The sequence below is a fragment of the Haliotis rubra genome, unplaced genomic scaffold (assembly GCF_003918875.1).
Source record: "Haliotis rubra isolate DU_JTF1 unplaced genomic scaffold, ASM391887v1 Scf200, whole genome shotgun sequence".
Classification (NCBI taxonomy): domain Eukaryota; kingdom Metazoa; phylum Mollusca; class Gastropoda; order Lepetellida; family Haliotidae; genus Haliotis; species Haliotis rubra.
This window is the reverse complement of record NW_025766004.1, coordinates 731,281-803,369: the sequence shown is the minus strand read 5'-3', so window position 1 is coordinate 803,369 and position 72,089 is coordinate 731,281. Positions and strand designations below refer to the sequence as shown.

Sequence of the window (72,089 nt, the reverse complement as noted above, 5' to 3'; positions counted from 1 at the left end):
GCCCCATTTATGATTGAAATGTTCTATTTTATTAAATTTCTTTGCATCTATGGTTTTCCACAAAGAATATTTCTTTCAGAGTTTTAATAAATAAAGTTATGTTTGGATGCATATTTTGTATACTGCACATGTAAATGTGTCTTTTTGCTGCAATGATGATGTGATTTAGTAATACATTTTGATGCAGAGTACAAAACTAAACCATATGTTTTGATAATAGCTTTTGATAATGGATGAGGGTTTAAATAGTAGTTAGCCGGAAGTAGTTATAACAGTAGTTAGGCGGAAGATATATCTACAGAATTTGCTGAGATTTTTCATAACAGATACCTATTTACATGTACATAGTGATTTAAATTTTAACATATTTAGAGAATATGTTTAACCTTTTAAGAAATTCTCCACCTCTGAGCTCCAGATTTGAATTGAATGAGCTGTACTTTTTATCCAGGAAGATGAAATAGGAGACTGTGAAAGCCATACATGACTTGAACCAATGTTATTAAAAATATTCTCTGTACATGAAATCCTGCTACAGCTGTGAATACCTTCATTATAAAGAGTATATACAATAGAACAAAAGATTGAACAAAACTTTGATTTAGTTTAATTATTTGTAAATAATTTAGACCAAGAAGTTATCATAAGAGTTTTAACATCAACAGAAAGTAGGACTTTACCTAATTCACCATAAAGCATATACAATGGGGTACTTTTCTTTACAGGTCATAATTTTCTCATAAAACATATATGTAATTTTCTATTTGTTTTGAATTAACATATCCCAAAATTTCTCAACCATACAACAAAATTGGTTTCACCATTGAATCAAAGAGATATATAGTTGACATTGTATTGATAACTTTAACATCCGACTTCTACGTAAAGCAAAATAATGGCTTTAGTAGCTTGTTGACAGAGATTTGATATAGATAATTTGCAAACAACATTTTCTATCAAAAATAACTCCAAGATATTTATACAAAACAACAGTTTCCCTTAGGTTTAAATAACTGGTTGAAATATCCAATTGGGACATTCCCATTTATATATGGGTGTTGCCCTGAATTAATCTCTAGTCCGGTGTCTGACAATTGGGATGTCTAACTTATGGGATGTCTAACTATTGGGAGTGAAACAACTAGATCGGATCATAATTCATCCTTGCTCATCCACTGTCAAGGGTCAGCTTGACCTGACCATTGCGTAACTGGTGAATCATTTCCCGTAATCGTAACGTTCTTTGTTGCTCTTGTGAAATCGATTGGCGGACAAAAACTTGGGTTGTCTGGATTATACAATTGCAAATCCATGCTGTGGACGGAATTTGTCGACTCAGATATACGGGACGACCCTAACCTCTGTAGCCATGGAATAATGGAGAACAATGACGCTTCAAAAGTATAATTATCATTTCATTCGTTTCAGATGTTCAGTTAATTAGTCTAAACATCCACCTATAGATTGAAGAACTAAAGGTAAAGGTGAAAGGTTCTAAGACCACATGCAGGATTTCAATTGAGAGCGTAATTATATTTCTACAATTTCGATGACATGTTGCGAGTCCTGAATTAAATTTCCGGTTTAGAGTCCACGGTCAATTCAGTCCATCGGTATTCAATAACGATCATCCAGTTAGACGTACTTGGAAGATGATGGCATAAGAGGTTTCAATTTATTCCCGTTAATTCCAAATGATAATAAATCACAATCCAATCGATGAACCATTTGCAAGTGTTGTCACATTCCTTCTCGACAATAACTTTATTTTCATCCTTTGGGATTGTCTACTGAATCTTTGAAAGCACGCGTATAAAGTAAGCAGGCATCTTAAACAGACCTCTGTCTCAGTTGTAAAAAGCAATCATTCACACATTCCCCAACACTATGGCAGGACCAAGACGTTAGGAGGCATCTAGATAGTCAAACTGACACTTCGTGTTGCTTTTAGTAGAGACATGGTTTGTTGCTTTTAAATGGAATTGAAACCTCTTCTAAATTTCAAGGAATAAACAATGCTTCAAGACGTTGAACCTAAAGTGGATTGGGAATGAGTCTCTCCTGAAAGGTGTTTTTATTAAGAAATAAAACGTTCCCTAAAATCTGTAATGTGACACCAAGCACGTCTGTTGTATATAACAGCATGTAGTGTAGCCCTCGACAGGCCTAGTATGTCTCCGTGTATGAAGTCATTTCTCCACAGATGAGAGCCAGACAGAAGTATGCTTCTTGCTGTATTTCAGTTCATATACACCAGAATTGTGGTTTTATGTGTAAAGAGATCTTCTCTTGTATCACGCTTACGGGAGCATGAAAAACATACGGAGATAGTTTGTCTGCTTTCCTTTTAATGTTAGCTTAATGTTTCTTCGTGACAATTTACGTAACGTCGCTGTAACCATTATACCACAGAACATCGCGGTATTTAAAGAAATGTATGATGCACGTTGTATGTTTATTATTTAAGGAAGATATTACTTTCAGCTTTTTGAAGTATGCTCGTAGAAATTAGCAATAAGGACGCTTATTTTATATAATTCTCAGGGACATACAACAACGACTGGTACATGGTTTAACTCAGCCTCGCCACCTGAAGCCACAACCATTATCAATTGTAGTGTAGATGCGTCTCCATAATGTGATTGTGGCCATAATTCCTCTTAACCTATTGTTATTTTGACAGTCTTAATCTATGTCTGGAACGGGACAGACAGGGTCATCTGACATATGTGACGGTCTGCGATCTTTACACACACACGAACCCACGCACGCACACGCATACTCACATGCACGCACACGCATACACACACACACACACACACACACACATACATACATACATTCATACATACATACATACACACATACATACACACACATACATACATACATACATACATACATACATACATACATACATACATACATACATACATACATACATACATACATACATACATACATACATACATACATACATACATACATACATACATACATACATACATACATACATTTGTATATTTAGCAATATTTCAGCAATATCACGGCTTTGGACACACGAAATAGGCTCTCACATTGTACCCATGTAGGGAACCGAATTCGGGTCTTTAGAGTGACGAGCGGACGCTTTAACCACGCGGTTAACCCACCGCAAGAGTGTTTGAAAGGTGTTTGACCAACACAACACTCAAGGCATCAGACAAAATATAAATATAAACATAAATATAATTTATAATATAATATAAATAAAATATATTTATAGCTAGGTGGAAAACATTTGACAAATGATGCAATCAGCTATTTTAACTTTTACCGCAGAGTCCCGTGTTTTGATCGGGATACGGAGAAAACGGACCCCAGCGAAAAGGGACCCCCCAAAAATCGAGAAAACGGCCCCTAAGCCTAGAGAAAACGGCCAATCAATTTATAAAAGCTTATCCACAATGAAGTAAATCTACATTATTTAGGAGAAATAATATCTCCTTTGATCTTGGTGCAACTATGTTGGCCGTTTTCTCTAGGCTTAGGGATCGTTTTCTCTAGCAGCGGTGGCCGTTTTCTCGATTTTTGGGCCGTTTTCTCTATAACCCTTTTGATATGATCAATTGCCTTGCCTTGGCATGTGTTTACAGCGTGTGCCCACTGTGGGGCAGGACATGACCAGTTTCAGCATAGTTCTATGCTCCTCGTCTGAGTTCGGTCTTCCCCAGGCTCACATTTTGCCCACACGGTCAACTATAACAGCTTTAGCATTTTACACTGGTATAACAACAAGGATATAAATGTCGATCCATGTTTGTGGAAGGAACTTCTAGAAATCCATTTTGCCTTCGATTGGGAAGTCAAAACACCCTACCCCCACAGAATACACACATAGTCTATCGTCCATGTCGATCTGCACTAGAGCACCAGGTGTTTCCGGGTAAAGATTCAACGTCATTGTTGTGTCTCACCTGAATCAATGCCTAATAATCTATATCTGTACCATAGACCGCAGGGATGTAGCTAATGCACTTAAGCTCTGTGGGACTAGCAGTACACATTTAACTTCCACACACCTACTCCGACAACAGAACATCTGGTTGGATTAACACACATGCACGTATAACCATGATCATATATGGTCAATGTTACCATTTGACATCCTCACACCTACTTCAACAACAGAACATCTGGTTGGATTAACACACATGCACGTATAACCATGATCATATAAGGTCAATGTTACCATTTAACACCCACATATACCTTCTCCAACAACAGATAATCTTTTGACATGGACAGACAAACGTTGACGTATAAACCACGCTAATATGAGGTCAATTGTTATTTGTTAGAATATGTAAACCCGGAGACCATATAATAGAGGGACGTCCCTCCCCAACAGTTTATCACCAACCATCAGCGCTACGGCCTGGCATGTAACCAATACACATCGACACCCTGCTGCTAACTTCCCTCTACCGGTACACATGCGCAACAGATGCGCAGACATTCGCAAATGAGCACTCTGGTAACCACGTAAACAATATTGCGTAATATCCGGGCAGAGAGTTAATTCCCTTAGCAGGATTTCACCGGCTGTGACTGACAGTCAAACATTACATGGACAGCTCCAGTAAACTGATTACAATAATCTTAATCTTTATCTTATCTCTTATTTGCACATGTCAGCTGACAACATCGCTGAACATGTGTATTATTATTCGCGAAATGCGTGTCGTTATAAGCCCGGAATATCTATTATATGGTCTCTGGTAGCACTGACCACCTGGTGTTGTCGCTGATCTTCAGTGCTTAGTTCATATAATCCCACCACTGTTCTGTTTGCTGGCAGTCACTCGAATGGAGACATATTCGGCAGAAAATCGAGACTCACAGTTCTCTGACGTTGGTGTTATATTTATACAGTGGACTATGTAATGAATAAATTATGTTACCTTCACATGGATTTAAATAAATCACAAGCTTAGATATGTCATCGATTTTTATGAACGTGAGAATTTGAGTTTAGACAGGGTATATCTACTGTTAACTTGGGTAACATCGTAATGTGTACATTTTATAGATGATGAACTAAGAGAAAATGAGAATATCTGTTATTGACTCAATTTTAGCGTATTTTATCATTGTGTTAATAGATTAAGTGAAGTGGTAAAACCGGTTGTATGTGAAGTACTAGCAGGCTTAAAGTCTAATGTTTACTCTGTTTTCCAAATCGTTTATCTAAAGACGGGAGATATAATTGTCAAACAATTTAGATAAATTGCAATACATATTTTCATTGTAAAAGCTTTGATTGTGTTCGAACGTTGAATTCCTTTTCAAATTCTAGCAAATCATACATTTTGAGGCAACGTTTGATGTTCTTTATATGAATGTATTTGCCACTCTGCCTGTGTTTGAAAATCTCACATCATATTGAATACCTTCGTTGATAGCCTTAAGGGATACATCTTGAATCCATTGATTTTTGTCGTATTTATAAACCAGTCTATACAATTACAGACACAAGTAAATATTCCCGAACACGTTTGAGATGACGAATAAACTCCGTCATTATGGTATTAAAAGTTTTGTAATGTAGGGAAGCGTCAAGGAGCCACTTGAAACATATATTTATCTCCTCCGCATGAAACTAAGCGTAGGACGTTTTATCTCATACGTAAGAGGGCGGTGGGGTAGCCTAGTGGTTAAAGCGTTTTCTCGTCACGCCGAAGACCCGGGTTCGAATCCCCACATGGGTACAATGAGTGAAGCCCATTTCTGGTGTCCCCCGCCGTGATATTGCTGGAATATTGCTAAAAGCGGCGTAAAACCAAACTCAGTCAGTCAGTCAGTCATACGTAAGATTGTCTATATTTCCTGTCTGTCAACGGACACTCAAGTAGGTATCAATAAATTACATGAAACTAAACCAACTATCGGTTACACCTACTTGGATTGTCAGTCCAGATTTGAAGAGATCATTATGCGACGATGTCGAAATGGCCACATAAGATACACCCAGGAGTATTTGTTAAAAGGTGAAGATCCTCCGTTTTGTATCCCTTGTGATGAAGGAATCACGGCCAAGCATGTCCTGTTTGACTTTGTTGATTTCACCATCACAAGTGATAACTATTTCAATGTAAAAACAATGAAAGATCTTTTTAATCACGTTGTTCCTCATTTAATCCTTGGATTTTTAAAAGAAATTGAATTGATTGATAGATTTTGTTATTGTGTAGATAGGTGATTTTTGATATTAGTAGAGTTTAAGTTGCCACTTAGATGGTCTGAGGCGGTATCCTTGAAGGGAGTTAAAGTATTGTAAAATTATTGTCCTCCTGACACGATACGTATGTCCCAACAGTTTCAAAGTCAATTTCGACCTACGAAATTTTAATCGTAGAATATTTGTTGTTTTAAATAATGGCTAAGTTTCACCACAATCAGTAGTGGCTGAAGGGATGATGTAAATCCAGCTAGGTTCCATGCATGTAGCAAAGGCACTGAAAGTCCCCACGGTCCCTATAGCTAGTATGGTGATCTACCTTCAGTTGCTGGTGATCTACGGCCTATTTTTATATTATATAACAAGTTTTATGGATAACAACTTCTTTATTAAAGCCCATAAAACTTGTTATATATTTCTAACTTCTAAAATCCACTCAAACAAGCTATTTTTATATTGTAATGCTCTAAACAATATAAACCTCTTAAGTCAAATGCTAGTTTTAAATCTCTAACTGTGATATTCTAGTTCCTTTACTGTCCTTCGCAGACATATTTTAAGATATAACATTATAAATTATTTAAATATGACCATTTTAAGTCACGATATGGCAGAAATATTGCCAAAGTGACTATAAATTTTAATTCCCTTACTCACTCATGTCTATCAATCATGGGGTTGTTTACATCTCCTATATCGCACACGTAGGATTTCCTATATGTATATCGGACAAGTAGGATTTCCTATGTGTCATACGTAGGATTGTTTACATCTCCTATATCGCACACGTAGGATTTCCTATATGTCATACGTAGGATTGTTTACATCTCCTATATCGCACACGTAGGATTTCCTATATGTCATACGTAGGATTGTTTACATCTCCTATATCGCACACGTAGGATTTCCTATATGTCATACGTAGGATTGTTTACATCTCCTATATCGCACACGTAGGATTTCCTATATGTCATGTCATGGATTGTTTACATCTCCTATATCGCACACGTAGGATTTCCTATATGTCATACGTAGGATTGTTTACATCTCCTATATCGCACACGTAGGATTTCCTATGTGTCATACGTAGGATTCTTTACATCTCCTATATCGCACACGTAGGATTTCCTATATGTCATACGTAGGATTGTTTACATTTCCTATATCGCACACGTAGGATTTCCTATATGTCATACGTTAGGATTGTTTACATCTCCTATATCGCACACGTAGGATTTCCTATATGTCCTGCGTAGGATTGTTTACATCTCCTATATCGCACACGTAGGATTTCCTATGTGTCATACGTAGGATTGTTTACATCTCCTATATCGCACACGTAGGATTTCCTATATGTCATACGTAGGATTGTATGTATCCCCTATACGTCATACGTAGGATTTTGAACTCCTAATTTGGATCTTTATCCCCTTTCTTGAGCATTTTCTCCAAAATGTGAGATTTTTCTCATACGACTCATCATCTCTCCTAAATATGACTTAAAAAGGCAAGCAAAATGACAGAAAGTAAACTTTAGGTATACGCCAGTCTGGTACTTCCAACGCCCATAGAATCACAAACTGGTACCTAACAGTCACGTTATAGACGTCCTCGTAGTGGCCGCCAACCAGTAACGACCCCACATCAAGACCTATGGGACCCGTGAAGATCCGGGTTAGAACTGGTCTTCAGTAACCCATGCTTGTCGTAAGAGGCGACTAACGGGATCGGGTGGTCAGGCTCGCTGACTTGGTTGACACATGTCATCGGTTCCCAATTGCGCAGATCGATGCTCATGCTGTTGATCACTGGATTGTCTGGTCCAGACTCGATTATTTACAGACCGCCGCCATATAGCTGGAATATTGCTGAGTGCGGCGTAAAACTAAACTCGCTCACTCACTCACCTATGGATTCGGACCTCCAACACAGGTTCCGACCCATACGGCCCGTACTGTACCAGGGATCAGAGGAGTATCAGCGAGAACAGTTCGACGACGTCTACGTGTTTGCGGTACCCGTAAACATCGACGTCGATTTCGACGTCTCCAGTGGAACAGACACCACTTGGGGAGCGCGTCACTGGGTAAATAGTTCTCTTCACCCCCATGAGTCACGCCCCCTTCGTCACCGGGCGGACGGCAGGACGCGTGTCTACAGGTGCACAGGTGAATAGACTAACACGTTACATAAGGCCACGTGTTCGTGAAGGTGACAGTTTTGGAGGTGGGGTCGTTATAGCTTGGAGTGGGAAAACAGCTGCAGCAAGGACGCCAATGATTGTGATTGAAGGAACTTGAAGCTGAGAGAACCAAGACAAGATTTTTCATGTTTTTATGTCTAAGATATCACGATATTTTCTATGAGGCCAATATTTATGTTTACTTTAATATTCTATATTTTATATACAACGTTATTTCATTCACCTAATGTTTGTGGGGCGGTGAGGTAGTCTTGTGGTTAAAGCGTTCACTCGTCAAGCCGAAGACCAGGGTTTGATTCCCCACATGGTTAAAATGTGTTAAGCCCACTTCTGGTGTCCCCCGCCGTGATATTGCTGGAATATTGCTAAAGCGGCGTAAAAATAAACTCACTCACTCACACTCACATCTAACGTTTGTGTGAAGGTTTATATTCTGCCCCCATTCCTTAAGCGGTTAAATACACTCTGAAACTAACAATCTAAACTTTTGTGTCTCTTATAACGATCGTTTAACATGTATTCTTTGCGCTAGTATGACGTCACAACTCGAAAAGTTCATGATAGTATTTATTAAGATTTATATTACTCTAATGAGTGTTGTTTTCAGTAAGTTATTATTATTATTATATGATATATTTATATAGCGCACATATCCACGCAACTAGTACATCCTCAAGGCGCTTAATATTTGTGGTGATGCCATACTTGTGCATCGAATTCCATCGATTTCTGAATAAACATGGTAAAATGAAAAGTCACAATCGGAGCGATACTGCTTTTGAACTCACGATAATAGAATTTTGATACAGCGGGTGAGTGAGTGACTATGGTTTTACACCACTTTTAGCAATATACCGGCAATATCACGACGGGTTACACCGGAAATGAGCTTCACACAGTGTACCCATGTGGGGAATCGAACCCGAGTCTTCGGCGTGACGAGTGAACGCTTTAACCACTGGGCTAGCCCACTGCCCCGAATTTTGATAGAAGAAAGGCACGCATTTCTGTACAATTACCCTACTGCAGCAACTCAGACCACGGATCACGTATGCTTTGATGACGAACATACATCAGATACGACGCGGATTTTAATTACGAAAGCCATTTCCATGTCTGATTACTTTATACACGTAGAATCCATGCCAAGGTCAAGGACATCCGCGTTTCTATTACAGGCGTGTGTCTTTATGACACGTCATCCCGTGTCCTGGTGTGATATATGCCACTTATATATACTAGAAGGGCTAGGCTGTAGCGTGACTATAAACCACTAATGCTGTGTTCTCCATGTCACGCTATAGTCTACTACAGGAAGGTCTTTCGAGAAGTTTTGTGTTTTCTGCCTACCACATATAGAGGTTTAACGATTTTTTCGTCACCATTTGCAGATCAATATTTCTATCGTTTCCTCAGATCAGTGATCTTTGTATTGCAGAGATCGTAGGATATGTGGGGTTTTCAAGATTTCTTTCCAAATTTTAAACAACAATAATAATTATTTTACAGACAAATCTGGTGAATAAGGTGAGTAGGGTAGAAGCTCGTATCTTCATTCCAGTACAGCAGCCATTAATACGTTACTGGTGTCATTGGAACTTTGTTCTGCTTGTTGTGAACATCAAGCCGAGCTTTGATGTTTAGTTTGGACGGGAGGCTTCTGTTTGATAACCTCGCGGAATCTTTGACATATTATTCAACATTCTAGCCGGACTTCAGTAAATACTGGATTGTGATTGGTTCATCAAAGACATTCAGAGGTATATAATCACGTTATATACCTCTGATTTTCAAACACAGTATGTATTTTTTAAAAATCTGAATAACGCGGTTATGGTAGAATGGAGATAAAAGTACTGCGTTGGAAAATCAGAGGTATGTAACGAAATTATTATAGCTCTATTTTTTAATCTTAAACATCACGCAATGAGTTCGGTCATAATCAAATTTAGAGCTATTATAATTCCGTTACATACCTCTGATTTTCCTACACAGTATGTTTATCTTCTAATTAACATGTTTTCCACGTGGAACATAGGCAATGTGCATTATCCCTTTGCTATCCGAAAATAATGGCCATAACTTTCTCAGTGATTGCATTAAATCTTCGGATTTGGTAACCAAAAACGTATCGACTACTTTTCAACTCAATTAATTCTTCTTTGCTTTCTGGTTTGGGAAACCCAACACGTTAAGACTCCATTGACTCTTCTTTGCTCTTCTGGTTTGGGAAACCCAACACGTTAAGACTCGATTGTTTCTTCTTTGCTTTTCTGGTTTGGGAAACCCAACACGTTAAGACTCCATTGATTCTTCTTTGCTTTCTGGTTTGGGAAACCCAACACGTTAAGACTCCATTGTTTCTTCTTTGCTTGTTTGGTTTGGGAAACCCAACACGTTTCGACTCCATTGTTTCTTCTTTGCCTTTTTGGTTTGGGAAACCCAACACGTTTCGTCTCCATTGATTCGTGTTTGCTTTTGAGATCGAACTGATGTTCCCAGATGTTACAACTTGTCGTTAGCATAAACATTTGGGTTGCGATTACTTCTGATTGTAACCCACAGTTTCATCCAATAGTTTTCTGGGAACCCATCGGGAACGACAATTGACATATGTAGATGACATATATTCACGCCGAAGCATTTTGTCTGTTTTAAATCAAGAAATCTATTGGTTAATGTCAGGATGTTGACCACTAATTGTGTGTGCTATGCTGATAGCGCGTCTACTACAGTAGGCGTCATCGTCCACACTCCCTCCCTCCCCTAACGTTGGGAAGTGACCTATGATGGGATGCAGCTCTATGTACCATGCATACTTTCATCATGTTTCTGTAATACTATTCTGAATTATGTAATTCATTGTAAGACATTGTTGTAATTGAATTGCATGGTTTCTATAACGTCTTGACTGATCCAGTACCGGACAGAAACTTACAGAAGGTCTTCACACCATGTTCCTTCTGTTAGCACTGAGCAATATTATATCGATCTATGCATTTGGGGCACGATGACATGTGTCAACCAAGTCAGTAAGCTTGACCACCCGATCCCGTTAGTCACCTCTTACGACAAGCATTAGTTGTTGAAGACCAATTCAAACCCGTCTTCATGGGTTCACACCATATGAGTAGGGCATGCATGACTTTTGTCATGTATGTACTACATCAAGACCAGCAGCGGGTGAAGATCGCGTTTCACCCTGAATTCTAGGAAGTTTGACTGATTTTGCTGCAAGGTGAGTAGTATTATCACTGACGTTATTGCCATTACAACGGCTATTTCGTCATACTGTCGTTATAATTATATTGTCATTGGAATTTTACTGCCACTCTGACCACCCGATCCCTTTAGTCGCCTCTTACGACAATTCTAACCCGGATCTTTACTCGTTCACACCAAGTCATATCTAGAATTACACCAAGAACACCAGTGTGTAAAAATCTCGTTTTATCCTTGCTGAAGACCAGGGTCCCGTTCCTCAAAGCGATCGTAGCGCTACGACAGTCGTAAGTCTATGTTAAAGTATGGGAGTTACGATCACCTTAGCGCTACGATCGCTTTCAGGAACGGGGCCCAGCTCTAATCTGGATCTTCACGAGTGTAGAGAGGGAAGGATGCGACAGTCGCGCCTTTCAGTAGTCTCAACCGCTGCAACTTACAATTTTAGGGGACCAGCATCATATTCATGCAACGCTTCCAATCCATTCAGTGGGACGATGTTTCAAATAATATGGCAACGCAGGGTGTTTTCATACATATTTATTCACATAACGTGAATATATTGCATTAACTTACAACATGCGTCAAAGACTCAGTACTTTCAATAACAGATAATACTTATGTGAACTAGTGTACACAGTGTACATGTACACCTCCAGTGGAATATATCACTAAATAACTGACAATGTAGGGGACATGTTTCCACTTACAAGCATAAGGCCACAACATCCTGATTATTTGTTTGAGGAAGAATTGTGTTCATGGTAATGGCAACATTTTGTCTTTCTCGACTATACCGCCAGAATATTGCGGACTGCGCCGTTAAACAACATTCGCTCACTTCAACACTGTACTATTCGTGAGCTAGGAGTACTCTATGGGCCTATATACTTTACAAGCCATTTTAAAGGCATGTCACCCAGAAAGTTGGATGCGAATTCGAAATGGTGGTTAAGGGAAAAATATTAAATCATACAAATGCGTTCACGGCTGTTCAATATTCATGTACAACGACCTGATTCCGGATTATGGTTTTCGGATATTTTTGTATAGATCTTTTTGTTGTTTAACGACACAATCTGCAATATAAAGGCCGTCTGTAAATAATCGAGTCTGAACAGGATAATCCAGTGATTGACATAATGAGCAACAAATGACGTGCATCAACCAGGTCACAGAGCGAGACCACACAATCTCGTGAGTCGTCATGTATGGCTAGCATGGGTTCCGGAAGATACATTCTCATCCAGGTCTTCACTGGGTGATCATAACTACATGCATCTGAAGTCAGGTAAGTACATATATCCTGACGCGCGGATATGAAAAACAGTTCACAAAGAGGTCACTGCGCACTAGCTCTTAATGTCTCTGACTTACTAATTGACTTATGTCACGTCAGATTCTCTTCATCATTCTTACTTAGGTTTCGTAGTACACGAGCTTTCTGCATGGATCGGAAATAACTACATTCACCTCCTAGCGTGATCAAAGGTGAGCATGCACTATGGAGCCATTAGATGTTCTCATTTATACCATCGCATGACATCTTTGTGTGAAGACCGATGCTGCTATAACATGATTTGCAAATGGAGATTAAAAATAACAGATTATAAATTTAGGTTCATTTGCCAAACAAGCAGCAATGCGTGAAAGGGATATTTAGGATTGAACGTGAACAATATTCGAGTCACATGAATATTCGAGATATACGTTTACCACTGTGGGAAGCCCACAGTGCCGAAGGTTCAAACCATCCTAAAGCGGATCCTTGCACAACTAAGGAACATAACATAACCATTAGGCCCCCATGACACGTTTTCTTCTGTGGGCACCAATCTATTGTTATTGCCGCCGAGAAATAGTCATTAAAACGTGAAACGGGCTTCTGACAATCTTCCCAGTAAAAGAGCTTTTTCTGAAATCAATCCATTCAGCTAAAACAAATACATGAAATTATACAAATCCAACAAATTTTAACAATATTTACAAAGCGTCACTAAGTATTGTCGACAAGACACTGATTGTCATGGTTACGGGAGAATCTTACAACAGACAATTCAAATGGGTGTAATGCATACATCAGAGCGGCAACTTCCAATGTGAAACGTGAAACTATTCGTGTTTTACAGTGTTGTTCATTGAAAGTGATGTTTGGGAGAATGCATCTAAATTTGCTCTGAAGTGAAATGCGTGAAAAGAGTCCACACTGTTTCAAGACATTTCAAGGACGTCGTTCGGGAAGATGGTGAACTCGGTGGATGTATTTCATTTTAGACGTGTCCACAACGCCTGTGACACCATTCGCACAAGAGTATACTCCAACGCCACAAATAAATGTGATTGAGCAAGAAGGGCGTATCAAGCCAATCAAAACACATCCTTTCATCTTTATTAAAGCTGACCACTGAATAAATATCCTCTGATTCACGAAGATGGATGTAAATATTTCCGGTCATGTTCTTTACCAAGGCCGACGGTTTCCTTTGAGTCCCACACCATACTGCATGAATACATATCCCTGTTCCTTACAAAGGATCGGAGAAACAGCTCCTATACACATTTAACAATCATCCGTTTCCATGGTGATAATGTTACCGATATATCAATGCCGTACAGAGTTAATCCCCGTTGACGCTACATCTGTGACATCACAGCAACAACTGTACTACTACATCTACGATCCTGCAGGCACCGTGACGGTAATCACATTCACTGCATCTCAACTGTATCATAACTGCATCTTCGGAGTTATCACAGATTGAAAGATAATCCTTCCACAACAGCATCTCTACTCTTCACTCTCAGTACAAATCCAACATGTTTCAATCATAGGAAGAGATATGAAATTTGGTAACCTGCTCCCTAACCATACGGTCATATAGGTGGCAGTTGGATATGGCTTCGAGATTTGATTCTGTCCGCCCGGGTGATCTTAAGGCTCTGAAGCCAGCGTTGACACTTGTCGTGGCTGTCGTCGCTGACGGCGTGATGGGAATGATGGTGGTGGTAGCGATGTTGGGCGGAGGAAGGGCGTTCACTGTCCTCGACATCGCTTAATCTGTCCTCCACATTTATCTCCGGAGGACCTTCAAACATGTCTGACTGTGGTTTGGAAAATCTATCGCTAAAGTCGTCTGACCTCAAGACATTTTCATCTCTGAGTGAGATCTGTACTCCCGTGGAAGAAAATGACATGTGGTCCTGCGTCGCGCTGTCTCCGGAAGAAGTCCGGCCTACGAGCTTAAAGTCACGCTTGGAACGCCGGGATAGCTTTGGCGTTGATGTAGGCGACAAACCGGAAACGCGGTTAGAACTTTCTTTCAGAGACAAATGGCTCCTTCTACTTCCGGGTGTGGATGGCGGGGTTGGTGTGGTTGAGCGTCTGTCGATGTCCTCAATGTGAAGACGTTGTCGCATGGTAGGAGACACCGTAGCTGTAGCATCGTCGTCAAGGCTGACGACGTCCATCCCGGGGGACACCTGATCCTGGGCGACTGCTGCGAGCTGGGGACATGACCGGAACCTGTAGGGATAGAAAAAAGGTAGAGTCAGATTGGTGGATGGTGTCACACTGCTACATCGTCGAGAGAGAAGTAAAACATTATTGCTGAGTGTGCAATATGAGTGAGTGAGTGTATTTTTGCGCCGCTTTTAGCAATATTATAGAAATATCACACCATGTATGGAATCAAATCCCGGTCTTCGGCGTGACGAGCGAACACTTTAACCACTAGGCACCCAACCGCCCCATGTACAATATGAATCGCTTGCAAATTCAATTCCAATGACAGGTATATATAGTGCCGAAATGAGTAACGACAGCGAGACAGATTTCAGCCATGTCACTGTTCAATATAGGACGAAAGCATAATGGAAGAAAAGTAGCTGTTGAGTTCATGTCAAAGCCACCGTGAACAAAACATATTCCAAGGGTCATAATCAGAAGGAATGTGAGATTCGAACCAACGATGTGCAGATCCTGGCCTAATTTTCTTTTCTTGCCACTTAGGTGTCACGGTGAGAAAGTGATACATTTCAGCGGTTTGTGGACACAAGCATCAAAGGCCTGATAGCTGCGTGTTGGTGTGATTCTTCTAATGAAACATCCACTATCTGATACTACTTCAGGTTTCTATAGTTCCAAGCCCAACTACGTCACCTTGATAGGGAGCAGGTCGACGGTCGCCGGGAGGCGGTGGAACCTTCCTCCAGCATGTCGTCGTCGTCGTCGGGTTCAAGAAGCTCAAGGCGCATCCCCGACTTTCGTCGACAAATCAGTTGCTTGTTGGATGCCGCTGGGGACTCGAGAGCAAGGTTCTCACCATGTTTGTCGTGCGAGGACATGATCAGCTAGAGGCTCTGAAACAAGCAGGGGTAATCTTGAACTATACTCTCCACCATGTGAATGTTATGGCACATGTGACACTGCTAATACGAGTACACCATCAACAATAAAACATCGTTACATATATATTATACACGTATGAACATACGAGTTCAACAGATATTGACTATAAACCGTACACTGAGCACATGATATATCTACAGTGAAACGAAAACGTTAAAAGGGAAAGTGTCCGTATTAATAAATGTCTGGATTGACGAGTGATCTTTTGTACGAGGTGAGCGTGAATATGGTTTTTCGCAACTTTGAGCAATATTCCAGCAATATCACGGAGGGGGACACGAGAAATGGGCTTTACACATTGCACCCATGTGGGGAATCGAACCCGGGTTGAAAATACTAGGCCACCCCACCGCCTTATCCTTCGTAAGGATATGGTACGAAGTAGCGTCCATTCGATAAATAGACGTGTCCAGCAACACATTCCGGAATGCAGAGGTTCCGGATTATTGTGGTCCGGCTCAACGAGTATTCACTGTATCAACTGACACAGTGTATATACCGGGTTCGACTCCCCACATGGATACAATGTGTGGAGCCCATGTCTGGGGTCCCCCGTCGTGATATTGCTGAAATATTGCTAAAAGCGGCGTAAAACCATACTCACTCACTGTATCGACTTCAGAATGAATAAGACCGCCTCCGTGGTGTAGTGGTTAGAGCGTCCGCCTGGAGAGCGGAAGGTCGCGGGTTCGATCCCCGGCCGCGTCATACCAAAAGACGTTAAAATATGGTACTTGTTGGTCTCTGACTGGCGCTCGGCATTGATGGGTACAACAATTACTGGTCGGCTGGGAGTCAGTATAATGTGTCTGAGTGGGGTATTCATGCTTCACTGCGGCATGGTATCTCAGTGGGCTAGCACTATAAAACCAGCTTCAGTCTGGGCTAGTACAAGCAGCCGCACATACACATACACACGCATGCACGTCGTCATATGAGCGAAATATTCTCAAGCACGACTTTAAACCCAATTTCACCCTCCTCACCTCACCTCACCTCAGAATGAATAACTACTTTAGTTCATGCATATCAACAAGGGGAGGTAAGTCGATTCCCTTTATGACCACAGTATGCAAAGCCCATGAAACTACAGCCTTACAGAACATTACGGTGTAAAGACATACTAACTTACGTTATCTGTCATACAGCTCTGAGATAGATCTGTGTTTACCCAAAGTCTTACACCGCATGATAAGTTAATGTAGTTTCAAGCCGAACACGGGGACAACTCAGCACGTGCCGGTCTAACGGCTGACCAGCACCGCAAGGGTCCAGTTCAATATGTTATTAAAGGCAACAGGACAAGCCGCCGTCTAAAGCTACCACTGATTGTTGGTATAAGTAAATCAATATCACGAATCTCTGTAGGGCCGGACGAGACCGCCGGCAACCCTCGCATATCATACCATTTACATGGATTTAGAGGCTAGGAAACCAATACTGGTCGTATTTAAGAGATCAAAGGCAATTAAAGCAAAGACAATAATAGCCGAAGAGGTAATAAACCTCACTTGTTGATGGATGCGTGACGTCAGAGCATTACGTCAGGGCTGGAGGCTCACGTGAGGCTGCGGGTGCGGTAGAATGTCAATAGCATGTATATGGACAGTTATCACTGTTATGTACAAAGGATGCGGTGACAGGTGCGCGGATGAAGGAGATATACATGTCTACTTACTGTGATGATGCCGGTGAATGATGTCTGTGGATTATGAAATCCTGATGCCGGTTTGCAGTATCATGAATGACACGTGATGCTAGTGACGTGCGGAGACGTTAATCAACGCTACAGTTAAACTGTAAAGGACAAACTAGAGGAGGTAACGAACTCATTATAAGCCTGTTTCAATACGGCGGAATTCCATCGATGTATGATACTTTCAACGCGAACAACTTCTTTCCTTTCGTGACATTTAGTTTTATCCGATAATGGGAACAAACTCGTTATAAGCCAGTTTACATCCTGTACAGTATATTTACACATATCATGAACTAAATTTCCTTCCCTTTCCGCAGTCCCGTGAAGATCCGGGTTAGAATTGGTCTTCAGCAACCCGTGCTTGTCGTAAGAGGCGACTAACGGGATTGGGTGGTCAGGCTCGCTGACCTGATCTACACATGTCATCGTATCCCAGCTGCGTAGATCGATTCCAGCTGGTGATCACTGGATTGTCTGGTTCAGACTCGATTACAGACCGCCGAGATATAGCCGTAATATTCCTGAGAGCGGCGTCAAACAACCAACCAACCAACCAACCAACCAAATCATCATGAGCCAGTTTACATCCTGCACGATACAGCTAATGCCAAAAGTGTGACATACAATATATCATGAACTAAATCTTACTGAAAACACACAGTACAACGATGTTCCACTAACAACGGCGTAATTGGGACGCCAAGAGAATGGCGCGTTTCAAGGCCTCTTTGAAGGTATTTTAAACTAATACGCAGTTACATTGAGGCAAGCAGTTACATTGAGGCAAGAGCAACGACGCACCAACACTGGATTTACTTAAAACAGTTTCCACAGATCATTGATAATGGGACACCTTCAGTAACGCTCCAACAGAGGCAGGGGCAATCACTCACTTACAACCACGCGATTACAATGAATCGATTCATGAAGCATTAACCTTGACTTCTTCCGTGGACGCCCAATGGGTCATTAGCTTTGTTAATACTGATGGCCTCACTAGGCAGGGCTTCTGACTACATACGCATGTGACGTATGTCATAAACAGTACCACATAATTAATACAGCTGTACTGCGCACTAATACAGCATTAGTGTAAGTATTCTCATTCACGTAGAGATTACGGAGTGAAATGCCTCGGAAAAGCACGAACAGCGCCTCATGGGTCCTAAAGTGAAGATCGGGTGCAACAGGTTTTCATGTAAGTGGACTGTTCTTGCCTGGAAGCCATCTTTGAAGAGCATTTTTAAGTCGTGAGCTGGGATTTATGGCACTTATCCACACACTCGTGGTTCTATGGACAAATGGTTGGCTTGTTCCGACTCTTAACACACGAGAAAAATCTTAAGCACGGCCTATTTAACGCCTTGCTGTTCGGCCGTGTCAGAGATTGGTCTAAGCACGTATGTTCTAGTGACTCAATAGAATGAATTGTTTGGTGAAAATGAAGTATGTCATATGCAGGATGACTCTGCTCGCCACAAATGGGCTTCACACATTGTACCGATGTGGAGAATCGAACCCGGGTCTACGGCTTGACGAGCGGACGATTTGACCACTAGGCTACCCCATCGCCCTTACCTGAGTGCGGCTTTCCGACCCTAGATTATAAATCAAAAAGAGAATCCAACACAAGGCTAGGATGATTTGGCCAAAGAAAATTAAGCATTAAGTAAATTCATTCGAATATTATGCTTCATAATGTATGCAAGACCACTTAAATATCTGGGACAAAATTTTATTCGAGAATAACACCTGATCAGACAATAATGCTTCCTGATCGTAGAAAGTGAGTGAGTGAGTTTGGTTTTACGCCGCCTTTGGCAATATTCTATCAATATCACGGCGGGGGACACCAGATACGGGCTTCACACATTCGGCGTGACGAGCAGACGCTTTAACTAGTAGGCTACCCCATCGCCCCGATCGTACAAAGAGAGCACCGGCAACTGGTCGAAAGACACACAAGCTGTGTGTTCTACCGCTCTTTGTGTTTTGTTTCTTGTCTAACGTTCAACAATATTCTAGCTATATGACGGTGGTATATTAACAATCGAGTCTGAATAAGACAATCCAGTGATTAACATCATGAGCATCGATCTACGCAATTGGGATACGATGACATTTGTCAACCACGATAGCGAGCCTTACCACCTGATCCCATTATTCGCCCCTTCCGACACGCATGGGGTGTTGAAGATCAATTCCAATCGAGATCTTCACAGGCATGTAATGCTAAGTGCATTTTATCCTAAAAATAACTCTACAATGAGCTCCATTGACACCGTCTGCTAATGTGAAAAATAACGTTTGTGTGTCTCTGTTTCTATTGTGCGATTGACGAGTAATTCATCACACTAACTCGATAACAATCGGCATTTTCCAAGAATCCGGGACATGGTGAGGCAGTTCCGATTGAAATACCGTTATGTGCCCAATACAGTCTATGTTAGGATGCGACGTGCTGACTTCACGCTTAGATCCATCGGCATCTATATTTGCATCGAAGACTAAAATACCACAAGTATTGACATGGATCCTTTAGAAAACGGCACTGTCGACATGGCAACCAGTGAAATATCACGCAAAACATCAGAAAAACTTAAATCATGAGAAGGGGCAAAAAGTGAAACCCTGCCACGAATGGAATGATTTCATATACAGCTATGAGATTCACCGAGGATATTAGCTGTATTTAGCACACCCCAGACAAGCCATGCTAGTATCCCGTTCATACGACAACGCGGAATCAAGATAAAGCAGACCCCAATGCGACGATTGCATTGTCAAATGGCTATATTGAGGGTAAACCAGTGGAAAGGCTCCAACGGAAACAGCCAGCTGGGTGTTCACGGGATCACGGGAAGTGCGATGACGTCATAAATAAAAGCGTTCCCAGGCAACAGCAACCGCTCACGTAAACTGTCTGTACCACAGGTCACCTAAACACGTATCTCATTACCCTGCCTGGCGTAAACGCTCCCGACAAAATACTACTCCATGAATTCATTCTTTCCTCTATTTCCCCATTAATCTTTTAGTGCGTTCAGTAGCACCCATTTATATAAGGATCAATAGATGTGATCTGTAAAAACAACATACAATCAATTATCTTTGAGCGAGTTGGGCCAATAAAGAGGTGCTTACGCACACATTGAATTAAACTTTGTTGATGAGATTGATAGAGTACTGTACGATCAGTTTACCATTAATCAAAACCTCAGCGATCATATTCAAGGAGTTGTTGCCTTGTATTGGCGTTTGAATGCCGCTCAGCCACAATGCTAACCACAAAATTATTGAGCCCAATTGCCACTTTCTCGTCTACTCATGAGAAATAATTAATAAATCATATCGGACAATAACACCAATTCCCCATGATTTGGACTTCAAACCAATTCCCAATTTTACACCCACCCATCGGTTCACTGTACCTGATACGCATTAGGTTCAATTCTCGTTTGCTAATGCCACTTTCTTACCACAAGTTGGTATTGATTCGGGCCTGAAACTTAAGAAAACTGAGCCACAATGTCACAGAGATAGACGTTCTGACATATTGATCCCTATTCTATTCCAAGATGCAGAAAAGTGACACTTCAGACAAATTTTACTAGATTCTATTAAAAATCTCTGTGATGATATTGACGGAATGTTCCGGGCGCAGGAAAGCGACTGCAGCGCCCTTCACATATCTCACTACACAGCTATTACAGAAGAAATAAAGTTCGGAAAACGAATTTAATTAAGCTGAATTCAAAAGCTTAGTGGTAGTCAAAATAAATGCAATACTCGTGAAGTATGTGGCTTTCATGTAGGGGTGGATGTGTAACAAGGCATGAACATGTCAATGAATTGCCAAGTTCATTCTACAAAGTGAGTGGCGTATCGCCATAAATGTTTTTTAAAGCCCAACCTTCTGCATTATATTGGTTAAGTCGTGCCTGGAGCCACACAAATCTTCAGAGCGCCGTGGACTCCAAAGAATCTAGTTTTTGAATATTGTGGAACCAATATATTTCTCAAATATATTTCGGGACTGTCATTCTTTTTGGCCCTTCCGTGACCTCTTACACTGCACCGATAATTTGCATAGTGAGTGGGTCAGTTGTGTTTAACGTAGCTTTTAGCAATATTCCAGCAATATCACGGTAGGGGACACCAGAAATGGGCTTCACACTTTGTACTCATGTGGGGAATCGAACCCGGGTCTTCGGCTTGACTAGCAAACGCTTTAATCACTAGGCTACCCCCACCGCCCCGCATAGAGGAATCAGAGACCAGGGTACGACTTAATGCACATGCTACCCAGATCTTACGACCACTATATAATCAGTGATATCACTCTCTCTGAGATCTAGATCTATAGACCACTTTGTGTTCAGTTATATAGCTCTCTATAAGACCTAGATCTAGATCTAGAGAATATACTTGTGCTCAGTGATATCGTTATCTCTGAGATCTGGATCTAGAGACCAGTTAGTGTTCAATGATATCACTCTCTCTCTCTCTCAGATCTAGATACCACTTAGTGTTCAGTGATATAGCACTCGGAGATCTAGAGACCGCTTAATGTTCACTGACATCACTTTACGAGACCAATGTCTTGAGACCACGTACTGTTCAGTGAGAGCAAAATCTAGTTGACTATTAATTGACATTGGAACGCGAGCGATCCAGACTATGTGGCTCTGTTTTGTGATACCACACTCTGATATCCCGAAATGTAGTTCCCTATGAATCAACCGATACAAATGTACTCATCATACACAAAGATGATATCGGATACCACCACCAGACATAATGTTGAAACATGAAAATGGCAAACGAAAACAAAAGTGAGGGGTTCAAAAGAGCAACGTTGACCAACAGGTCAGAAAGTGAGTGAGCAAGTTAGTTGGGTTTAACGCTGCTTTTAGCAATATTCCAGCAATATCACGGTGGGGGACACCAGAAACTGGCTTCACACATTGTACCCATGTGGGGAATCGAACCCGGGCCTTCGGCTTGACGAGCGAACCCTTTAACACCAAGGTTCCCCTACCGCCCCCAGGTCGGCAAAGAATATCTCAACACAAACATCCAACTCTGTGTGCGGCCTCATTCTTGTACATCAGTAGGAACATATTCATGACATACAAGAAGGATATGACGGCGATGAATATAACACATGTATTGTAGAAGACTTCTGCATGTCTTGCGAACGCTGCGTTGACACTGTTCCAAGGGACCCGTGATGGTCCGGGTTAGAATTGATCTTCAGTAACTCATGCTTGGCGACTAACGGGATCGGGTGGTGAGGCTCGCTGACTTGGTTGACACATGTCATCGGTTCCCAATTGTGCAGATCGATGCTCATGATGTTGATCACTGGATTATCCGGTCCAGACTCGATTATTTACAGACCGCCGCCATAAAGCTGGAATATTGCTGAGTCCGGCGTAAAACCAAACTCACTCACTCACTCACTGTTTCAAGGCAACATACCCCTTGACACAAGAAGGTGCATGCAATTTAGGAATCAGACATAAAAATCGATAATCCGTTTGATATTTGACAGGATGAAAAACTGTATAACGCCCCCGTGCGAAAAGCCACAGTGACGTCAATCATTAGATAACGAGTCATTCTGTACTCTGTGGTCGACGTGCATGTTTATTAGTAATAATAAACCACGGCACATCTATGTGTTGAAAATAGAACCGGTAATAACATGGTGCTTTCTATATAGAATCGAATTACTTTGGCACATGGTATCTTCACGTGAGCATTGTAAGTAATCATTCTGTATTTCCGTATCTGTCATGAAAAATGCTTAGTTACATTTCTCAACAGATGATATAAGAAATAGTTCGTTTCATCTTGGAGCCTTCGGATATGTGGGGAACATAAGACTGATCACGTGGACCGGTTGGTTGTGTTTTAGTGAACATGTTAGATGAGTGTCAGCTGGAAGAATATGTAGCGATATTTCATGGCTTCATGAATCCGTGTTCATTGGCTAATGTTTGGGTTTGTTTTTCTGTTTGTGTGTTGTTAAACGCCGCACTAAGCAATATTCCAGCTATATAGCGGCGGTCTGTCAATAAATGAGCCTAGACCAGAAAAGCCAGTAATCAACAGCATGAGCATCGACCTACGCAACTGGGATACGTTGACGTGTGTCAACCAAGTCGAAGAGCCTGACCACCCCATCCCGTTAGTCGCCGCTTACGACAAGCATGGGCTGCTGGAGGCCAATACTTACCGGATCTTCACTGATGAACCTGGCTAATGGGTGAATCGGGGGTTGAGTGGGTGAGGGCGATGGGTGTTTGCTAATACTGCATATATCACAGACATATCACAGACATACAATGAATAGACAACATAGCTTCCACTGCACCTTCTGTGGTATGGGTCGGGCAGAACGCGTACAGGTGCTTCGATCACGACATCAACGCGACGATCACAACACACATGTACCGTAAATAGAAGATCATCGTCTTAGACCATCAGGCATCTACTGTAACGACAACTCGGTCCCATATCACAATACACTTCGACCTACAATAACAGCTTCTGATCAGAACGTTCACCAGGCGACAGCGTCTTCAGGTCACAAATATCTCTCTCGCAAACGACAGCGTCTTCAGTTCAGATCACAAAATGTATTTCCAAAAGCAAGAACGTCTACAGTTCAGATCATGAAATACATTAATTTCCAAAACAACGTCTTTCGATTAGAATGTGAAATGCATTTCCAAACAACAACAATGTCTTCAGTTCAGATCATGAAATACATTTCCAGAAGCAACAATGTCTTCAGACCAGATCACAAGATGCGTTTCCAAAAGCAACAGCGTCTTCAGTTCAGATCATGAAAAATAATGCATTTCCAGAAACAACGTCTTCAGTTCAGATTATGTAATACACTCCAAAAACAACGTCTTCAGATTTAATTATGAAATATATTTCCAAAAGCAACAGCGGCTTCGATTCAGATCATGAAATACATTCCCCAAAACAACAACGTCTTCAGTTCAGATTATGAAATGCATTTCCAAAAGAAACAACGTCATCAGTTCAGATCACACAATACTTCTCCCAAAGCGACATCATTTCTAGATCAAATCACAAAATACTTCTCCCAAAACGACAACGTTATCCTGTCTCCTGTCTCAAAATGCTCAATGTAATTACCTCAAACGTGATATATTTCACATGACACCTTCGACACGAAAATGGAGGTCTTGATAAATTCAATCTACCGCACATATTTGTATTCATACACCGACGTCAATAGAAGGACTTACACAAAGGCAGACGAGCTGATAATAACAGCCAGATTTACATAACCACATCGTAGTAGAGATTACAATGTGTATTTACTTAACATTTTGTAAAATCCCATTTGTTGATGTAAGTCACGTCAAAACAGAGCCACATAGTCTGGATCGCTCGCGTTCCCATGTCAATTAATAGTAAACAGAATGCCATAACATAAGTAGAGAATCTACCCCTTCTGTCACTAATGTTCAATGTCCAATTATGGTAATAGATAGTTCTTGGAAGTGTGTTCATCTAAATAAGAATTTAATAATGCACTTATTAATATCATCATTGTTCGTGTTTCTTGGCATTAAGTAGTGTCAACCTATGCACATGTTAACGTACAAAACAATGTTCTGTCGTAAGGCATATTTAACGGATTGTTGCAGGCATAATTCGTCCACTAGTGAGCAGAATCCATTGTCTCAGCACGTACGGGTATCAGATGAACTGATCTCTATGCGGGGTACATTTTCATGGACTGTTATACACGTTTAACGCACCAACAGATTGTTTGATAAACATGTTTTTCGACTAGCGGGCGAGAGGATGATTGGTTTTTACGTGGGCGAGGAGAATAGACTGTTCTAACGTGGAGTGGCCGGAAAGGATTGTTAAAAAAAGGGGGTCTACTCCCATTTGTGAGAACTCCCAATTGTGAGACTCCCAGCTCTGAGACAGTGGAGTAGGTAATTAACAAAGAAAACACACCATACTCCCCTGTCTGATAGAATGGATTAACCCTAGCTACTTACTGATTTGATATGTAACTGAATCTTTTGGAGGTAACTTAATGAAACTTTATAAGATAAATTGATTAACATACTCCAGTAAATGTCCTTAAAAATTAAACACTTTGATAATGATAATAAAATATGTTTAAACCAAAATGACTTTCAAACTTCATAATAGTCAATAAAAATGTGTTATCATAATTACATATTCTTCTGAATAAATAAAATATTTAATGAACTATTTCTTCTTTGTAAATAAAATCTTTGATAATCTATTTCATTAATCAACTCATCAATGGACTATGCCTCCTGTGGGTACTGGGCTGGGCTGATCCCACTTTCATTGTAGGGATGTGGAAACACCACCTATGTGCACTGAACCATTAATTAATGTGTCTCACAACTGGGAGTTCTCACAAATGGGAGGTCACCTAAAAAGGGTGGTGCGTATGCTTGTTTGTTTCTTATTTAATGATGCCGCACTCATCAATATTACAGCTATATGGCGGTGGTCTGTGAAAAAACGTGTCTGGACAAGACAATCCAGTGATTAACGGCATGAGCATCGATCTGCGCGATTGGGAACCGATGACATTTGTCAACCAGGGCCTCCTTTCACAAAGCGCTAAGGTGATCGTAAGTCACTAAGGTAACCTTAGTGCAATGTTAAAGAATGGGAGTTATAAGGTTAACCTTAGTAAAGGTTGCTTCGTGAAAGGAGCCCCAGGCCAGCGAGTCTGACCGCCTGATCCCATTATTCGCCCCTTCCGACAAGCATGGGGTGTTGAAGATCAATTCTGACCCGGATCCACACAGACATGTAATGCTAAATGTGTTTTATCTTAAACATAACTCTACAATGAGCTCCATCGATACCGACTGCTAATGTGAAAAATAACTTTTGTGTGTCTCTGTTTCTATTGTGCAACTGACGAGTAATTCATCACACTCACAATCGGGACACATGTCAACCAAGTCAGTGAACCTGACCACCCGATCCACATATAATGGACTATTCTACACGTGGCGCCATGTAATGGAATAATCCACACGCAGGCCAATATACATAAATTAGTAAACACGCAAGACCCAGAATACATAAACAATTCACACTGACCCGTAGCTAAGAAGTCACACATACTAATTAGCCAAATGACGCAGTTGATGCATACATTATTCATTCCCAGTGACAATTAAACTTCAGTTCAAAGGTGGATGCCTCCGCCTCAAGCGTCTAAATAGCATACATTACTAGTAAGTAAATATAAGCGTGTGAAGTCGAGGGAACATAACAGATCGCCTTGGTTCTGCATGAAATATTGATTGGTAATATCTCCCCATTATTTGATAGGGACAGATGCTTGGAGCTGAAAGGGCAAGACCAGCTTTAATTAGGACACCGCCTGTTTCAGATCTTGTAACAGATCGGGTTAGATACACAAGGGCGACAGGCGATATCTCTTTCTAAATATTTACCTGAACCTGTATCCCCAACCACAACCTGCCTCTACAATCCTCCTCACACTAACTAGTGCCACATCGGAGCATCCGTTCCTTACATCCCTTCCCTGTAGAGGCTGACATGAATGTATATCCCAGACGATTATCCCAGTTTCCCCTACCCTAGACAGTGATCTCAGTTCTCCCCTTCCCTAGACGGTTATCCAGTTAACCCTACCCTAGACGGTTATCCCAGTTATCCCTACCCTAGACGGTTATCCCAGTTCTCCCCTGCCCTAGACGGTTATCCCTGTTCTCCCTTGCCCTAGACGGTTATCCAAGTTATCCCCCTGCCCTAGACGGTTATCCCAGTTATCCCCTAACCTAGACGGTTACCCAAGTTATCCCCTGCCCTAGACGGTTATCCCTGTTCTCCCCTGCCCTAGGCGGTTATCCCAGTTCTCCCCTGCCCTAGACGGTTATCCAAGTTATCCCCTGCCCTAGACGGTTTTCCCTGTTCTCCCCTGCCCTAGACGGTTATCCCAGTTCTCCCCTGCCCTAGACGGTTATCCCAGTTCTCCCCTAACCTAGACGGTTATCCCAGTTCTCCCCCTGCCCTAGACGGTTATCCCAGATATCCCCCTTCATTAGACCCTATACCCTTCTCCCACCTCCTCTAGACGACAATTGCAATTCGTATGTATATCTTTGACTCAGTCGATTTGATGAGATTTATCTTCATCTTTACAACTGGCCGGTTGACACAAAGCTCCCCGTACAATTGGCATCTCCCCAAAATGTATATCAAACGTTAAAGATCCACCTATAAAAGCTACGGGCGGCATTTGCAATAAATATATGAGAGAATAGCCACATTTAAAGATGGAAACCTATTTGCATATGACATCAGCACATACAGTACGTATATTATGTTATCAACTCTTTGATCCTCTACACTTTGCTGATATCAGTCATGCAGCTGCACACATAAAATAACAGTCCTTTGAGTCTCTTTTAACAGTCTACTTCATTCAGACTCATATCCACTAAAAGTCAATAGCGATTAAATGTACCATCCGAACGGTATTCGCTGAAAGTCTAAGGCACGTAGTTCACTTAAACACTCTGTAGAGGTATGAATTATTCAGACGCCTACATTAGAAGACTCTGTTACACTTGATGACCAAGGATGGAAATAAACTGCTTGAATACCCGTTCGAGAAGCACACAAAGCAAACTATCAACCAGCGCATGAGTATCATTGATGATGGTAGCTAACGACGCCAAGAAGGGGTAACGTATTTCCGCAGAATATGACGTTGAATATATGGAAATCTCTCTATCAATATATCAGCTGAGTGAACTCTATGTGCAATCTCCTCACCTTGTTGGATGTAAAGCCAAAGTCTGCTATCCCATACCGAGTACTCCCTACGGAACAGCGCTGACACAGGCTAGCGTCATCAGCAGGAACGACGTTCACCTCCGTGTGTATCAACTGGTCTTCGATCCGCCCCGTCCTGTAGTGGGTCTGTTCTAAAGCTGTGAGGCACACTGACTGTGTGAGTGGGCGGGAGGGAGAACCGACGCGGGGGGATAACAGCCGGCGTTAATCAGCCCCACTCTATCACGGGGAGATACGGGGCCGATGGGGTGGTTGTATCGATACTCCAGCTTACTGGGCACAACGGCTGCAGTTGATGGAGTAACATCTCCAGGGAAAAAGTGATTCAGACAAACAAATGGCTTCGGTGCACGTGTGTTCTATACCTGGGAGAGAGTTGTTAACACACGTCTGATAACCGGAGACATGAGGCTAAGCATGTAGAGTACAGGTGCTAGAAGAACGGATGTTGTACGGTAGACTCTCCTATCAGATGAACACATGTTGTATAGATTTATACTTGTACAGGTGATAGGCAAACGCACGTTGTATCGGCAGACACTCGTACAAGTGATAGGTGAACGTATGTTGTATAGCAATACATTCGTACAAGTGTTGGGTTGTATGGAGTTTTACTTTTACAAGTGATAGGTGAACGGATATTGTACATATTTTACTCTTGCAAGTAATAGGTGGATGTGCGTTGCATCGGCAGACACTCGTACAAGTGATAGGTGAACACAAGTTGCCAAGCCTTTTACTATCACATGTGGATGTACGCTGTATCGAGAGACACTGGCACAAGTGATTGGTGAACACAAGTTGCCAAGCCTTTTACTATCACATGTGGATGTACGCTGTATCGGCAGACACTCGTACAAGTGATAGGTGAACACAAGTTGCCAAGCCTTTTACTATCACATGTGGATGTACGCTGTATCGGCAGACACTCGTACAAGTGATAGGTGAACACAAGTTGCCAAGCCTTTTACTATCACATGTGGATGTACGCTGTATCGGCAGACACTCGTACAAGTGATAGGTGAACACAAGTTGCCAAGCCTTTTACTATCACATGTGGATGTACGCTGTATCGAGAGACACTGGTACAAGTGATAGGTGAACACAAGTTGCCAAGCCTTTTACTATCACATGTGGATGTACGCTGTATCGGCAGACACTCGTACAAGTGATAGGTGAACACAAGTTGCCAAAGCCTTTACTATCACATGTGGATGTACGCTGTATCGGCAGACACTCGTACAAGTGATAGGTGAACACAAGTTGCCAAGCCTTTTACTATCACATGTGGATGTACGCTGTATCGGCAGACACTCGTACAAGTGATAGGTGAACACAAGTTGCCAAGCCTTTTACTATCACATGTGGATGTACGCTGTATCGAGAGACACTGGTACAAGTGATAGGTAAACGCAAGTTGTAAAACGTGATAGGTGAACGCAAAGCTTTATACGCTTACAAGTAATAGGTGAACGGACCTTGCATAGTGAAGATACCCTCACAAGCGATAGTTCAACGCCATACACGTTCTTTAGGGGAAGTATCTGAGATTTGCATTCCTTCGGGCTTTCCTCCCTCATTAATTACACGTGAAGATACGGTTAGAAATGGTCTTCAGAAAACCATACCTGCCGTAAGGGGCAACTAACGGGATCGGGTGGTCAGGCTCGTTGACTTGGTTGACACGTGTCATCGTATCCCAGTTGCGTAGATCGATGTTCATGCTGTCGATCACTGGATTGTCTGACTGACTGCTGCTATATAGCTGGAATATTGCTGAGTTGCGGCGTAAAACAACAACCAATCAAACAAACCGCACATGAAGCTGACAAGCCGCGAGGAAATACTGGAATACTTAAAACGAACTACACCTACATCGAAATCACGACACAAGTATCAAGAGCACATAATCTCGTTCGTTGCAAAATTGGCTTGTATTATAAATATTGTATCACACATTATATTGCCTGAAGAGGTTACCGATGTTACACTTGAGACAGTAGCAAGATGACTGACAACTGACGTAATAGGGAGGTCTGGGTTCAGTCCTGTGTACCAGTTGGTTATGTGGGCTGAAAGAATGTTTAAATTCGTTCAAGTTAAACCTAGCTCAGTCGCATTGTGTCACCAGGATGCACATGTGTAAGTGTGTTATCAGGAAGCACCTGTGTCATTGTCATCAGGGTGCACCTTTGTCATTATGTCACCAGGATGCACATGTGTCAGTGTGTTATCAGGAAGCTCCTGTGTCATTGTTCATCAGGCAGCACGTGCATCACCAGGAAGCACCTGTGTCATTGTGTCATCGGGATGCATCTTTGTCATTGTCTCATAAGGATGCCCTTGTGTCATTGAACTCATCACATTATGCTTTTGTGCCATTGTCAATACATGCACATCAGGATATCATTGTGTCATTGTCGATCGGGAGGCCCTTGTGTCATTGTCGATCAGTATGCCTTTGTGTCACTGACTATCGGGATGCCATTGTGTCACTGTATATCGGGATGACATTGTGTCACTGGCTATCGGGATGCCATTGTGTCACTGTCTATCGGGATGCCACTGTTTCATTGTCGATCGGGATGCCCTTGTGTCATTGTCGATCGGGATGCCCTTGTGTCATTGTCGATCGGGAGGCCCTTGTGCCACTGCCTATCGGGATGACCTTGTGTCACTGTCTAACGGGAGGCCTTTGTGTCACTGTCTATCGGGATGACCTTGTGTCACTGTCTATCGGGATGACCTTGTGTCACTGTCTATCAGGAGGCCCTTGTGCCATTGTCGATCAGTATGCCTTTGTGTCACTGGCTATCGGGAGGCCCTTATGCCACTGCCCGTCGGGGTGGCCTTGTGTGATTGTCTCATCAGGGTGCACATGTCAAAGTATATTTGCAGAAAACATGCCTCAGTAAAAGTAACCATCTCATCCTCACCATAAAAACAGAGCTATTTGTCAAACCAAAAAAGGCATAGAGTAAGAAAAACGACGTTAATATTTTATTGTCCTTAATATGATATCCAAAGCGGGTTTCTATATTTTTGGCTACATTTGATGATGCTTGTCTTCAATAACATCTTCCCCACGGCTTCAAGACGTACTCAGGTAACAGATATAGTCAGACAAAGTCCGGTTTAATTGCTTCACTCATCGTCATTGAAACAGCATTAGCATCGTTACATACCACTCAACATTTGCTAAGGACCTCATCTTGACTATTTTGGTTGCTGAGTAGATTATATTTTAATTGTTATTTGAAATATATTGCATTACTTTAGACACGATCGATGAAATAATTGCAACCACCATCGTTTATTAAGCTACAGCGACAGTCTTACAAGGACTTCCATATAAATATACATGGCTCCTGAAGACATCTGCGCATCTGCTCTTGTCTTGTTCCTACATTTTTGGCTCTCCCTCTGAATGAAGGCTATCAGCAGCCGGTATTTTCGAATCGATTTTACAGCTAGTATGCATTATATATCAACCATATCGACAAAACATCGTCTTGATTTTTTTAGGGATTACATCTAAAGAGAAGGTCCGATACGTGGAATGTCGGCTTATCTTTGAGATTGGGACATATTAAAAGACGTGTTGTTTAATGTGTGGAAAAAGTACATTTCGAAAGGAATCGGGTGAGATCAAATATGTTTGGTTGGAACATATGGGAGTAGAATATCCTCTACATTTAGAACGAAAAGGCAACTAAGGGTTACATCCTACGTCTTTGATGTGAACTCTCTATTTTCGAGGCGTCGTCTCCTGAGATTCGAATCCAAATGATTGAAGAGATCAAGACAGTACTTCAGTGATGATAAAGCACGTGAAGATGATGAAAGTCTGCGGAGATTAGGGCCACGTGCTCCAGATACCGTAGAAGAGGTACCAGCTCTGACTCGTCAAAACCACCGCGGACTCACTGAAGAGTTCAATTATAAACAAGAAATTCTTCAGCTATTCATTAAAGCAATCACATTGTTTCTTTGTCCAACATGGTTTGGGTAATATGACCTGGTTGTACGTATGATCGCCTTACTCGCATACACACAAGGTTTAAATCAACAAATGGATAAATTTTCTGAAACCTACAAAGGGCCTTCTAAAAGCGCATTTACAGTGAAAATGTTTAAAATAAACATGATGGTTTTCATTGATCAATATTCAGAAGGGTATCGTGTAGCTTTACCAATATGTCAGAGCGGGTTCGCTTGCCAGCACAAGACAAGATAGATTCTACAATGCATGCGTGGAAAACTAACTGTTAGAATGACATTTCAAAATTCAGGAGGAAAAATCTCGGACAAAGTTCCAACCCTGGTTCATTTACAAATTATGATGAAACTCATGTAAACAAGCGTTACATTTTACCGTTAGCCTTAACGGCCATTAAGTCAACGTGTCCTTTGTTCTAACTGCCAAAGGAAGCTATGTTTGAGGTGTAATCATCTTACGCAACCCCAGCGTTTTCTCCTTGCAAATCTGCGACCGCAGGGGATGTTGTGAGAGGCGCAGGTTATTTTCAGTATTAACTATCGACTTGTAACACACCTCATTACAGCCTTATCACGGGGACCCGCAGTCAAGTCAGGTCGGGGACACAAACCACTGCATGCAAACATGCAGGAAAACAGCTAAAATTCCAAATGGTTGCACACATTATGCAGACTGTAGATTTAACCAGATGCTACATAAAGAACCTGCAGCCAGTTTCAAGAAGTAAAATTATATAAACCACAATAATCATAAAAGAACTCTCCTTCCATTGTACAATTCCGCACCATAAGCATGTGTTTATAAATTACTATTAAAATATGCTGACACCAATATCTATCTGTTTCACAAACACACGCAAAGGCAAGGTAAGTTCACTGAATTAACTCGGGAATGTTTTGTAAAAGTCTAATTGCAACACGAAAAACATGAGCTGGAAATACTAGGGTATATGTATACATTATCTACCACAGACTCCAAACTTCAGGGTCGGTGGGGTAGCGAAGTGGTGAAACCTTTGATCGTCACACTGGAGGCCCGGGTTCGATTCCCCATATGGATATATACAAGCCAATATGCGTGTCTCCCGCAATGATATTGCAGTAATATTGCTAAACACGACGTGAAACCAACTCACTTACCCTAACCCAAGCTGCAGACCTCCATTTTGTTGATGTGACGGACTGCAATATTCCATCAAATTCGATTCAATAAAGCAAAACACTGTCAACCTTATCATCTTTATATAAACACATCTTTCTTAGTCGTTAACTTTGTTGTCATCGTGTGATTAGTGCGTGACTGTTTGGCGACGTTATGGATCCCAGTATTACGAAAATCAATACATGAAAACTACGTAATACCTACACCAAGAAAAACGACACATTTAGTGAGCCATTAAACCCTTTCCTCAAGCCCCGTTCTATAAAACTGCATTATGGTTGAGCTAGGCTGTGGATCCCATGCATTTATAAAGTCTTGCGATAAGTTCAGAATCATGAGCACTTTGTTGAACGCCCTCCGGTGCATCGGGCTCTAATATCTCAAAGGCAAAAGTATTATCATTTACCAACGTCACAGATTCCCCCCAAAACCTGTTCAGTAAAATAACTGAAGACGTGCGTACTCTACGACGTAAAGCTATAATAACGGTACAAATAATTTAATATGAAGAGATTAGAGTTAGTACAATTCTGTTGATGTCATTGGTCCCCAAAGACGTTGTCGTGATCCTCAGACGTCACCGTGTTGTTAAGGATGCCAACGACTGTCGATAATAGTAATTTTCACACATTTTGAAGGTCATTGTTCATTGTCATCCAAACCTTAACATATTATCCTCTCTGGAATCTATGCAAGTCTATGTTTAATGCCTATATACGGAACCTTAATGCAGCACGTCTGAGGTCACGCTGCTCGTTGTTGTCCCTCGAGGCTCCTAAAAGGAACCTTCCCCTTCTGTTCTGGTCCTACCAACAATGATGGTGAACGACGCAGAAAGAGATCCTTAGCAAAGACTCAATCAATTGTTACTGTGGGGCCTGAATGCAATGAGACGATCAATTAGAGAAGTCGAAATAAGAAACCATACTGTTGCCGGAATCAGGAAGTGGGTTAGATTGGTTCTAGGGCTCTTTCTAGGCTAGCACATGCCCAACTGGTGCTCCGCTGCGTTCTAATTATAAATCTACTGTAACCGATGAAGCAGCGATTGTATTGGGTTTAGGGAGACAAACGTCCTTCAACACCCGCTCTGTCGTGCTGCAGAATATACGCCGCATTGACGATGGCAACACCGAAATAGTTTCCCCACTTTTCTTGTCCCATGGTTAAAGAAGTGAAAAATTGATTGCGTATTCAATACATTGATGTAAACTGATACTGTGTCGTCCTAAATTTCCACACGTTATCTCCAGAGGTTGTTTGGGTTGAATATTTACGAGAAGGGAAATGAATCGACTTGTTGGTTTTCCTCGCTCAAATAAATCATGTCTCCTGTATAATTAAACGATGAAAGCTAATGCTTGCCGTAATAGTTTTTTCTCAAGCGACCCGTAAAGATCCGGGAAAGAATAGACCTTCAAAAACTCATTTTTGTCGTAAGAGCCTGCTAACGGGGTCGGGTGGTCAGGCTCGCTGACTTCGTTGACACATGTCATCGTATCCCAATTGCGCAGATCGATGTTCATGCTGTTGATCACTGGATTGTCTGGTCTGGACTTGATTATTTACAGACTGCCGCCATATAGGTGGAATATTGCTGAGTGCGGCGAAAAACTAAACTCACCCACCCACTCTCATGGGAGCTCGGGTGGCCCAGTAGTATAGGGCCCTGCTCGTCGCTGTGAAGAATCATGACCCATGGACATGACAGAAATCTATGATCGAGGGTTCGAATCCCCATTTTCCCCGATAACGTTACTAGGTTTGTCGGCACCATACCTGTGCTCGCGGGTTTCACTTAAACATAAACGGCTGAGACGCGCCTCATTTTGGTCGTTCTTCTCACGTGAAGTTAACACGCAGTGATGCAACTGGAATACTGTTTGAGGTGGCGTTAAATTCAATTTACTGTCCCGCTAACTCTAAATCACATCCTAATAAACAGAATTTACCTCACCTAACCAATCAGTACACAGGACTTAACACAGGCCTTCGTATTAATTCAGTTGTCTGTCATTTTGTTACTGTCTGCAACGTAACTTCCGTAACTTCATTAGGCAAATGTAATTATGGATTATGCAGAACGATTTTGCAACGAATGAGATAATGATATTTTGATGCTTGACCTGTGATTCTGAAGTAGATTATGATAACTTATAATTTAGTTAGGTTTTAGCCGCCTTGCATAATACACACCGGCGTCTCGCCGTAATGTCGGAGTAAGGTTCAAAGTGAAACAAGTTGTGGAAGCTTACCACTTTGGTGAAACGCTTATACCTCAATTTATCTTTAGGAATATTCCCATTACATTCGTATATAGGACCAGTTTGCCATTAATATACAATTGAAAAGAGAGTAAGTTGGGTTTTACACAGCTTTTAGCAATATTTCAGTAATATCACGGCGGGAGAGACCAGATATGTGCTTCACACATTGTACCCATGTGGAGAATCTAACACAGGTCTTAAACGTGACGAGCGAACGCTTTTACCACTTGGCTTCTCCACAGCCCCTACACGTGATTTCAATATACAATGTCTCTAAAACCCGCGATTCCTTGCGAATTTGGCCAGGGCGTCATGTAACCAACTCAGGACTTACTATCAAATCAGACCTTACAGATCATCAGAAAACTAATAATCAAGAAAACGTATATGTGCCAAATCTCCCTGCAATCTCATCCATCGGCCTCCCTGTCTCCACAGAGCTCTAACTTTGCTGCCACGACTAAATCAACTCCTTGAGGCTAAGCTGTCTATTCAGTTCATCGACATATACCCAGCAAGCACTGGTCACTCCTGAGGTTTCTGGACTACAGACGAGAATGCCCCGCGTCCAAAACCTCAAGAACATCGTACACGTGTACCACGCCACATATACATACATTGCTGAAATGGACTTTAACTCTCCAGGTTATAATTCCACAGCGATATCTGCTACATGAGGGTTTATTTGTTGTCCGAATCTCCCTTACCGCAATGTGTATCGACCCAAGAGAAAAGAGATTAGACATAACGACATCGTTCTGTATTTCGGCACTATGAAGCTCTACATTACACGTACGTGAAGCCTTGGATGTGTGTGGAGATTAGGTTGAGTCGTGTGCGGCATTTTGCAATCTTTCTAGAACAAATCATCAGGCCTAATCTAACGATATGATGCTTCTTAAACTGCCAAAGAGCTGTTGTCGATTTCCTTTTTATCTTAAGTCACGTGAGATGACGGCAGAAGAAGAAACAGAATCGTGTATGTTATCATGAATAAAAATGCATTAATTTCCAAAGATAAGGTAATATTGTCGTAATATATCTGTTATCTTGTCGAGATATATCGTGGTATTTTGTCTGTTCAAGATACATAGGAAGCGTTGTTATCTATCTTGTCTACATAGACCGTGGTATGTTATGATGGCTGAATATAACGTATTCAGTTGATCGGTCAAAGATCCGTGAAGATCCGGGTTAGAATTGATCTTCTGCAACCCATGCTTGTCCTGAGAGGCGACTAACGGGACCGGGCGATCAGTGGTGCTGTCTTGGTGGATGTGTGTTTAATCCCAATAGCGTAGATCGATGCTCATGATGTAAATCACTAGAATGTCTGGCCCAGATTCAGGCGGTAGACAACAAACACACAAATAATCGACAGAAATATATCGTGGTCATGTATCTGGTCAAAATATAAAGTGGTCATTCAATTGGTCGAAATGTATTGTCGGCATATATTTGGTCAAGATATTCCATACTCTTTCATCTTGTGAATATATTTAGTCGCATGTGCCTCGTCGACACAGACAGGAGTCGCATGTCCCTTGTCCAGATAGACAGGAGTCGCATGCCCCTCGTCCAGATAGACAGGAGTCGCATGTCCCTTGTCCAGATAAACAGGAGTCGCATGTCTCTTGTCCAGATAGACAGGAGTCGGATCTTACAAAAAGGCTTTATCGTCTGTTCTAACATTGTCAGAAATATATATTGCGGTTCCCATAATAACTCTTCAAATTCGTTTTCTACTGTCTAACTCTATTCAAACTGCAGGAAAAGTACACACTTGATAACTTGGATTTAATAAAAAAGAAATTATATCAAAACGTTACATGGAAAAAAACAGTCGCCAATTCATAGCAAACCTAGTCTGACACGCCTGCATCATATAGATCACCATAACCACTTCTTGTAATTTTATTTATAACCATCTTCAAATATATGTAGGTGAATATGCTGTAGAGCTGCATCTCTGAAGCAACAATTGGGCTGGCCAGTTATTCACTATTGACCCATCTGTAACGCCTGTATCATATAGATCACCATAACCAGTTCTTGTAATTTTATTTATAACCATCTTCAAATATATGTAGGTGAATATGCTGTAGAGCTGCATCTCTGAAGCAAATTGGGCTGGGCTGGCCAGTTATTCACTATTGACCCACCTGTAACGCCTGTATCATATAGATCACCATAACCACTTCTTGTAATTTTATTTATAACCATCTTCAAATATATGTAGGTGAATATGCTGTAGAGCTGCATCTCTGAAGCAACAATTGGGCTGGCCAGTTATTCACTATTGACCCACCTGTAACGCCTGTATCATATAGATCACCATAACCACTTCTTGTAATTTTATGTATAACCATCTTCAAATATATGTAGGTGAATATGCTGTAGAGCTGCATCTCTGAAGCAACAATTGGGCTGGCCAGTGATTCACTATTGACCCACCTGTGTCATATTCGTCAGAGCAAATGTGAACAACCAACGCCAATTTTGCCGTTCCTACTACACTAAGATGACCTGATATAACAGTTTTGGATTAAAACGATGTTTTACCGAACCATCGAACTCTGTCTGGAACCAAGACCACATGGCAGTACTCTAGTGCCCGACTGGTTCGGACTATACCGCGCCAGCTACTCTGTATCTTAAGTCAGGTCAGCTATTTGAAGAAGCAAGCCTTGGACAAACGCCAATACAGAACTGGCAATCGATTATAAATATCCGCTTGACTTTTCCAAACAGTCTGTCGCTTGCAAGTGTAAGCTATAACAGGACAATATTTGATGTAATCAGTTTAAATACATCTCAGAGTAACATGTCTTTCTAGCTGATTGTGACAATCCTAGGGCCTGGATAGCACGATCATGCAGACTCCTTGGCGACCAAAGCATCTCAATATAGTTCCAGTAATCACGTCTTCAGGGTGTTCGAGAGGCCATGTCAAACAACAGCACCAAATGAAATATGATCACGTGTGACAATTTCTGTAATCTGTAATTACAAACTTTAATCGAATTTCATTCGATTATGTAACTTTCCAGAGTGATTTATTGAGGCAACATTTAAAGTCTTAATAGGAAAAGGAAAAGGTATGAAGTAACGACAAGTTTGGGTAAAGGAAAACACTACATACCACTGTTGGTAAATGAAGGCATGAAAGATCACTGTAGATAACTGAAGGCACCAACTACCATTACAGGTAAAGGGAGGCACTAAAGATCACTAGATAAATGAAGGCACCAAATACCATTACAGGTAAAGGAAGGCACTAAAGATCACTGTAGATAAATGAAGGCACCAAATACCATTACAGGTAAAGGGAGGCACTAAAGATCACTGTAGATAAATGAAGGCACCAAATACCATTACAGGTAAAGGGAGGCACTAAAGATCACTGTAGATAAAGGAAGGCACCAACTACCATTGCAGGTAAAGGAAGGAACTAATGATCGCTGTAGATAAATGAAGGCACCAAATACCATTACAGGTAAAGGAAGGCACTAAAGATCACTGTAGATAAAGGAAGGCACCAACTACCATTGCAGGTAAAGGAAGGAACTAATGATCGCTGTAGATAAATGAAGGCACCAAATACCATTACAGGTAAAGGGAGGCACTAAAGATCACTGTAGATAAAGGAAGGCACCAAATACCATTGCAGGTAAAGGGAGGCACTGAATACAAGTGTAGAGAAAGGAAGGCACCAATATCACAGTAGGTAAAAACCTAAGTGAAGAAGTGAAGACCAGGTTCGGCTAGGATTGGCACCAGGCACGAAGGAGATTAAGGACAGACAAACTAAAGGTAGGCATTGAAGACGAGCATAAATGGGGGTAGACGCCAGAGACTAAGGCTGGCAAGAGTAGTTTCGAAATAGAAGCGTTTTGTAGATATTTAACTTTATTAAAGCAGCAGCAAAGATGTCTACCATCATGAGAAAGAGGCTACCTAACTTACGCGCAGCGCGAAATGACAGTCTGTCAACTCATTTCTCAGTGAAATCATTGTAAAGCTATGATCGTTATGTATCCTTGACAGGTAATCCATTAAAGCACAGGCTCATGCTAGTATTCTAATAATCACAAAACATGCAAATGGCGTAACGTTTATATCATGAAACTCCATTAGTACACTGGGAAATATATCATTTCATTTCAGCACAGAGAACCATTGACGATGATAAGTGTCTAATATTCTAAACGTAAACACATGCCTCCATCCATGATAGTGATGACGATAGTGGTATTACTGGGAGACAAGCTGTCTCTAATTTATCCTGACATTTGTCGCTAATGTGAATACACCATCACTGCTCCATATTACACATAATGTTTTAACACCTACCGTCATGCAGACTCAAACTCCGTGAACTGAGGCACCAAACAGTCTCTCAGCTGCTATCATATGTTTTATTATAAAATGTTTTAAACTGAAAATATCCTAAATTAACAATGTTACATCCTACAATGATTTAGCCTGTCGCTTAGCCACTACTCAAACTCTAATTCTACATGATTTCCTAAAAAAAAGAATTTGATTTAATTCTTAAAATAATTTTTAACAAAAAGTCATGGAACTGCTGATGGGTGTTTCGTCAGCTCATGACGTCTTATCTTGAAAATGAATATATTCGTTTTTTAGTACACATCATGAATACACGAAAGGATCATGTGGCTGCACGTATATTTCGTACCCAGGTCATCATAAACCTATTTATATACCAGCCACAGAATTTGTAGCAATAATGATGGTTAAATAGACATAATTAGATTTAACAACCGCTCGTTACATTTTAAATTGCATATAAAAGTCGAACTTTCTTTAGCCCCCAGGTTATGTTTATAATGGGAACATCTCCCGATCAGGTTGTGGGGATATGTCTATGTCATGTGCCAGATTAACCGTCAATAATGTGTCCGGAAATTGCGCTGTTTAACCACTGTCATTAATACGATTACGTATGCGCTTCCTAAGTAATATAATTACTTATGAAACTAGCATAAATTAATTGCCAATGACTCATACTCAGGTACAATATGTTCACATACACTGTACATGTATGAAAGGTAAGTAACAACATAAACACATATTTAATAAATAGAGACTTGGATACAATGTGTACATGAATGCAGAGTAACTGTTATGTCCAACGTGAATTTCTACTATGATATGATTGTAAATATATACTGTAATATTAACGCTAACGCCAGATAACAGTATGGCACTGTGCCTATGATAGCCAACATACTCTGACACTAAAGCAAGGTATTCTGACTGAGATAGACGACATACTCTGACACTAAAGCAAGGTATTCTGACTGAGATAGACGACATACTCTGACACTAAAGCAAGGTATTCTGACTGAGATAGACGACATACTCTGACACTAAAGCAAGGTTATTCTGACTGAGATAGACGACATACTCTGACACTAAAGCAAGATAGACGATTCTGACTGAGATAGACGACATACTCTGACACTAAAGCAAGCAAGTTATTCTGACTGAGATAGACGACATACTCTGACACTACAGCAAGGTATTCTGACTGAGATAGACGACATACTCTGACACTAAAGCAAGTTATTCTGACTGAGATAGACGACATACTCTGACACTAAAGCAAGGTATTCTGACTGAGATAGACGACATACTCTGACACTAAAGCAAGTTATTCTGACTGAGATAGACGACATACTCTGACACTACAGCAAGGTATTCTGACACATACTCTGACACTAAAGCAAGGTATTCTGACTGAGATAGACGACATACTCTGACACTAAAGCAAGACACTAAAGCAAGTTATTCTGACTGAGATAGACGACATATTCTGACTGAGATAGACGACATACTCTGACACTACAAGCAAGTTATTCTGACTGAGATAGACGACATACTCTGACACTACAGCAAGGTATTCTGACTGAGATAGACGACATACTCTGACACTAAAGCAAGTTATTCTGACTGAGATAGACGACATACTCTGACACTAAAGCAAGGTATTCTGACTGAGATAGACGACATACTCTGACACTACATATTCTCTGACGACATACTCTGACACTACAGCAAGTTATTCTGACTGAGATAGACGACATACTCTGACACTAAAGCAAGTTATTCTGACTGAGATAGACGACATACTCTGACACTACAGCAAGGTATTCTGACTGAGATAGACGACATACTCTGACACTAAAGCAAGTTATTCTGACTGAGATAGACGACATACTCTGACACTAAAGCAAGTTATTCTGACTGAGATAGACGACATACTCTGACACTAAAGCAAGTTATTCTGACTGAGATAGACGACATACTCTGACACTACAAGCAAGTTATTCAAGACGACATACTATTCTGACTGAGATAGACGACATACTCTGACACTAAAGCAAGGTATTCTGACTGAGATAGACGACATACTCTGACACTAAAGCAAGTTATTCTGACTGAGATAGACGACATACTCTGACACTAAAGCAAGTTATTCTGACTGAGATAGACGACATACTCTGACACTAAAGCAAGTTATTCTGACTGAGATAGGTATAAGGTACTCTGAAAGTGAAAATATTTGGCCAGGGGATATCTATATACTCGACATGACACTACAGCAAGTTATTCTGACTGAGATAGACGACATACTCTGACACTAAAGACACTGATAGACGACATACTCGACACTAACAAGTTATTCTGACTGAGAGGTAAAGGTACTCAAGACACACTCTGACACAAAGATCAGAATATACTTCCACAGGAAAGAACATCAAGAACACTCACAAAGATCAGAATATACTTTCACAGATGTAGTCTGAGAGAGATTAGGTGCTGAAACCGTATTGTAGAGGGCACTGACATGACACACTGTTCAAGGTTTGATCGAAACCTACGCTTTTCAAGGCTTCCCTCCTGACATATAATCTTGTTTAAGCATGGAATGAAATATGTGCTTTTCGAGGTTTCCTCAGCCAACATTCCAAATATATGTGTAGGCGACGTTTCTGAAATATAGCTTACTGCTTAGCTGAAGTTATTGTTACACATATTCGGTCCACGATGAATATTTCATGAAGTGAAATGCCAACAGCAATCTCCCCAGAAACCTGATAATTACGTCAATAATAAAGTGATTTGTTATTTAAATAGAAGCAAACCGAATCTTATTAAAACATTATCATGTATATATCCTCTTAGCGAGACAACAAGCATTACGTCGTGATGTACACATTAACCATTTATATTGAATACAAAACACGTTACAGTGCAACTGAAAGCTTTGGCTTATTCGCCCATGACTACAGGGCAGATTGAATCGATTAATGGGAAATTAACAGACATGAACGATTATAAATACAATTGAGTTTGTTTGAATTGCAAACTGTAATAGCTTTGATGATTCTTCTATACAATAGATGTCCGGTGACAAAGCAACGAAATCTAATTTGAAAAGACTATTTTATGTAGGTTTTTTGCCCACCGGAATCGGGAATAATTGAGATATAACGTGAACGGGGAGTGGTGATTTACGCTGATTCAGCAATTTAGACCACAAGGTAACAGGGATAAGACCCAACCGAACATGACAATGAGATTGACTGTAATTATGTAAATATGAAACTACATCCAATTTGGTACATGACCCAGTTGTTGAGTGAACGATCAAACGAGTGACTGGGTGGGAGTGAGAGAGTGAGTGAGTGAGTGAGTGAGTGAGTGAGTGAGTGAGTGAGTGAGTGAGTGAGTGAGTGAGTGAGTGAGTGAGAGAGTGAGTGATGCGACCACAACTTGCAGTTACATCTGAGAATGATGATGGCGGGTAAGGGGTTGGTAACCTAAACACCACCTTCCGTAGTCTGTTTAGTCTGTTATTAGGGGGCAAAATACATGGTATCATCATAGCCCTTGCGTTAACAAACTCACCAACAAAATTGCACAGACAAAACACAAACAAACAAAAAATCTTGAAAATCAGTACAAGCTTTCAACAACGATTGTCAAAAAGTTATAGTCCTTGAACGAATTTATTTTGTGTGTTAAAACACTTGTCTATTCCCCAACCCCCCCCAACTGACTGGTCCTCATTCTATTCTGATATGTCCAGACGTTCGTCATTAATAGAGTGTCACGGGTCCTTAACCATGTCTTGCTACTGATATATGGCAGGTTTCATTTGTAGTGATTGTCAGTGGCCGCACAAGCGTTAGTAAAATGTTGGGTGTTGTCTTGACCAGAGTTTAGAAGTACAAGACGCCAGCGAGTATTCTAGAGTTATCCGCCTTTGAGAAGTGATCGTGTTCGTAACAGACACAATCGTTCGGGAAGTTTAGGGATGGGACAGTTTCTCGAAGACTGTCAGTATCAATATGACAGCGACACAACAGTAAGCCAAGAAATGCGTTCACAGAAAAAGAAGAACTCGTGAAAAACGTCAGAATGGGGAATTGCATCGGACATAATTTTTGTAAGTTTTGGCCACATTTGGAAAAGTCCTAGAAAATGCCCTGTAAACAAGTTTCTGAAAGCTTTGATGAGTTCCTGGATGTTGCAACCCTATTCAAAAAACGCTGGAGGAAGAGACGTATAACGCTCTTTGAAATCTTATTACCACCGTTGACACGAGACATTATTTATAGTATGTTCGTTTGAAAGATGACACTGGTTTTATACCAACTGCAATTTAAGGATTGTTACTAAGTACTAGGTCATACGCAAAATGCAACATAATGCAAAAAATGGACGAATTGAAAAGAATTTACGTCATATCCATCAACTGACCTAAATACTTACCTTCACCTGAAGGCGAGAAGGGCATTAAAGGTGGCCCGGATGGGCCAAGCGTCTTCACACCTGTGACCTACTTGCGATATTCAAACCCAGTGCAGTACATACGCATCATTCACCTTCAAGTTATGTACATAAACATTCATCATTGACATCTTGTTCCTGATTGAGTAAGTGGCTTGGTTTGTCGAACAATATGTCGATGTGTGATAATTATATCAGGTCGTTTTCAGCTCGCAGCGTGAGCGCGAAGCCCAAACTGAGGCAGGCCCATGATGTTTATCACTTTTTGAAAGCCTGTAGCAGGGCCTGACATCTGGGCGTGATCTAGTATCACATCTTCTCGCAAGCATCGTAAATCATTGTCGGTGTCTTTTAGAATACGCCTCATATCCTTGAGGCTAAATTGTGTTTAGATGTAATGTTTTTGGGTCAGAAGGATATTCATATGTACCTCACACTCTCCATGAACAACTGCAGATAATATAAGTACCAGCGGCAGGTTTATGAACTAGTTGCCTGGATATGTGCGCCATATAAATATCCTAATTTATTAATTAATATCCTTCTGAGTCCTTTCTTTTTTGTTGGTATTTTTGTCATGTATATCATTATCTGTAGTGTTATAGTCTGAAAAGATGGGCATATATTAATTGCTTATAGCTAGCGCTTGTGACTGACTGACTGAGTTTGGGGTTTTACGCCGCTTTTAGCAATATTCCAAACATCACGGCGAGGGGACACCAGAAATGGAGCTTCACAATATTGTACCCATGTGGGGATTCAGACCGGAGTCTTTGGCGTGACGAGCCAACGCTTTAACCATAGAGCTACCCCACCGCCCTATATGTCGAAAAAAATAAGACATGGACTTTACTAACATCTTTGAGGATACCTGACTGTAGACCTGTGGATATCATTTCCTAAATGTGACTCAACCGTGACAAAAATGATGGACGATGAAATTCCATAATTTGACTTGTGTTTGCACACTTACGATAACACTTGGCTTCCCTTCACATTTCATTACAGCGTCTGTATAGGAGACGTCATAAACGTTTTGCGCCCATCTGCGTCCGACAGGTGGACAGATTTGGCGGAGAAAGCGTCATGGTTTGGGGAACCATCTCTTACAACCAGAAATCAGACTTGGTGATCGTTCCAGGGAACCTGACAGCCCAACGTTACATCAACCACGTGTTAGAGCTTCACCTTCTCCCGATTATTGACCAACAGACACAGATTTTCAACGGGACAACGCCCGGCCTCATACTGCACGTGCAACAATGAACTTTCTGCAGAATTCCAACGTCAATGTCTTGCCATGACCCTCTAAATCACCAGACCTCAACCCTATTGAACACCTGTGGGATACTCTGGATCGACGCGTACGTCAACGTCAGCCGCCGCCACAGACGCTGCAACAGCTCGCCGTTGCACTGCAGGAGGAGTGGAGAGCCATTCCCAGGAAAGAATCCGGCGTCTTATCCGTTCTTGTCCAAGGAGATGCCGTGCAGTGATTGCAGCGCGTGGTGCTCATACGAGATACTGAGAAAGACGCCCCCCTGGTGACAAACTGGTGTCTGTGAGATGACTTTTGAAATGACAATTTTAAACATGCCCATCTGGGTTATTATTCTGCCAAATTTCAGACTTCTGTCTTAAATAATAAAAATACCGTGTCGTCCTAAAACTTCAGATCAAAATCTCTAAAATACAGGGGTTGCGTTTCTTTTTTGACAGAGTTTATGTTCGTTTGAAAGATGACACTGGTTTTATACCAACTGCAATTTAAGGATTGTTACTAAGTACTAGGTCATACGCAAAATGCAACATAATGCAAAAAAATGGACGAATTGAAAAGAATTTACGTCATATCCATCAACTGACCTAAATACTTACCTTCACCTGAAGGCGAGAAGGGCATTAAAGGTGGCCCGGATGGACCAAGCGTCTTCACACCTGTGACCTACTTGCGATATTCAAACCCAGTGCAGTACATACGCATCATTCACCTTTCAAGTTATGTACATAAACATTCATCATTGACATCTTGTTCCTGAATGAGTAAGTGGCTTGGTTGTCGAACAATATGTCAGTGTGATAATTATATCAGGTCGTTTCAGCTCAGCGTGAGCGAGAAGCCCAAACTGAGGCAGGCCCATGATGTTTATCACTTTTTTGAAAGCCTGTAGCAGGGCCTGACATCTGGACGTGATCTAGTATCACATCACTCGTAAACATCGTAAATCATTGTCGGTGTCTTTAGAGCGCCTCATATCCTTGAGCTAAATTGTGTTTAGATGTAATGTTTTTTGGGTCAGAAGGATATTCATATGTACCTCACACTCTCCATGGTTAACGCAGATAATATAAGTACCAGCGCTTTGAGCATGCACTAGTTGCCTGGATATGTGCGCCATATAAATATCCTAATTTATTAATAAATATCCTTCTGAGTCCTTTCTTTTGTTGGTATTTTGTCATGTATATCATTATCTGTAGTGTTATAGTCTGAAAAGATGGGCATATATTAATTGCTTATATTAGCGCTTGTGACTGACTGACTGAGTTTTGGTTTTACGCCGCTTTTAGCAATATTCCAACAACATCACGGCGGGGGACACCAGAAATGGGCTTCACACATTGTACCCATGTGGGGATTCGAACCCGGGTCTTTGGCGTGACGAGCCAACGCTTTAACCACTAGGCTACCCCACCGCCCCTATATGTCGAAAAAAAAAATAAGACATGGACTTTTACTAACATCTTTGAGGATACCTGACTGTAGACCTGTGGATATCATTTCCAAATGTGACTCAACTGTGACAAAAATGATGGACGATGAAATTCCATAATTTGACTTGTGTTGCACACTTACGATAACACTTGGCTTCCCTTCACATTTCATTGTTCGTGACGGGCGCAACCGATGGGACAGGGTAGACTAATCACTTGGCTTCCCTTCACATTTCATTGTTCGTGACGGGCGCAACCGATGGGACAGGGTAGACTAATCACTTGGCTTCCCTTCACATTTCATTGTTCGTGACGGGCGCAACCGATGGGACAGGGTAGACTAATCACTTGGCTTCCCTTCACATTTCATTGTTCGTGACGGGCGCAACCGATGGGACAGGGTAGAGTAATCACTTGGCTTCCCTTCACATTTCATTGTTCGTGACGGGCGCAACCGATGGGACAGGGTAGACTAATCACTTGGATTAATCACCATGATGAGAGAGAGAGAGAGAGGCGAGTTCAGCAGTGTACAGTAGTTTATATGCATTTGTAAGATATCTCGTAGTCTGTACAAACATGACTACATCATAAGTACGTGTGTACTAGACGCCGCAATCAGCAGTATTACGGCTGTACGACGCGGTCTGGTAACAATCAAATCTGGACCAGAAATCCATAACATAATGACACAACACGAACATCCCTCCTACTCGTTTCAATTTATCTTCAGGGAGAAGTTACAGTTATATATACACATGCAATGGTCTCTAGTAATAATCTGTCTTTTATGGACATTTGTTCTGTTCTTAGTTTGTTTTATTTTTTCAGTTACCTACATGAATGTATTTCGTCTGATTGCATACGCCTATGTATTCTGAAGCATATGTAAGGCTTCACCTCCTATACATAACCGAGGCCACTACACAGATCTAACATTTACCAGGTGCTATATTTAGGTGGGGGCGCTTACAGACACATACACGTGAACACTCAGGTAAATATGTCGGCCAGGTGAGACATGGGGAAGGGTTTGGCAAGACAGACTGTTCGGTCTGAAGCTCCATGGCAATCAGTTTGTATTACCAGAATACACCTAATTTGTTACAGCAGTTACACGTAGTGATATGATTCCATGTCTACATATCAGCATGATTAAGCAAAAGCTGACTGTATCTCTAGGGCAATGGACAGTAATTGCATATAACCACCGGCGTAATTGAAGGGTCGCCTGGGTATAAAGGGCGTTCAAGATGAACATAGATCAACAAGCGTCAATAGGAGCACACTGACAATCTGATTAACGGTTGAAGATTTTTAACATATTCTTTGTGCCTATGCCAGACTAATTGGATGTTTTAATGAAACTAGAAATAATGAAGACTTAAAAACTTTAAAAGTGCATGATTTAAGATGAAAAAGGCTGTGTACAACATACACCGAAACGCATCGAGTGGTTTGGCCTATCCCGTGCACTTGATGACAAGTAACAGTCAATGCGGTTCAAAATGGTAAATTCCACCAGTAGCTGAACTGCAACCTGCGTGAACCAATACGACCTTTCACCATGGGCGTGGGCAAAGGTGTGGATATTGGTGAAAGTATTTCTAGTTATTCCCGCCGAGCATAATATTTTGCATTCACGATGAGTGGCGAATTCGTTGCAGGTATTCCTAGTATTTTTTGCAAATAACTGAACCTAAAGTCGTCCCTTGTTAATGATGTCACAGGGCGGTGGGGAAGTCTAGTGGTTAAAGCGTTCGCACCTCACGCCGAAGGCCTGTGTTCGATTCCCCACATGGGTACAATGTGTGAAGTCCATTTTTGGTATCCCCCGCCGTGATATTGCTGGAATATTGTTAAAAGCGGCGTAAAACTAAACCCACACACTCACACTAATAATGTCACAAACGACGTAACGTGGCAACGTTCTAATAATATGACAAAAAATAATGTCCCCGTTTGGAATCATGACACTCTTTTCTCAAGAAAGAAAAAAAGAAAGAAAAGAAAAAAAAAGGAATTTGGTAACAATATGCCAAAGATCTAACTTGCAAATTTTTTTCACACAGGACAGATAACCGTGGCTTCTGTTAATCAGCTGATGTGCGTCACACCACTTAAATAATAAACACGGGTTTACACAAATAGATTCAAGCATTTTTTAATACGGAATCAATATACGTGGGAAAACTGGTTTTAGGGCTAGCATTAACGATAATTATATAGGTGTAGATATTTCTGAAAGGGTATTTTTTCCACCTTGATAATCATTTTTAATCAAAAGCATTTATTTATTCTGTTAAATGAGACTACATGAGGGTATAAGTTTTCAGGAGTGTGAGGGTCTGAGTGGGATAGGAACCCACGTTGTTGCTGTTGTTCAATGTTGTTAAACTTAGACTCAAAATTCTAAGACGTCAGAACTCGCCACGTAGCAGTAGGTACAACCTTGTCCTTTCAGGTACCTCATTTGCAGTGTAGAATGACCTCCCTTTACTATAACAGGATCAAACATATTCGCTTCGATTACGACCCTTGTTTTGTCAGCATCCTAGAAGGGCTGCAACGATTCACCCTGACCTCGATTCGATTTTCGATACTGGACCCTCGATTCGATCATTTTCGATTCGACTCTTCAAACAAGTAAAAGCATCAGAGTTCGTTTTTTAGCGTGAAATCCATCGTAAACTTGGCGATGTCTACGAACAACAATTCTCATTGGATAATTAGCGGGGCGTCAATCAATGACGTTTCGCCTTATTTCAGCGCTCGAAACTGCTCGAGTTGGAGTCAAAATTGCGTTCTGGCTTTGTGGAAATAATTTAAATATGTATTCAAATATCGAATCGAAATAGTGATAAATGGTTATCGAAAATCGAAACTAAGGAGTCAGATTCGATTTTCGATGAATCAAAGCGCATCGTTGCAGCCCTATATCCTACGGGTACTTGAACTATAAAATAATGAACGCCTTCAATCTGCGTTACGTTCCTGATCGTTGTTTCAAAGCCGGAAACGCTTTTTATTTTCTGCTTTTTTCGTTTTCTTCAAGTGATTTGGTTCAGTCTAGGAAGCTGTATTTGTAGCGCTGACGGATCATTATAGAAACATTTCTGTGGTGTAGTTGGAATGCCAGGAATAATCAGACTGTAGGTTCCATAATGGCAGCTGAGGAATCGTTTATGGCATTTAATGATGCCCTCACAACCAGATCATAGCAACGGGGCTAACGACACCAGACAGCGCCTCCTGGCGTTAACGATACATTGCCCGAATCAAAGAGAATGTCGTGAAGAACTCCCATTCTCTTCACAAATTTGTCTGATTTTATATAGTAGTCCATTCGCAGATCATTAGTCAGAAAAAAGTTGGTGGAGTAATTATATTGTAAGTTGGGAACATGGGAACATATTCCACGAAGTCACGTTAACATTAGCAATGAATTAATTCGAGATTACTTATACACTGCAGTTTCCCAAACACAATGGGAGAATGGAATAATCATCAAATGGAGAAAGAGAGAGAGAGAGAGAGAGAGAGAGAGAGAGAGAGAGAGAGAGAGAGAGAGAGAGAGAGAGAGAGAGAGAGAGAGAGAGAGAGAGAGAGAGAGAGAGAGAGAGAGAGAGAGAGAGAGAGAGAGAGAGAGAGAGAGAGAGAGATCACTAACTGCTCTCTAGATCTGGATCTCAGAGTGAGTGACATTACTTAACAAAAGTATTCTCTAGCCCTAGGTCTAATTGAGAGCGATATCACTGAACACGAAGTGGTCTCAAGATCTAGATCTCAGAGAGTGGGAGAGAGAGGGGGTGGAGTGGAAAGGGAGATATCCGTCACGACAAACATCCTATGCAAGAACGTCTACATCTGTGAATTAATTCAATCTTTGTGGACCCTTATGTCTGCCATACACATTTACTGGATTCACTTTATTGGTTTTGATTGTATATCTTCGCTATGAATCAATTGTCCTGGTGCTTACCGCTCAACATAAGTTAAAAAACTCCCGATATTTTGACAATAATCATGTCATGCCAAATTATTCTTTGACATGTTGTTTCCCTAAAGTTTTCAGTTGTATGCCATTTCGAAGAAGTGAGTTTTCAAACCAGACTCAAAGTCGCTGACTGTCTGAATGTTCCTGGGGTTGTCCTTGGAAAAGCTGTCACCATAAGAACTAGTGCGTGTCTTTGGAAGACACGGGAGATTCTGAGAACCTGAACGTAAAGATCGAGATGGAATATGATTCACAAGATCGCAGATGTATGGAGGTGCTAGGCCATGTTTTGCCGTGAAGATCAATGTCAGAATCTTGAACTGAACTCTGGCAACTACTTATATTCAAACCAAGAACCTTAAGGGGACACTATAGATCGAACATTTTAAGTCAAGTAATCATTCCTTCACATAACCTGATGACAACAGCAACCATATACCCTAATTTGTTTCATCATCCTAACAGGTAACTCTATTAACCTGATGACAACAGCAACCAGATACCCTAGTTTGTTTCATCATCCTAACAGGTAACTCTATCAACCTGATGACAACAGCAACCAGATACCCTAGTTTGTTTCATCATCCTAACAAGTAAGTCTATTAACCTGATGACAACAGCAACCAGATACCCTAGTTTGTTTCATCATCCTAACAGGTAACTCTATTAACCTGATGACAACAGCAACCAGATACCCTAGTTTGTTTCATCATCCTAACAAGTAACTCTATTAACCTGCTGACAACAGCAACCAGATACCCTAGTTTGTTTCATCATCCTAACAAGTAAGTCTATTAACCTGATGACAACAGCAACCAGATACCCTAGTTTGTTTCATCATCCTAACAAGTAACTCTATTAACCTGATGACAACAGCAACCAGATACCCTAATTTGTTTCATCATCCTAACAAGTATCTCTATCAATCTGATGACAACAGCAACCAGATACCCTAGTTTGTTTCATCATCCTAACAAGTAACTCTATTAACCTGCTGACAACAGCAACCAGATACCCTAGTTTGTTTCATCATCCTAACAAGTAAGTCTATTAACCTGCTGACAACAGCAATCAGATACCCTAGTTTGTTTCATCATCCTAACAAGTAACTCTATTAATCTGATGACAACAGCAACCAGATACCCTAGTTTGTTTCATCATCCTAACAAGTATCTCTATCAACCTGATGACAACAGCAACCAGATACCCTAGTTTGTTTCATCATCCTAACAAGTATCTCTATTAACCTGATGACAACAGCAACCAGATACCCTAGTTTGTTTCATCATTCTAACAAGTAACTCTATTAACCTGATGACAACAGCAACCAGATACCCTAGTTTGTTTCATCATCCTAACAAGTAAGTCTATTAACCTGATGACAACAGCAACCAGATACCCTAGTTTGTTTCATCATCCTAACAAGTAAGTCTATTAACCTGATGACAACAGCAACCAGATACCCTAGTTTGTTTCATCATCCTAACAAGTAACTCTATTAACCTGATGACAACAGCAACCAGATACCCTAGTTTGTTTCATCATCCTAACAAGTATCTCTATCAACCTGATGACAACAGCAACCAGATACCCTAGTTTGTTTCATCATCCTAACAAGTAAGTCTATTAACCTGATGACAACAGCAACCAGATACCCTAGTTTGTTTCATCACCCTAACAAGTATCTCTATCAACCTGATGACAACAGCAACCAGATACCCTAGTTTGTTTCATCATCCTAACAAGTATCTCTATCAACCTGATGACAACAGCAACCAGATACCCTAGTTTGTTTCATCATCCTAACAGGTAACTCTATTAACCTGATGACAACAGCAACCAGATACTCTAGTTTGTTTCATCATCCTAACAAGTAACTCTATTAACCTGATGACAACAGCAACCAGATACCCTAGTTTGTTTCATCATCCTAACAAGTATCTCTATTAACCTGATGACAACAGCAACCAGATACCCTAGTTTGTTTCATCATCCTAACAAGTAACTCTATTAACCTGATGACAACAGCAACCAGATACCCTAGTTTGTTTCATCATCCTAACAAGTATCTCTATTAACCTGATGACAACAGCAACCAGATACCCTAGTTTGTTTCATCATCCTAACAAGTAACTCTATTAACCTGATGACAACAGCAACCAGATACCCTAGTTTGTTTCATCATCCTAACAAGTAAGTCTATTAACCTGATGACAACAGCAACCAGATACCCTAGTTTGTTTCATCATCCTAACAAGTAAGTCTATTAACCTGATGACAACAGCAACCAGATACCCTAGTTTGTTTCATCATCCTAACAGGTATCTCTATTAACCTGATGACAACAGCAACCAGATACCCTAGTTTGTTTCATCATCCTAACAAGTAACTCTATTAACCTGATGACAACAGCAACCAGATACCCTAGTTTGTTTCATCATCCTAACAAGTAAGTCTATTAACCTGATGACAACAGTAACCAGATACCCTAGTTTGTTTCATCATCCTAACAAGTATCTCTATTAACCTGATGACAACAGCAACCAGATACCCTAGTTTGTTTCATCATCCTAACAAGTATCTCTATTAACCTGATGACAACAGCAACCAGATACCCTAGTTTGTTTCATCATCCTAACAAGTAAGTCTATTAACCTGATGACAGCAGCAACCAGATACCCTAGTTTGTTTCATCATCCTAACAAGTATCTCTATTAACCTGATGACAACAGCAACCAGATACCCTAGTTTGTTTCATCATCCTAACAAGTAACTCTATTAACCTGATGACAACAGCAACCAGATACCCTAGTTTGTTTCATCATCCTAACAAGTATCTCTATTAACCTGATTAATCTATTAACCTGATGACAGCAGCAACCAGATACCCTAGTTTGTTTCATCATCCTAACAAGTATCTCTATTAACCTGATGACAACAGCAACCAGATACCCTAGTTTGTTTCATCATCCTAACAAGTAACTCTATTAACCTGATGACAACAGCAACCAGATACCCTAGTTTGTTTGATCATCCTAACAAGTATCTCTATTAACCTGATGACAACAGCAACCAGATACCCTAGTTTGTTTCATCATCCTAACAAGTATCTCTATTAACCTGATGACAACAGCAACCAGATACCCTAGTTTGTTTCATCATCCTAACAAGTAACTCTATTAACCTGATGACAACATCAACCAGATACCCTAGTTTGTTTCATCATCCTAACAAGTAACTCTATTAACCTGATGACAACAGCAACCAGATGCCCTAGTTTGTTCCATCATCCTAACAAGTAACTCTATTAACCTGATGACAACAGCAACCAGATACCCTAGTTTGTTTCATCATCCTAACAAGTATCTTTATTTCCTTGTGACAACAGCAACCAGATACCCTAGTTTGTTTCATCATCCTAACAAGTATCTCTATTTACCTGTGGACAACAGCAACCAGATATCCTAGTTTGTTTCATCATCCTAACAAGTAAGTCTATTAACCTGATGACAACAGCAACCAGATACCCTAGTTTGTTTCATCATCCTAACAAGTATCTCTATTAACCTGATGACAACAGCAACCAGATACCCTAGTTTGTTTCATCATCCTAACAAGTAACTCTATTAACCTGATGACAACAGCAACCAGATACCCTAGTTTGTTTCATCATCCTAACAAGTAACTCTATTAACAGATAAATATTCTGAAGAAAACGAGAGAGGAGGGGAGGGATTGAGGAGGTAATGGTGTGGTGCGGTACCATTTCGTTAAATCAGATACCCTTTGCGCTTATGTTTTCAGTCAATACTTGCTACCAAAATAAAAGCTCATATACCACATATAACATTAATAAACTATTCGCAAGACCTTTTCGATATTCCAAATCAATATATATTTTATGATATACACTTCTTGCCGTTTCTCACTCGACACTGGCAATATTCTTTGAATGATTTGGGTTAAATCAAACGGAACATTACCCTCTCACATCCACAGGTCATACTCCCTCTAGTAATTTGATATACATACCATACCAGCTCTGATTTGAACGTGTGGTTGAGGGGCAGCTATCAGGTTCGAGGGCCAATCTGATCAATGGAACTTAGTCATGAAGTACCAGCAATGGTAAAGCACGTCAAATATGGGGAATGAAATATAATCTGGGGTGAAGTTGATTGTATAGATGACGTTCCCAAAGGCGGCATGGTCAGTAGAACGTGGTCGGATTCAAGGGGCTAGTCACTCTCATGATGGAATGGACAATAATTGTGATTGGCAGTGATTGGTTCTTGGTATGACTATTGAACTTGAATCAATGGTGGAGGGATTGCCGCGTCTGAGGCAGTAGTAAACGATGTTGTGTCGTCAATTCGATGGTGTCTGGTAGAGGGGATTGGGGTATTTACACCATAAATTTAAACGTTCTTCACCAAACTGCACGTCTTGTTACTGTATCCAGAAATGGTATTATTCTTAGTGCATGGCATGTGTAGGTCCTTTCAAGATGGGTGCATTTTGTCAAATAAATGACATTGAAATTTAGACATTTAACTAAATTACCAGGAAGGTCTGTACTTGACTAAATGACGTTGGGTAACTTGTATTTAACTAAACATTTCAGTGACGTGACTGACTGTTGTGACAGATTGGTTGAGTACAAGTGCCAATTCACATTCACCTCGTTATCTGTAGGACAACGCTACAGTAAAACTTAGTGGTGTAGCAAAACCTAGTGAAATATACTGGAAACAATGAACGGGTTGCTATGATGTTAAGTAACAGGGAACCCGCATTTCGAGTCATGTATATTAGGGAGATAGTCCTACAATGTTGTTGCTACAGTGTGACTAGGTGGGTAGTAAATACGAATGTCATGCTATGTATTGTGTGAAGGCTTCACTAGGTACTATACGACTAAGCTTACAGCGAGGTGAAGTGTACACGAAACAGTGACATCACATCATAAATAATGGATAGAGTGAAGGGGGTTCTATAAGACAAAGTGTAGGGGAAACCCGAACAGGATGTCATGTATATTTACAAGAATCAACGAGTTACTGTGAGACAACGTGCACTGGAAACCAGGTCATACATTTGGGGAAGAATAAACTAGTTGCTTTAATAATACGTTTACAGAAAACCCGCATTGTGTCAAGTATATGGCAAGAATTAACTAGATACTACCAGAAGAATGAGGACTATTTTTATGGATATACAATGTATGACTCTCTTAAGGTAGCCAAATGCCTCGTCATCTAATTAGTGACGCGCATGAATGGATCAACGCTTTCACGGATATACAATGTATATCCATAAAAATAGTTCTCATTCTTCATCTACCCAACTTCTAGAATGTCAATCAAAGAAGTAGTTACTACCAGACTAAGGGGAAAGAAAAAACAGAAAATCACGTCCTGTATAATAAATGGGACGTATTAACTGGCTACTAAAGACCAAGTGTAGAGAAACCAGAACATCCATGCGTATTGGGAAGAATTAACTAGTTACTAAGACTAAATGTACAGAAAACCAGAATATCACCTCATGAATATTTTGAAGAATTATCTTCTAACGATAAGGATAAATAAGTACACGTTTACTGCATTCTCTTCCCACAGAGGTTACTCCTGTCATATCTTCCTACGTAGGAAGATATGACAGGACTAACCTCTGTGGGAAGAGAATGGTTTACTGGGAAACTCGCGTATCCCGTCTAGTATATCGCGAAAAATGGGTTACCATGAGACTGGCTGGTACCGCAGGAAAGATAGTTGCTTCATCAGTGCAGTTAATTAACATCTCAGAAGCTGTGCAATGAACGCCACACACCCCCACGTGAAACACAACATTGACGAGCTCTATCCGGGTTGTGTGATGATCGATTACAAATTACAATACTTTTCAAAGAAAGCTCTAATATGGATGTTTACTCAGCTGAAATAACCGCCCATTATGAACAGCGTTGAACGTTGATTGATACCAACTGGATTCAGTTGTTTTAAGTTCCGTGAATAGATTTCATAAAGATAACACGCAAACCAAGAAAGAATGCCCCAGTCCTTCACATCAAAGTTTTATTCTTGTTAGACATAAAAGGCTGACAAATGTCTTCCTGTTGAATCATTAACACAAAGACAATTTTCCTCAAGTTAATATTGAAATCAATAGAAGACGACTGAGCAGGTGCTTGTATAACAACGATTATGTGTATATTGATATCATGGTTCTATCTATGGAATGTTAAGTAATAGAGTTCAATTTTCCTTATGTCTTTCAGAATCGTTGGAGGGGAAATCAGATGATTCAAAGCTAATTGGCATAACCTAACACAAAGATAGCTGGCATGCCCTAACACAAAGCTAGTTGGCATAACCTAACAGTTTGCATACCCTAACACAAAGCTAATTTGCATAACCTAACACAAGGCAAACATTGTGGTCAATACTTAATTCAAAGACACGATTTTCAAAAACCCAAAACTATAACACATGGTCAACTGTTTACAAACACATAATTTTTCACAGTTAATTTGATAAGATGCAAAGAAGAGAAGCTGCGGTGAGATATGAAATACAAGAAAGAGAGAGACACACACATATAGTAGAAGTATATTTAATTTGCAGAATTTGCAGCTCACTACGATGCGTACAGTGTTGTAGAGAATCTGCAGCTCAGTGAGATACCTGGTAGAAGAATCTGCAGCTCATTGAGAGACATAGTAAAAGGATTGTCAACACATTGAGATACGTATAATCAAGCAGGGAATCTGCAGCTCATTGAGAGGCATAGTAGAAGGATTGTCAACACATTGAGATACGTATAATCAAGCAGGGAATCTGCAGCTCATTGAGAGGCATAGTAGAAGGATTGTCAACACATTGAGATACGTATAATCAAGCAGGGAATCTGCAGCTCATTGAGAGACATAGTAATAGGATTGTCAACACATTGAGATACGTATAATCAAGCAGGGAATCTGCAGCTCATTGAGAGCCATAGTATCAGGATTGTCAACACATTGAGATACGTATAATCACGCAGGGAATCTGCAGCTCATTGAGAGGCATAGTAGAAGGATCGTCAACACATTGAGAAACGTATAATCACGCAGGGAATCTGCAGCTCACTGAGAGGCATAGTAGAAGGATTGTCAACACATTGAGAAACGTATAATCACGCAGGGAATCTGCAGCTCATTGAGAGGCATAGTAGAAGGATTGTCAAGACATTGAGAAACGTATAATCACGCAGGGAATCTGCAGCTCATTGAGAGGCATAGTAAAAGGATTGTCAACACATTGAGAAACGTATAATCACGCAGGGAATCTGCAGCTCATTGAGAGGCATAGTAGAAGGATTGTCAACACATTGAGAAACGTATAATCACGCAGGGAATCTGCAGCTCATTGAGAGGCATAGTAGAAGGATTGTCAACACACTGAGATACGTATAATCACGCAGGGAATCTGCAGCTCATTGAGAGGCATAGTAGAAGGATTGTCAAGACATTGAGATACGTATAATCACGCAGGGAATCTGCAGCTCATTGAGAGGCACAGTAGAAGGATTGTCAACACACTGAGACACAAACAGTGTAGTAGAAGATCTGCAGCTCATTGAGATACGTACAGAGAAGTAGAGATTCTGCAGCCCATTGAGATACACATGAATACATGACACGTTTTATGGATAACAACTTCTTTTTTTATTTTTTCTTATGAGATACACAGTTAAAAGATCTGCCTATGAATGCGATACATAGTTTAGGATACAAAAGCTAAGACAAACATATGATTACCAAATTATCACTACCCATGAAGATCCGGGTTAGAATATTGATCTTCAGTAACCCATGCTTGTCGTAAGAGGCAACTCACGGGATCGGGTGGTCAGGCTCGCTGACTTGGTTGACACATGTCATCGGTTCCCAATTGCGCAGATCGATGCTCATGCTGTTGATCACTGGGTTGTCTGGTCCAGACTCGATTATTTACAGACCGCCGCCATGTAGCTGGAATATTGCTGAGTGCGGCGTAAAACTAAACTCACTCACTCACGCAATGATCACTGATATACGCTGCAATGGCAGTCACGTTAAGGCAGTACAGAGGCAGTTTCCATGTCAAACAAACACAACTGGTTAGCCACATGCGAACACGACAAGATATAGAGACGCTGCATCTCGGTGAATCACAACCTGGAGTCCAAATTATACAATCGGATTTTATGCGTAGTTATTATTCCGCCTGGGTGTATCTCAGTAACGACTGCGTCTGTAACAGCATCAACGACGGCCTGCTGAGCGTAGCGACGTACTCACCACTCCCTGTATTACATTACCCAAGCACGTACCCTATGTCCCCGGTCCCGGAGCAATGAATAATAATGGCCATCCAGATGGACAAATGTTTCATGTTCCAGAGTCCAGCGACAAAGCTTTGACTTCCCTGCCCCGAGGAGGGCATCGCGGATGATGAATATAGAGGAGATTCTGGTGGTGATTGAAGACTTCGGTATAGCATAATGATGTAGAATACACATGCACATTACGGGACATGAATATAATCCATTGATTCCGTTGATGGAAGCTATTTGGAAGATTAATCTAATGTCATGCAGTTGTACCAAACACAAAACAGCATTAGGACGAAACGACCAAAATAGTATCATAACAGGCACGACCGTTAGACCCCCATGTCAATATAGATCGTACAACTTTTAACTGTTAAATCATATCAGAAATGCAAATAGAGTAGCTATGACGTAATGCGATCTTCAATAGAGAGTACACTACGAACAGCGCGATGAGTGAGTGAGTGAGTTACGATTTATGGTCCCATTAGCAATATTTCAGAAATATCGTGATAAATTCATAATAAACGCAATTTAATTATAAAAATCTGTTGACGAAGTACAGTAAAATAACCAGACTATCACAGATAGAGAATAAAAACAAGCATGTAACTTAAAAATTGAACAAATATGGGCAATATACGATATAAAAACGGGCTGGAGATTACCAGCAACTGATGGAGGTAGATCAACATGCTTGGGACTCAGCACGATGAATTCTCAGCTCATGTAATTACCACTTTATTGAACGATGTATATCTTCCCAGGTCCCCTGGGATCGTTTTACACTTAACACGCATGCCATATTCTCATATACATATACACGAAGACACGCATAACATAGTGTTAGGTCATACAACCTTCACTGAGACACGCATAACACGTACTCAGGTGACATAATTAACACCGAGACAGGCGTACGACAGTCCAGTGGGGCCTCTGGGAGTGTTGTACAAATACTCTTAATGGAGAGGGAGGTCAGGCTCTGTTTGATTGCTTGTCTCGACGGAGATGGACGTTCCACAAATTATCATATAAAGGATTATCTCGTCCAGACTGATATTATAAGTTGTTCACTGGCACCGAGGGGGGACATGGGCTCCGAGGGACCAGTGAACACAGTATGTATCTTACCGAACACGTCAATGTTAATTTTGAACTGTTTGAAGCACGGGTATTGGGTCATAATACGGAGTACCGGAGTTAGGCAACAGCCCCAAAACTACTAACACCAAACGCATTCCCACAGTTCGGCATTTCCAGCGGGTTACATAGAAAATGTTACTCGCTTGTAAGCGGGTACATTGATTGGCTCAGCCAATCAGAAAAAGACATTTATGTGTGAGGTAAGATATATAGAGAATACTACAAGAGGTCTCATTACATACGAATTATACGAAACGAGTGTCCTTCCTATGGTATCTGACCGAGCGAAAGCGAGGTCAGATAACATAGGAAGGTCACGAGTTTCGTATAATTCGTATGTAATGAGACCGAGTGTGGTATTTTATTTATTACCCACGTCTTACATCCATTTAAATTGACATATAGCGTATTTTTGTTATGTTTTTTGGTTTCAAACAGAAACCGGTTTTATAAAGAGGTTGCGGAAGAGTTTTGTACTGTAGTACAATATTTGCATGACGTCACACTAATGACGTCACTGCCATGGTAACCGACGTCACGATGCATGTCAGTTGTCATCGCTTCGTACAGCCTCCTACAGTAAACTACTCCTTTGCACCTCGTTTCTTGGTTTCCAGTTGCTTCATTCGGCTAACATCACTGGTGGAAACATTGCGTTTATGTTTTTCCACAGATATAATGTCTCAGTTCGACTCACAATTAAACAGCGACACGGCAACGTTCGCAATGTTTACATTCCCACAATGCATTTAAGTTGTAGAATGAATGAATTCACGTGTTCGTTATGAATGAAAAAATAGTTACGTCAGGATGTGACCTAATTGAGAGGTCATCGGTTATCCAATCAAATCGTTAGAATTTCAGGTCAAGTCGTTACGACACAGGTCAACGCGATACGACACTCGTGTGACGTACGAGATTAATATGCAACTACCCATACGTTGACCACGTGGGTAATAATGTACAGTCCGCCACGAACCAGCTGGGATACTGCGGTGTGTGACGTTAAATAACAAACATGATATCAACATACATTCAGTTCGTAACACGACATTTCAGAAATGGCATTAGTAAGAGGCGACTAACGGGATCGGGTGGTCAGGATCGTTAACTTGGTTGACACATGCCATATATCTCAATTTCGTAGATAGATGATCGTGCTTGATCACTGGATTGTTTGGTCCAGACTCGATTGATTACAGACCGCCGCCATATAGCTGGAATATTGCTGAGTGCGGCATTAAACAACAACCAACCAACCTAATGACATTACAATGACTAATGTTCCACGATAATCTCCTTCCACATTGGGACACTTTGCCAGCTATGTTGGGGCATTATATATCAGCATTTCTCTTGCCTGTTTTCTATAGCCACTGTGACATCATCCCCCCATTCTAAATGGGTCCCGGATACAGCGTTATACGTGGTCCTCAGACATCCCAAGTTCAGGAAAATAAGCTGGACTTCAAAGCAACAATCCTGAATTGTAGTCATGGTAATGTTTGATTGTCCAATGGTACATAGTCGCGATGGAAAAACACGCACTTTCTCAGTTTCCTGTCATAGCCAGAATTTCATCCAGTAATTGCCAGAAAAGTGCAACATGATACGTTTCGCTTATTGTCTGGCTCTTACCCACCATCATGACACCTTCAGCATCCTGGGTCATGGAGTCTGCAACCTTTACAGCTGGAGGGACAGGCTTTGGCATTGTTGTAAGAGGTGTTTGTAATCGCAAATTGTTGAAGAACCTTTCTGGTTCAGCTTCAAACAGAGCAAGAGGGCTAGATAAAATGAGACATGATATGATTGTGCGTTTTCAATCAGATATCAGAACCTTTGGAACCCAACAAGTTGATGCTTTGTTCACAGCCAAAGTTTCTGTGGAAATGGGTCGGAATGTACACTCTCTGTACCGACTGAACTAGTAATATGACTCAGCTAGTCATAGATCGGTACCCACCATATCGTGGATTCTGTGGGTCATTTCTGGAGTTGCTGACGTCTTCAAGACTCACTCTGTCACTCTGTTGCCCACCTCTTTACGGTGACATGGAAAGGGGCATACTGCCCTTGTATGCCTTTAGTGTTAAGCCTCTTATCTACAAGTATTCATTGCTCTAGTTTGCCCTTGCTCCGGGGGTAACAGACCCCATGTTCGTATCACTGACTTGTCACAGCGACACAATGTGCTCAATGGACTGCAGCTGTTCTGGAAATACATGTCTGACATTCATGAAACGCCCATAAAATAGATTTTACAGTTACGCAGTTACTTCTGATGTCCTCGTGTAGAGGGGCGATGGGGTACTAAAACTAAACTCAATCACTCACTCACTCTAGCTCGCACCAGTCTACCCTGACATATAGGATAGCACGGTAGTTTAACTGATTACATTTGATGGACATTGTTGGGTTATCTAATATTTATCTCTGTGTATTTTCTAAGAGAACAGTTAAATTCGTTACACGATAAAAGCCTAATTTTTTTAATCCCCTCTAAAAATAGCGATATTTTAGTTAACAGTATGAGCATGTTACATAATATATACGCGATTGCAGGCTCTCCCTCTGGGTGAGGGTGGTTATGTCAGTGAGTAAGTGAGTTTTGTGTAATGACGGTTGAACAGTACTTCGGTGTTATAGCAGCGTCTCCGCTTAACGTTGAAGGCCTGTCTCCGCTGGAGGCGACTATAACCACAGGATCGGGTGGCCAGGCTCGCTGACTTTGTTGATACATGTCATCGCATCCCAGTTATGTAGATTCGATGTTCATGATGTTGACTGGATGCTCATCACTGGATTGTCTGGTCCAGACTCGATTATTTACAGACCGCCGCCATATAGCTGGAATACTACTGAGTGTGGCGTTGAACAACAAACAAACAAACAAACAAACAAACAAACAAACAAAACCTATCTCCGCTTAACGTGGACGGTCTGTGATGCAGACCCGAGACGCTGGGCAATTTTATGACTCCAACGAGCACGGAGCTGATAAAACACGAACAATAATTTGAACGAACCGGGATACAATCCGACATTCATAAATACCTTGGAAGCCTACAACAGGAATATCTGTTCTCCTTACAGTCGGAGGCTGCTTTGTCATCTTCAATAAGAATGAATTCAGGCACATCGAAGTGAACATAGATGTGAACGTAACTGCAGATGTTTTTGTATAAGTGCACGCATGTTTAAGGATCGGGCAGAGCAATATCAACGCAAGCCGATTTTGACGTCCAAACCTGCAATATGAATGCCAACATGGCTTAATGTGCAATGAGAATCCATACCTTTTGTCGGACCACGTAATTAAGAATGCATGCGCACTTTAATGTCGGACTATGTAATTAGAATGCATTTTTGTCTGACCATGTAATAGGAATCCATGCTCACCTTTTTGTCGGACCATGTAATAAGTATGCATGCAAGCCGTAATGTCTGAATATGCTGTAAGAAAGCATACATATCGTAAGGTCAGAGTATGCGATGTGAATGCATGCATACTTTATTGTCAAACCAAAGAATGCGTGCATACCTAAATGTCGGACCTGGCAATGAGAATGCAAGAATACAATATTGTCGGACCATATGGGAATGCATGTATACCTTTTTGTCGGACCATCTAAGAATGGATGCATACCTTATTGTCGAACCTGACAATATGAATGCAAGAATACTTAAATGTTGGACCACATAAACTGAATGCATGGATACCGAGGCTTCATGTCTGACCTTGCAATAAGAGAGCATGCATTAATGTCAGAACATATAGCAAGAATGCATGTTCATACATTGAAGCCATGCGATCTGACTGTATGCACACCTTACTGTCAGACCATGCAATACGAATGCAATGCATACCTTTAGTGTGGACCATGCAATATGAATACGAGCACCTGTCCTCATATTGCACTATAAAGTAGGAATACAAAGCATAATATACCGCCTGTCAATATATAAATGTGTAATTTGGTTGTGTCCTTTCGGTCTATTCACAGCAACACCATATCATGTTACAACCATGAGTTGCTATATGTTTATTCAAAAAGGCATCGACTGTTCAAATACGGGCATATCCAATTAATCAAAGAAAGCTTCAGAAGTCGATCTTGACACAAAATCAATAACAGCAATCCTGTTTGTTTTTCTCTCTGAATTTGTAAATCTCAGTACCAGCGCATCCATATTCACCATACCGAGGCATCCGGAGACTGAGGACGGAAGCAGTCTATCTGAATAACGCAGCATACGTGTGCAGTTGATGAAGTAATATGACCACTGTAGGTTCTATTGGTTAGAGACTGTGATATGTCACATTTGAATATCACCATCTGAGCCCTAACCGTGACCTGACTTATTCGTACTCCAAAACATGGTGTCCGAAACCCGGATGTTCTGTCATGCACAGGTCTGTTTCCTGCACGTCACCTCGAATAATCCCCCTACACAACGCTCCTCGTGTTGTAACAACACCTACCGCCACATCACAACCACCACTACCACGACGATTATTTCTAATTGTACACCTGCTCATTTCCAGATTAAGAAATGTTTGGATATATATAGTTTGGGTATCCCTTTAAATTTGACCATTTAGAGGAAACTGCGGACTATCGAGGTTTCATTACTACTACTACTACTACTCCTACTACTACTACTACTACTATTCCTACTACTAAGGGCGGTGGGGTAGCCTAGTGGCTCGTCACGCCGAAGACCCGGGTTCGATTCCCCACATGGGCACAATGTGTGAAGCCCATTTCTGGTGTCCACCGCCGTGATATTGCTAGAATATTGCTAAAAGCGGCGTAAGACTAAGCTCACTCACTCACTTACTACTACTACTGCTGCTACTACTATCCTTTTCGCAGGTGGACAGGCTCATTGCTCACAATCTTAACCTCTAGATTGTCTGGTTCAGACTAGAAAATCAACACGCCACCGAAAATTGACGCATTTGGCGTGAAATAGCAAACAAACTACAACTACCATTGCTGTTACTACAAATGCTACAACTTTACTATTTCCACTACTACTACGACCACCACCACCACTACTACTACTACTACTACTACTACTACAACTACTACTACTCTTGCTGCTGCATCTAATGGTGCCAAACACGATATCTTTTTGATCTAATTACAAAGACAGTTTTACAGCCTATATTTTACTGCACCCACTCTCGGACAAGTGCTATTTGTATCCATTCGCTGTCCAACACACATATACTTACCTGGAAACTAAACTAATGGAAATTATTTCATCTATTGTAATTTCATACATTATGTCATTGTAAATAATACCTGTTATGTATGTCTACTTGACTATTGCCATAGCTACTACTGTTATAATGTACAAGACATCTACTTGTAAAATCATGTAGATATTATTGTTTATACATACGTGAGATAACCAAAGGACTCCAGTGTAGCTCAATGTCAAGCAGGACGGATTGCTTACTTCGCGTTTGATTCCTAGTTTTTCATGACCAAGAGATAATCGCCTACCACATGTGTAACTTTAGGCCTTTCCCCCACTTCCTGCTGACCTACGACTGATATAAGCTGATAATTATCGTACTATTTAAAGCGGCTTTAAATAGCGCATCCGAAAACTCACTTAGCCATAATTCCAGAATTAGAAACACCTTTAAGTCATTAATCACTCATTTCAGTCACCATCTAACGCAGAAGTTCACGTGAAGTGGTGTATAAATATGTCAAGAAGAGGTCGCTTTGATAGTTGGAAATCAATGGGTGGTCCCGTTACAACACCTGGGCTATGTTATATATATAGACGGTGTCCCAGTCGATAACCTTCTGCAGTTAGCTGGGGCGTCAGGGCGTGGGTAGTATGATTATGACTGCTGGAGTGTATTGGGAGAATTTAATTGCTGGGAGGTAGTTGCGGTGTGTACATTTTGGGGGTTAATGGTAGAATTGTCACCTCGAATTGTCTGAGAGCTGCATGATTGACTGTGTTTATAACACGGCTCTCAGATGTATGATAAGCTCTTTCCTGAAATCATTAGCCACTTTCACTCAGTGTGGCAGCCTTCCCCATTTCAAATGGTCATGTGACCAGAGAATCTGAAGAAGACGCAGACTGTCTGAAACGGTCCTTGAAGCAGACATAAGACATTATGAATTTAGACTGAAACAGACAGCTGACCGTTGAATCAAGACTGGAACAGATATCAGACTCTCTGAACAGAACATAACCCAAGTCAGCCGAAATTCCGAATTAAGAATGGAAGCAAACCCCAGACTGTCTCATTCCAGACTTGAATCAGTCTGAATCATGATTGGACACAGACGACACCCCTTTAAATACGACGACAAAAAACTGACACGAGGTCCTAATGGCGTCTAGTACTTAATGCGCAGTGTCCCGTGTAACGAAATGTAAAGCCACCACAGAGGTTAATACAATAACACATCTGATACTAGGGTGGTAGGACGCTCCGACTTGCATTCTAAAAACCATTTCCCTCGTTATTCAGATTTCATCCTTGGGATGCAACAGGTTGTTACTGATCGGACGTGATCCATCCTGTTTCCCTATCGGACAGAGCGGACGGATGACAATGACGAATTGCCCGGACCAGTGTCTCTTATCCAAGACAGATAACTAGGATATGTTTTTCAGCCCATAAAAACTAATTACGGACAATATATGGATTTGTTTTGCAGCATTTGTCAACTCAACTATCTACACCGGATATAGAATGGAGATCGTATCCTTGTATTCCAATAACTTATATTAACGGCTTTCTATTCATCCATTTCCCAGTCACTAGACCCTGACAAGATAGTTTGCGAATCTCTAGTCATGCTGATAATGCTCTTCGTCGGTAGTTACGTCTACAGGGCTACCATCGTGCTAGTTGTCGTCATTTATTCACGGCGTAATCCCCTGGTGCGAGGAAGAAAATGAAGTACTGGGTCATTGTTTCACACACTGACACCGTAATATACACGCACGTTTAATTGCCATGAATCTGCCTCGAGCTGATTCAGCCAAGGTGATATTAAATGTCGCGTGGATGACATGATTGTACACATAGTAGAATAGCAAAGGGTACTTACCTATATGACACCTACCACCTGTTGAATTAATATACGTGGTAGGTTTTTTCAGAGTTTTAGAATCACACCCATGTTTCCCCAGAACAGTGACTTCGCAGATCTTGTGGGCGAATCAGCTTGCCGACCGGTCAATCACATTGATCTATCGATCTCTCAGACGTAGCAACAGTGTGCTTGGAATCACTGGCAATGTCCTCCGCTGGTGATTGTTGAAGGTATAAGACAATTTACGTCACTGCAGTTGCAGCCGCTAGTCGTGCAGACGACACTAATGCTTGAATAACACTAGATAAACAGGCGTTGGCAGTTAACGTAAAAGAGAGGCAACAGTATCAAAGGGAGGTGATTGGTGTGGTGATTTAACAGACGGGGACTTCCCGGCTGTTGACGGTGTAGCTTTTCTTCACCACAGAGAAACCTCCTCGGCTGATCAATAAACGCACGGCTCACGTGCAAATATTACCGACACCATTTTGTTGGTTGAGACCAGTTGCTGTTAGCCCCTGTTATTAGTCTGTTCTCGCAAACACGACTCTCTTCAAGGTTGGACTAGGGTGTACTATGTTTATTCCAGAAGGAACTGACGAGGTATCGTCACCGGGACGCCCCACGCGTCCCTCCCCCTCCCACTCTCTCCGTCCCCACAGCTTTCGTCACTTAATGGAGAATTTGTTCAGGTGTGATATGTCAAAGGTGTGTACAGTACGGTAACATGGCGTTTTCCACCGCTTGCATTCGTTTATCTGTTTCCTTCGTTTCGGAATCCATTATTTCATGTTAAGGTAACCTGAAAATTAATCATTTGAAAGTAAACAACATTGATTGATTTTCCACATGTCAACCCCGTATGGCCTGAGTGTGTTAGAAGGTGTGCAAGGGCATTGATACTTGCTCTATAGAAGGCGTGTCACCTACACAGCTCAGTAAAGCTATGACGTGTTCTGTGAACTTTTATCTGGGAAACTTACTCACTGTGAGTAGTTTAATAGCTCATTTGACACACATTTCCTAAAGGCTTTGTGTGCCACTGTGTGCAGTGTGATTCAGACCCAGCCGAGCGTACTTAGCGAACTATAAGATCAAACAACATGATGAGACATTAAACAACATGAGGAGACATTATTTTGTACAAGTGCAATGGTTAACAATCTATATAACAACACACTGGCTCTCAGACGTCCATATTAACAGATCCTTCTAGCTTTGAACGTTTTTAAATATGTTTGGGGAAATGGGGGCGGATCGCCAAGACATGCAAAATTATTCTCCAACAAGTCCAGTAAACGATGTTTCAACCATGTCGTTTGAACTTTTTGCTTCTTAAAATTAGAAATTTCGTTCACATGACGTGCTTACAGATATACTGTAGCCTTCGCAGTAGTAACTGATATTAAGTAATCTCATGCAAAACCATAGTAGACAAAGCTCACTACTATACAATCCAGTAGTGCAGTATTGTCCAGTGAAAAGAACTGTCTATATATTTAATGTTCCAAATAGAGGCGGTGTGCACATGGTAGCCTAGTGGTTAAAGCGTTCGCTCGTCACGCCGAAGATTCCCCACATGGGTACAATGTGTGAAGTCCATTTTTGGTGTCCCCCGCCGCTGGAATATTGCTAAAAGCAGCGTAAAACTAAATTCACTCAGAGCAGTTAAAGAGTACACACTTGGTCAATGATCTCTGCGCTTTAAAACGAAAACGTAAACATATTTTTTGGCCATTCAACGTGTGTATAATGTTTTCTTTTCAATAAAAACAGAGTATCACATTTGACTGGTAGCTCTGTTTAAATGGGGCCGCCATTGCACAAACCTAACTTATCCGGGATTTGTTGGCTCTACAGACGCAATGAGGGCAACATGGATAAAACATGGCAATAAAAGTGTCTGATAAGAGACCGCTAAGATTTGTGTTGATCCAGGACGTCATGTCGCCCGGCAATTCTCAGTATCCCAGATTCGTCAACTCAGTCCTTCGACACAGCACCGATACCATGAATAAACCATATGAATAACGAATATCCCTTTCCAATATCATACAATAATCTTATCCTGAACAAATTTAATTCAAGTCTCGACAGTGATATCAGATTTAAAAGAGACTCTGCATTTCACGTGAAACACCTGTCTACAATGAGGAAGGGCTTTTATAATTGTTATTGAAATACAACAGTACGGATAAAGACCCAGTTAAGCCTTTTACAGCTCACTTATGGGTAACCTACAACGACAACGCCTCATGTCAGAATCACTTCCTGGTCCACGCAGTGTTTGCACTGGAGGGAAGGGAGCTAACTCTGCGAGACGCTAGTCAAACGACAGCGCGAAATTGCCACAGACACGTTTGTGGGCAAGCCTTGAAGCGATACATTTAGATAACATCTCCAATTTGTGATCATAGTCGTATCAGCAATCATTCCCACGAAGTTGCTTGTGCGAACTTAATTTGTGGAACGTTCAATAAATATTTTACATTGATACAGAATCAAGTATTTATACGTTCTCGCAATATCAGAGCCCCGTTCAAGTCCGGGGGATCTTAGAGGTACGATTACCGTACGTCTGTGTTAATGTATGGGAGTTACGGTAGTCTCGACGTTACGCTCGCTTTTGTAGAGCCTCGTGCATAAATGTACAGACGCCAAGGTACATACAGCTTTAAGAAAGTATAAAATATTAATACATAGGTACATACAGGTTTCATAACAGTAAGGCAAATTAATACATCCATTCATTCCAAAACATTAACACCATTTTAATACGTAGGTATACTGCTCCGGAAAAGAAACAACGTATTAATACATAGGTACACGACTTCAGAACACTAAACACTTGTCAATACTAAGGTATTCAGATTCGGAGCAGTAACAACGTATTAATACGCTGGCATACGGCTTTGGAGTGTGAGTTAAGTTTTACGCCGCTTTTAACAATATTACAGAATATCACGGCGGGGGACACCAGAAATTCGCTTCATACATTGTACCCATGTGGCAGATTTTAATTTCAATTAAAAAACCCAAACATATAAAGGCGATATGCCTGTAGTGGAAATAATATGAGTCGTGATATGGTCGTCGAGAGCGGACATCGCTTTATCGACTTACAATTGAGTCGTGAGAATGCAATAAAGCGATAACACAAAACTAATATCGCTTTCACACATCGTGCTATTGCTTTCTCTCCTCCTCTTACGTCTTCACGCAGCCGTAATTGAAGTCGATAAAGCAATAACACCCGACCAGAAAGCGATAGTTTCTAGTGCTTGGTATCACGTCGTCCAGTACTATCGCTTTCTCGTCTTTTCCCTTTCGTGTTACTACTGTTTCAAGTTCCCGCGACTGTAATTAAAGTTGATAAAGCGATGTCCCCAACCGTCCACCATACAGTACGTAAGTTGATAGCCTTGCTCCAAGGCTATACTGAATGCTAAGCCAATGGATGTATAGTAATTTTATCCTTTAAAGGGGCAAGTCTAGATACGCGGACAGTACAAGGAAGCCAGTCTGTTAGAGGGACAGTGCGTTCTTTGTATTCGTATGTTTAAAGAAATTATCAGTTAAACAATTATTTATAACCTTAGAGTCTTGTTCAAGTCTAGCCAGTAGACACCGGTAGACGAGGACGGGTGTTCGATTATTACATATTGACTGGCCTGAGTGAACCAAGATTACCACGTCTCTGGAAACCAGAGGTAACTATGTTAAACTAAATTTGAATTAATAAGACACACCCAAACTATGAGGGGATTAGATCGTTGACTACTGGCGATTTGGTGCCTTACTCCGAGAGTTGGTTCGATGAGACTTAGCATGAAAATATAGTACAGTCTCTGCTTTACTGAGCAAGTGTAATCCTAAATATAATATATGTTGCAAGCTA

General features: G+C 41.1%; 1 protein-coding gene across 2 annotated transcripts; it reads right to left on the bottom strand.

Moving 5' to 3' along the window:
* Positions 1-12,170: 12,170 nt before the first annotated feature.
* LOC124275644 lies at positions 12,171-68,814 on the bottom strand. Of its 2 annotated transcripts, none has more exons than XM_046711249.1 (3): positions 68,207-68,814; positions 15,805-16,004; positions 12,171-15,168 (listed from the first exon to the last, which is right to left on the bottom strand). In XM_046711249.1, the coding sequence occupies exons 2-3, from the start codon at positions 15,987-15,989 to the stop codon at positions 14,520-14,522; spliced, it is 834 nt and encodes a 277-aa protein (XP_046567205.1). In that variant the 5' UTR covers positions 15,990-16,004; positions 68,207-68,814; the 3' UTR covers positions 12,171-14,519. The 2 variants fall into 2 exon arrangements, with proteins under 2 accessions (XP_046567205.1, XP_046567206.1); XM_046711250.1 differs by lacking the exon at positions 68,207-68,814 and adding an exon at positions 28,619-28,852.
* Positions 68,815-72,089: the final 3,275 nt, after the last annotated feature.

Excerpts from the sequence above, each read along its gene's own strand:
- LOC124275644 (XM_046711249.1), bottom strand. The coding sequence starts at position 15,989 with ATGTCCTCGCACGACAAACATGGTGAGAACCTTGCTCTCGAGTCCCCA. Across the intron at positions 15,169-15,804 it reads TCGACCTGCTCCCTATCAAG|GTTCCGGTCATGTCCCCAGC; the intron begins GTGACGTAGTTG and ends CTATCCCTACAG.